This window comes from Calypte anna, chromosome 7, assembly GCF_003957555.1.
Source record: "Calypte anna isolate BGI_N300 chromosome 7, bCalAnn1_v1.p, whole genome shotgun sequence".
NCBI classification, from domain to species: domain Eukaryota; kingdom Metazoa; phylum Chordata; class Aves; order Apodiformes; family Trochilidae; genus Calypte; species Calypte anna.
The window spans coordinates 24,374,902-24,446,990 of NC_044253.1; positions in this window are offsets into that span (position 1 = coordinate 24,374,902).

Consider the following 72,089-nt stretch of genomic DNA (forward strand, 5'->3'; position numbering starts at 1 on the left):
TGCAGAGCCACTAATTTATGTTGAGTAAATTTCTGAGGAAAGTTGTGACCTCAGCACTCTGATTTGAAAATTTCAGTATATTGAGGTTCTAATGAAATTAATAGGCTTAACTGCTACCTCTCATAAGAAGAGCCCTAGGAAATAGGACTTAGTAGCCTAGGAACAGAAACATTTTAATGCAAAGAGCATCTAAACTGAAGCAGGTTTTAAGTCTGGTGACAGGTTAAATTGTTGCATCACCATCTGTACATACCTCCATAAACTTTAAAAAAGGTGGCTCAGATATTTGTATTTTTATGTTTGGTTTTCAGATTAGTAAAATAATTCCTGTTTTGTGGAATTGTTAGTGTCCATCCTGTTCTTGTTCTCAAAAATTTTAAAGAGCAAGTTAGAAAAAAACTCCACACCAAATTAGTTTGGCTTCTAAACACAGAAATATCTGGTACCTGACTGATACAGAGGAATTTGGAGTGTTCCAGTCCTCCTGTGAACACAATGTCTATTTGATTCCCAATAGATGAAAGAAGAGTAGATCACTCATTGGCATATGTTATTATTTCCATAGCCTATTTAATGTGCATAAGCCAGCTAAAGGAAATTTAGTGTTTTGTTGGGGTTTTTTTTGTTTGTTTGTGGGTTGGGCTTTTTTTCTTTGTTTTGGGGTTTTTTTTTATAACATGCTTTCTAGAATATATAGTGGATATTCATGCTTTTTCTTCCCAGTTGTTGAATGCTGTCCTGTAAATTTGGTTAAAAAAATTAAGAGATAGATTCAAATAATCTGTATTTAAAGAGTAACTGAAATGGATATTATCTCAAAACTACACATTCCAGCAACAGGTTTTTTGTTGCTTCCAGCCAATACAAGCACGAATTGGTTCAGTTAGCTTCTGGCTATGATCCAGTCAGGTAGTTAGATGCTTGAATGAACTCAGAGAAATATTTTTACAGCGTAAAGAATTTGTGCTTAATCACTAGGGGAAAATATATTCCATTTTGATTCTCAGCTACAGTATTTATCTTAAATTGCTTAGTCATATGAAAGTGTAATTTCACTAGCTGGGAGATATCCCTTCAAAATTTCACTTACAACATGCTTTAGTTGACCAGCTTTGACCCTTATGCTCCAGTCATACAGAAATGTGAGTGAACAGCTTATTGATTGTCATGTCTGACATGACCTGCTTCTAAGTAGGGAATCGATCACCTGGATTCTTCCTCTCTTCTCCACCACCTGCCTTCCCCTCAAAATCCAAAAATATCTCTGCATCAATCATCCTGATGTTGGATTCCCATCCCAGTTTCGCAACACAAGCATTTCTCTAGTATTCAGATTTATTCACACATTCTACTTTGGTCCCAAGATCTGGATGGTGGCTGTGGAATGTATTAAATAGCATGGGAATATATTTCAAAAGAGAATTTAAAACAAGGCAAGGATACAGCAAAATATATCTGAAATTAAAATCATAACTGGTGTAAGATGAAAATATCCAGCTGGTAACACTGGTCAAACTATTGATGTTTCATTTCACCCAATTGACAGTGCCTGACTTCCCATCCTACCTAATCCCTTCCTGTGACATTGCCACACAGCAGGGAACTCTAAGCCCTTTACAAGATGCTGTTTTTGAACTTTAGTACCACTAAACCTAATTGGCATTTCCTAGCTAGCTTCTTGCTAGATACTACCAGTTTCTTTCAGTAGATTCACAGGATTTTACAGGGCTTGAAAACATTTGAGGTTATTGCTGAAGAGCGGAAACAGGGCAGCCAGGCAAACCAATGGAAGAGATCAAATATTTAAATGAAAGATGTTAAAAGCTCCAGGTATCTCACATGGCATCTCAGAAAAGAGTCAATTATGGTGCACAGAAGGAATCCAATAATAACTAAAGTAGCCCAAATGCAAACACTCTTATCCTGGTAAAAATCTGAAAGAAGTTGTACAAATAGCAGTGAAGGAAGACAAATATGCACACTCTGAGCATGAATACCCCAGGAGTGCCCTTAGTGAATCATGTTATGAGAATATGATCTACCAAGCTGAAGGATTCCTGAACACAGATATAGCTACATTGCACCTGAAAAATCTGCCAAATCCAAGCTACTTTGCATTCCAAAACTGCCACAGACAAACTCAGAAAAAAATTAGGGCAAGAACTTTTGTATTTACCTGATTCTTTATACTGGTTAAAAAAGAAATAATGCTCAACAGTGCATCATTTCCACTAGGACTAAAGTGAAAAGGCAGTGGCTAAAAGCAGTGGAAATGGTAATCAGAAAAGAATAGTTCTGCAGGAAGCATAAAAAAAGTATCTCAGGTTCAGCAAGTATTCAAAACCACACAATTTCCTTCCTTGCAACCTCATGTACTGAGGGTTTTGCCTGCATATCAAGGTACTTAGAAAAACAGAATTATCAGAAAGAATATAGATCTAGTACAACAGGTGTAAGGAGTTCATCCTTCATTTAAAATGTTATTCACTAGATGAATGTCTTTTAAACACTACATAAATCACTAGATCTGTGTAAAGGGATATAAATTTGTTTTCCTGAAAGAAGTCAAGCTATTAAATTCTGGCATTGTGTTTGTACTGTTCCAGGTTTTCATGAAGAAAGCCTGTGGCATTGGGAACTGTTGTCCATGGAATCAGTTGTTGTTAGGTTAGACTAAGACTTCACAAGAATCTATCTTTCAGAATTAAAGTTTGTTTACACCTTATTTCACCATCATGCTCTCACTTTCAGCCTGCAAACCCTGAGCTAGATTTTGCCACATGCCACATGCCTCGACAGCAGTGCTCTTCCTCCCTCTGCAGGGGACATTCCAGGGCTTAAATGCACCATTTCCCAGAACTCTAAGGTTTACTCACTGAGGGCTTGTAACTTAACACATTGAAAGCACATATTGCTTGCTCTTCATCAACATTTTTTGTGCTTTTTCAAAGAAGTAACGAGAACGTTACATGAAATCGGTACAGTGAATGGGATCAATTCAGTGATTTATGATATGAGACTACCCACAGGGTTTCTGAAACACAGCTAAAAGGGAAACTTGGGAGTGGAAATAGGATGCCATTTTGGGAGAAGAAAAAGGGTGAGAGAATTTAGTGTAGGGGAAAAACGCATTAGAGAATTAGCTTGGCTTAGCAGAAATCATAAGCATCCGAAAATAAAAGACATTTGTTCTCTTTTGTGACTTCATCAGTGATGACTCTTACCTGCAAAGTAGTAGGAACACTCAGCTTCCTCTGCTTCTGCCTCTTGATACTTTTCCACAACAATAAAAAATACAGAATTTTATAATCCTAGATTGGAAAATACAGCTTTTCACTATACTCTTATGACTAACTGAGGTAGAGAATGGTACAGAAATCTGATTAAGTTGTATTGGAGAAACCTCAAACCACACCATATTCTAATCAGAGGGGTAGGTTTGCTTTTTTTTCTTTGATAATATTTGATTTCTCACTGCTATTCAGTAAGCCAAACTCTGCAATAGCCAAAATAAGACCCAATCTCATTGCTGTAAACATTTCAAAGTGCATCTCTCCTGTCACACCAGCTTATCACACATTTGACTGATGCTTCTAACATGTAGAAACCTTCTCTTTCTAACATGTGTCTTGTCTTTCAGTGAAAACCTTGCCTAGGTCAAATGGTTTGATCCTCTTTTGCATATATTGGATTTGTTGCCATTTATCCTGAAATACTTAGCACATAAAGACACATGCAATCAGTTCTTTCACAATACACATGCTTGTTCTTCATCCTGGTCTGCCTTAGAACAAGCAGAGACTAGAAACTGTTTCCTGGAATAAATTTTTGAGGAAGGTGTAAATTTCCATTCACTGCCATTAATTAGATCAAGGTAATTTGCAATTAATTTGGATTCAATAGGAAACAGATGCTAAATCTAAGAAAAACCTGGTCTGTGTATGTGTGTGCTTAAGAAACTGGAATTAACTTCTGTGAGTGCATTTCAAGACTCAGAAGGAGAGTGAAGGATCACTTGCAGAACTAAACTGGGACAGCAGGAAAAGGCATATCAGAAACACCAGTTTCTTTCTCCTTCTGAGTGTGTATGTGGCTGATTTTCCCCTGTTTTAAACACCCTTCATAAGGAAGGAGGGATGGCACTTGAGGCTCTAGCAGAAGTGAGTCTGAAGCAGTGTTTTCAAGAAGAAAAGCATCAGCAAAGCTGAGAAAAAGAAGTATTTCTCTCAGCAGTAAGGCCAATGTACGCATCCCCTGTGCCCTTCTTAAGCCACAGTCTTCTCTCTGGTGATGATGTCTGAGCTGGTGTGGCTGCATGGTAAATGAAATCAGAGCAGTGATCCCTTCAAGGAAAATTCCTTAAAAACAATAACCCCCACAGGGACCATATTAAAAAAAGGACTTAGATGGAGTAAGCAGAATACATTACAAATGATCTTTTCCCTCTAAAGCTACATCTTGGAAAGCCTTACCATGAGGGAGGCTTCAGTCTGTGCCACAGCTATGCAGACCCACAGGCAGGACCCACATCATGAAGCTGCGCAGACCCACATCATGAAGCTGGCCATGGATCTCTGGCATGAGAGTGTCCAAAGAAGCAGCAGCAGTGGTCAAAGAGCCAATCCAGGAGCCATCAGGAAAAGTGAGATGTGCTTCAGCATCCCCTGCTTCTGCCTGTTCAGCTGAACTGCAGTGACAGAGCACTGAGCTGCCAACAGAAAGAGGGATTTTTATTTTTTTTTATTTCTCCTAGTTGCGTAAGGAAGCAGTCAAACCTTGCTGTTCTAATACTTTGTCTCTAGCTCAGCTGACTAAGATGTACAAGTCAGGAACTAACATCTTTCTTATCAATTTTCCAATAATGTTTTATAGGTGCTGTAAACTACATTGAAGCTATCCATTCTCAGCTCACTGTGGTGGGCTGTGAGTCTGCAACAGAGCTCAGTCTATCTGAGGTAACCAATTTCAAATATTTGCTGCATAAAATTATTAGCTAGTAATATTTATTTAATGCCTTCATATAGAAACAGTAGATTACACCAACCTATTCTCTAGTCATTAATGAAACAGAATATTGAGATACTGTGGTAGTGTTACTTGAATGATACTTTCTTTAAATGCTGTACTATATCACAGTTTTGTTTCAATTTACATTACCATTGATGGTCTCTCTTCAGCTTTTTCACAAAATTGCAATTAATGTCAAAGAGGAGTAATCACACATGAAATTAATGGATAATATACCCTTTAAAATATAATGTGTACATCAGATATTCCTATTAACTATGGCCTTACTTTTCATACTAGAAAATTAGCTGTAATTTGCAGATTAAGGTATTTCTGAGTTTGTCACAAAGTAAATGAGGCAGTGCCATTTATTTTGGCATAGGCTTGGGAAGCTCAGAAACAATACTGGGGGCTGTAGAGGAAATGATGCACCAAATTCCCATTTTAAAGAACATTCTCAAAGCATCCCACACTAAACCCTCATGTGAGATTGAACCTCTAAATCCTCTGGGATTAGTTCCCATGAAAGCTGACAGAGTATGGTCTAAACCAACAAAACACTACACCTAAACAGTAAATTAGTTAATCAGAAACTGAAGTGGAGGTTTGTTTCACTGTCTGTCTAGAAGGGACACACAGAAGAGAAGCAAGAATATTGCCATGCCAGTAGAAAAGTTTCACATAAGGTAAGTGTTTAGACTGTAATGGTATGAGCAGGAAAAGAGAAACAACAACATAATTAATACATGGAAATACGTTATCAATACATTTCTCCAACATTAAAGTGTGGTGTAATTTGACTACATTATGCTTTTTCAGTCACTGACAAAAAAACCCCACAACAGAAGAACCCACTACACCCAGAAATGCACCACTTCTCCAGACCATTCCTCAACTAAGGCTTAATTTAAGGCTAAAGCCCTCCAAAATTGACCTCCATATAGCTCCTTATTGTACCAACTTAACCTCTTTGCTCTCTGCTGAAGGTTGCTGCACTTTTCTTACAGAGAAGGCCTATGTGCAAAAAACTCACTGAAGAATGCAGCACCCAGAGCTCCCAACACCTGCTTGCAGCATTTGGAGCTGAATGAAAGCCTCAGAAAGCTGATGCAAGTATAAAAGTTGTTGTGGAAGAGATGTTACAGAAAGAGGGTAGCATTGAAATGCAAAATTCTGCCCAGGATCGTTGAGACAAAGCAGAAAACCTGCTATAGCCCTTTGCATGGCTTATTCTCTTACATCTGCATTTGGCCTTCAAAGTTTGTGCACCACTCAAGAGTATTTCTAGTACAGAGTCAGTGATAGTGGGATGACACTGTGGACATCATCCAAGAGTTATTTTTAAGGGATTACTTGAACTCATCTAAATCTAGCATGCACTGCTCAAGCATTTCATTTATTCCTATGTGGTTGCTAAGTCAAATTGCTGTAAAAGCACAGGCAGGAGCCTACATAGTCTGCATAATCAGGGAGAAAATACAGTTTGGAGATGACTGCGCTGGTTTCTAGAAACACTGAGTCCTTGAAAAAAGGTAAGAAATGTTACTAGTGATGCTTTAAGAAACTTCAGCTTCTTCTGCAGGGCAAACTGCAGTGTTTCATGAAATCCAGCCCATATAGGAAGGACTCACTGGCCACTTTTGTTAGATTCAATAAAGACAAAAACGTGATTCAGTCAAGGACTACTGTAGCTACAATAAAATAAAATTTTAAAAAAGAAAGGCTGGAAGCGGCTTGGTATATGAACAATCAATATTTTATGACTAGATATCTTAAAAGCAAACAAACCCCATTGAAAATACTTGGAAAAGGACCTGTGAGAAGGTGAGACCTGTGAGAAGAATTATCAGGGGAATAGCACAGAAACATGAAGCCATTGCTGTGTAGCAGACCTGGCCCTGCTCAATACCATTTCCAAAGCATGTGTTCCACCTTCATCACACAGATGGTCTGATATGAACAAGCAGTAGACCTACATGTGCCAAAAAGAGCTTCATATCAGTATCTACCATGGGAAAAATCTGAAGATTGATATTTCAAGAGAGGTGTTGTCAACATATCCCCATCCATAACTTCTAAGTATAAAGGGGAGTTTTCATTAATGTCAGGAATACTCATGAAGGTTATTCTGCTTCTCCAAATGAGGAGAAAGAAAGTGCTGTCAGAGGCTCCCAAATGCACTGAGGGATGATCAAATTAGATAGAAGAACAGTATGATTAGTGACACAGAAGAAATGGATACTAAAGAGGGAACTTGTCAGAAGTATAAGGATTCCCAGAGAAAAGTTTCAATCATGCCATAATAACTAGGAACAAGTGAAATTGGCCAGGGTGAAAGTAGACAGCTTTTGGTTGTGTAAATTGTGAGCATATGTTTTACAGTAGGCTGTGTCACTGGTCTTCCAGTAGGCATTGTGCCCATCACCATGGCATGGAGATGCATCAGTTGAGTTAAATTAATAAACAGACAGTATATAGGGAATAATTTATGTTAAAATTGAAGGATACAAACCAAGTTTCCACAAAAGAGCCATATGTTGCACTGTGCAGCAACTGTGATGGGCACAGCAAGCCTCCGCTCAGCTGACAGCTACAGTTGGAGAGAGGATGGTTAGGGAGATAGATAGGGACCAAGAGAAGATGGAAGAAGAAACAGCCATAACATTCCAAATGAAAACAATCTCAAATATAGTGTGGTGATATAGTGAAAATGTGGCTACAGGACCTGAACCAGTCAAGATTCAGTGGTCATCTTCTACATGGTCTAGTCACACGTGAAGTCAAAATTACCATGAAAAACCCAGGCATACTCCCAAAATACCCCAGAACACAAATGCACAGTAAAACTTGCAAACTCATCACACTGTTGACTGAGACTGAACTTCATGCCCAATGCCTTACACACTTGTCTACAGAAAAAAAAAATTGGGAAAAGTTCTGGACTCAGTTCTTGTTGTGCCATGGTAAGCTTGTGTTTGAAGCAGCTTGAGTTGTTCAGTCAATTATGTTTGTTCAAGTTTTCAGCTAAATATAGTGGTGTTTCATTTTAGGTTTAGTTAGACACAGCTCTGAAGAAAGGAAGTTATGCAGCAGAAAAAGTTCTGGGAATCCATGCTGCCTATACAATCAGGATGTGGGCAGTGCTAATATCCTTTGATGCCTTCAGTGCTGGCAAGGGATTTTGTTACTTTTTTCCTGGGATTTTGTTACTTATTTCTACGTGTAATTTTTGTTCTTTAAAATCTTATTTTGAAGTAGTCTTGCTCCTCTAAATTGTATTTGATGGCCACATCTACATGAAACGTTTGCTAGCTGTTGGCCTGCCACTGACACATTATATAGCCTCATAAAACCTGTCAAAAAAGATGCAACAAGAGTTTGAAGCCTTTCCTTGGCTAGAGAGAACAGAGCAATGGTTCTACAGGCTTTGAAAGTACAGTGGCTGTGCAGACCTCAGTGCCTCATGTGGGTGCAACTTCAGTAGCAGAGTTTGAGCTTTTGACTTGGACATAAGAAATTTTATTTCATATGTCAGGAATGGACACAGAAATCTAAATAGCATATGGAGTGGAAAATGTATCTTCTGTAGCAGCCAGTCCTGGGAGGCTGGAGGCAGAGCATGCTGGTGAAACACCTCTTGGGACTGAAACTTACTTAGCCCTGCAGTGGGTTTAAAGGATGTGGGCTCAGTTCTCTCCTGGCTGGATGTAAGTACCATCCTCTGGGATCGATGCCATTACATGCACCTTACAGAGCAAGAGTTGGTCTATTTGTATGCGATTTGAGAACACTTGCAAAAATTACTAACAGCATACAAGAGCTCTGTTATCCTCTGAAGACTGGGCTGTCTGCCAAGAGAATAGCACATTAGACAGACACATCAATAATTCCCATCATCTATCCATCAAAAAAAGAGATTCCATTTTCCTTAAAATGCATTATATGTGGATTTTACCATGCTGAAAAGGGCAACACTTGTAGGTCTCTGAACTATCATAATATAACAGGATTGGTTCCCCTTATTGCTTCTCAGACACAGCTACTGCCTCAAGGAGTTTATATTAATTCAGCAAATCCCATCCCTTCCTTGACAGGAGTGGTCTATTTAGCCATAAATTGGCTAAACTCTATGGCAATAACTGATAAAATGAGGTGTGCTCATACATAATGTTTAACCAGAAAATTTAACTAAAAAAAAATAAATTTGAAGAGCAGCCAATAAAAGTGGATGGTCAACTGGCAGTGATGGTCTCTGCAGTAAAGCTATTCCCAGCACTGGGTGCAGGACAAGTGTTTCAGAATGTTAAATTAGGTGAGTTGAATTCCAGGCTGGTGATTTTAATATAGCTTTTAGAAGGTTAAATTTAAACTAAATGCTGTTGAACATACTATTTGAACGTCATTTGCTCTTTTGGCACTAAGTTTTTCAAAAGTCTTACGCAGCTATCTCAACTACGCTCTTTGCAAGCTCTGTTCTGTGTCATGTTTTGCCTCTTACTGGGTCATACTGGCTAACATGGTGTTTTGAGCTGACTCTGCCTGTGCTCCTCTCCCTGAAAAATGCAAACAGTTCTTGCCTACATCTGAAAAACATTTAGGTCAATACAGGGAAAAAAAAACCAAAACATTTTAGTTTGGTGTGTTGTTTTTTGCCTAGAATTGGAGTCTAAAATTAGAAAAAATAAATCCCCCCCTTCAAACTTCACTATGAAGCTTCTAAGCATTTTTACATCTAAACACTGACTTAGGTCATATGGAAACTGGCAATATGTAAGGAGGATAAATGATTTAAAAGTGAAGATATGTCTGGACATATATTGCTGTAAAGAAAGACTAACTAAAGAATTTCTAGATAGTCCATTTGACTGTAACTTAGTTATTTAACTGGAATCATATGTAGATATTGCCAAATCAAACTCCAGTCTTGGCAAAAGAAAAAAAGACTGATTTAGCCCTCTAAATAGACTGGCTTACAACTGGGCTGATCAGTTTTGCTGCCAGTGATTTGCAACAGTACTGACACTTTAATGGGAGGAAGTCACTGACCTATGTGTGTATGGATCAGCTGTGCCTGAACACTCCTGATCTGTGTATGAGACACCTCTGTAACAGCTCCAGCCTGCCTAGGAGCTGGGGTCCTCGAGCTATCAGAGCTACTGTGTGTATTTAATGCATTTTGTGCTATCTAAAGTCATAATTTTCTTTTTATCCCTTTGAGAAGCATAACTTGAAAAGTCCTAGTAGTTTCATATAAGTGTAAGTGATTGAAAAAAGAACACATGAAATATCCTTATGGGAATAGAGAGGAGGGAAAAGAGAAGATGGGGAGGGGGATGAGGGTCATAGAACTTAGGCAGGTAAGCATGGACAGAGTAGAATAATTAGATGTATCATTGCAAGGGGTTTCCACCTCTGACCTTGTGAAAAGCTGGAGTCTGGGAGCATCACACCTGTCCAAATGGGGAGCAGAGAGCAGCTGTTCCTACCTTAAGTAGCTATTCCTCTTCCTTCAGCCTCCCCCTGCTTTGCAAAGTTGCATGATAAAAATGTCATCATACCCCCATTACTTGTCTTCAAAGATCTTCACAGGTAACTCACCTGTGCCTTGACAGATAACTCACCTGTACAGCAGGAGAGCACAGAGGCACTGAACCACTGCTACAGCTATCACAAGCCTTCATCTGTCCTACTGCTCCTCTTCTTCCAACTGGGCTCTCTATTTCCTAAGCTTTTGAGGGCTGTACTTAAATATTCCTCTGACAGGTCACTGCCTCTGTCTGGGATTCCCACAGAGGTCTACAACTGGCATTTGTTCCTTGGGTTAATTATCTAAGACCTCTTGGCCAATTCTTAAAATAACCCCAAATCCCTGCACAATACTTTGACAACAAAGGCTGCAGCCACTCAAGGAATACAAATAAAAGGGAAGAGACAGAGCAAGTCATAGCTACAGTAAGAAGAATTTCTGAACACTTGTCCCATCACACCCACTGTAAATTTCTGGTTTTTAATGTCCCATGGGAAGGAATGCAGGTACTAGACCCAGCAGTACAGCAAGTGTTTTCTGTGTGGGATATTTAGAAGTGATTGAATGTTACCAAGAATATATTTGTCCTTGGGAGGTTTAAAAGCAAACTTTTCAAAAAATTGGTATGTGGGGCTCAGGGAAATAATGAATGATGTGAAAGAAACAAATATATTCCAAGCACTGCAGTGTGATTGAAATTTCACATTACCGAGAGGGTAAAGTAAAATTCAGTAACTTGTTTTGAAATAGTTGAAACAAAAAATAATTTCCTGATTTTTCCTCACTTCTGTTGGAGATTGCTTTGAAGCTGACATGCAGCAGAGAATCATCTCCTAATACCACATTTTCTGGAGGGTCCAAATGTTTTTCATAAGCAAAATAAGATAGGATTTCAAGATGAGCTGCTTCTTCCTTGACTCTACCCTGGCAAGATCCAACACAGGGACCTAGATGGGTTATTTTCTATTTAATCAATGGTCAAAACTTCCCTTGCTGGCTTCCCCAGGAGACTACACTATCCTGCACAGCTTGTGAGACTGACAGGGGCACTAGAGCAGGCACCAGTTATCTGTCAAGATGACAAGAGCTTGAGTGATCAAGATGAGAGGAAGGCAAATGGGCAGAAAAGATTTTTTTCCTTGCTTGCTCTTCGCAAAGAATGAAACCAAAACTTGTTCTTCTGGGATAAATGAGATGTAGAGGTAGCAGAAAATACTTTCTACAAAAATCACCAGCCAAGACATTACAATTCTCTTAGTTTCAGAGGAGACAGAACAAGTTAAAACATCTGCTATCTCCTATTGATGTCTCTCTAGCAGAAAAGACACAGCTGGGGCCAGGTACTGTACTACCTGTACTACCCTGTGGGAAACCCCTTCTTGAGCACACCAAGTGCTTTTGACAGCCTGTACTGTGAAATGCAGATCTCTGTGTGGAGGATGAAGATTCTGGAGAAGGACACAATGTTCTTGCATTAGAGTGAACACTTGATTTATTGCAGATGGATCGTAACAGAGTCCTGATACCATCTCTAACCTGGAAGTATTGCCATGCCTCAAGTTCATTCCAGTGATGCAGAAATGGCTTTGCTACTTTTAGTCTCAAGGCTCTTTGGCAACAACCCAGGCAGGATTTCCCCATTTGTGTCAGCTCTTGGCTGGCTTCCTCTGGACTCAGCAGTTCATTTCCAAATCTCCCACACTCCTGACATTGTACCTCTTTGACTCAGGGCTGCCCAAAATGTGTGAAAAAGTCAAGGAGTCCAGGCCCTTCTTTGAGCCTGGAGTCTGATCTCCAGATGGTGAGCATTCACACCTTACTTCATTCCCACTCACCTCCCCCCCCCTCAGATGCTCTCTCAGTAGGAAGATTGCAGTATGATTACACTCCCTCCTTTGCCTCCTGCTGGCAATGGTGCACGGAGGACCTCTGCTGAGTATCACATGCAGCTCCTCAAAAGCAGATTTAGAGCAGAATTCTATCCCACAACAGAACTAACAAGATGGAAGCTCAGACAGCGTCTCGTAAATATCTCACCCTCTCCCTCCTTAGGAGTTGGTCTTCACACTCTTCCTGGCTGTAGAGAGGGGCACATGTTGTGTTATACAGGTGGACCAGAAGTTGTGCAAATCCACATGATTATTTCTGATGCTTTTAGGTGTTAGCTAACAGTTCTAAATATTTGCCTGCTGTTGGTAATCATTCAGGTTTGTGAATTACTCAGAAAATATTCAATTAACAGGAAATTAATTGCATTTTTAATTGCCTGCTCTTCTGTGATGTTATATAGCATAAGCATAGCTCGGGATGAATATAAATGCAGAAGATTATGCATGCAGAGTTGGAAGCCTTCCCTGAAAAGCTTTTTTTCAAAGCTAGCAAAATATAATGAAAGACAATTATGGGAATCAGGAACAAACAACTGCACTTCTAAGGTCATGCATGGGGCTGAATTCAAACTCAGGACTGTAACAGGACCTGCTCCAGATACAGTCATACAACCAGTCCCTCAACAACAGGTTCAGAATGTTCATCTCAAACCATCTCTTTCTTCAGTGTTTCCTGTCAGGCAGAGGTTTCTGAAGCCTCAAGTCAGCTGACAGAAAATACTTGACATGAGGATAAAAGATGGGCACAGGTCATCTGAACACGACACTTGGTATCTCCACGACACTTTGGCATTAGACATAGATTATCTTGCTATGGTTCAGCAAAGGGAAATGAAGAGGTGGAGGACAGGAGCTAAAGCACTTGGCCAAGAACGTGTCCATCTGAGGTGCTGAGCTGTCCTTCTGCACCACGGGTCTGCCAGCTTAGCTCCTTGGGCCCTTTTGATGATGCACTCTTGGCTAGGTGTTCCAAAAGCTTTAGGAATACCTCACCTCCCCAGTGTGCCAGAAACTCAATTTCTCAATCTTCGATTCAGAGGAGACCTCCAGTGATATTTTATGGAAACTTGAAGTGCAGGTGGTTGAAATGACAGGTACATGGAGTACTATGGAGGAGTTCATTCAGCAAGGAGTCCATTAAGGAATGGTTACTTCTAGATTTTGCACAGAACAGTGTGTGCTTTTCAAATAATAACAGTTTGTAGCCTGCCTGTGACTGCAATCAGCCTAAAAATAGACAGAACAGAAGGCATCCTGACCATCCATGCCACATGCAGAGGTGTAAGGCCCAGCTCTGCAGTGCCTCTCTGACCAGTATAGCTCTCAGTTTCAAGCCTTTGTTGGGGCACCATTATTTTTGTTCATCTTTAATGAAGATGAACATGATCATGAAGATGCCTTCATCACTGATAGATGCACTCAGTAAATGAACGCTCTGTACATCCAGTGATAAAGCAGTGTAAAACAACGTGTCTGCCATGGGAAGTTCCACGAGGGGTTTGAACAACCCATGGCTTTGCCTCTGAGGGCAGATCTCAAATTGTCAGGCTGGTTCAGTATAACGAAGGTAGCTGCCTGCTCTGATTCAGATAGCAATGACACATTGTCATCCAGTGCCAGATAAATTGAGAGCTCTGAACCAAGGTCTTGACAGGTAAAATGTCTTTGATTTCGTCTTTAATTCAGCAAGCTCAAACATTACTGGATTCTTTGTATTAATAATAAATACATACTGGAGCTCATGTCAGCAGCAGAGTTTCAGTTCTAACCTGATAACAGCATACCTCTGTGAGCAGCACATCTCAGAGCAAGACACTATTCACAGTGTAGCCAAACACCGTTAAGAAAAGTACCAGCTGTTTCACAACAAATGGAAATAAAATTATGGTAATAAAATTCATAATGAGATTTATAAATTCCTTTCTAATTTTCAGCATTATTTTTTCAGTCAAAGAAATCCAGTTCAACTATTTTTTTTTTCAGAGTGAAAGATTTGAAAAATTAAGGTCCTAAAGAACTTAATTCAGATCAAGTCATTCTGTGAACTAGTTTGGAGCTCCTTAGGACATTGATTCTTGCATATGCAATGCATTTTAAATGTTATATCCTGAGCATATATGGGATTGTTCCAAATGACAATCAGGCCATGTTCTGCTTGCCCATATTGTGAAGCACACGTGTCCTTACCAACAGCAGAGGCTTGGGACTGTGACCCTGGCGTCTGGGTTTTGGATCTTCTGGGGGAACAAGCTGGTGCAGCACACTGATGAGCCTGAGACCACAGCCGGAAACCTTGGGAATTACCATGAGAAAAGTAAAATATGATGTGGAAAAATCTCACATCTTAAATGTCAGTCTGAGGTTGAGGGTTGTCCTCCTCCAAGAGGGGGGAAAAGCTTGCCTTTCAATTTGTTTGCTGAAAGGGAGCCTAATTTCTATATTTCAAAAAGAAGCAAAATTTGCCTTGCATTAACAGCCTAACTTGAAGACCATAATCCTGTGGTATTTTTCAGACCAGATCCATGTATTTCAACAGACCTTTAGAAAGTGGAAGATTTACTTGTAAGTTTTAAGTGGTATAAGCAGGCACACAACACCAGCTGCAGCTGTGAAGTAAATAAGCCATAGCCATGAATAGGATTTTGTACATCATGCAATTACTGTGGCTTAGTTTGCTGTTTACATCCATTCAGGGTGAACTGAATTGAATCAAATAGATTTGAACCTATGTATAACAGCACAAGTTAATGTAAATCTGGAAATGCAATAACTGATTTGCCTAGAGGAAATCTCAAGAACTGTTCTTAAAGGCTGTTGAAAGTGTACACTGGACTTTTACATAAAAAGAGTGCATTTGAATCTACGTTTAACAAATCACTGTATATTAGTTGCATTGAACTCAGTCTCTTGGCCACAGCAACATTAATTTAATCCTCTTCTCTTACCTCAGTTGCAAAGCAATCCTCTATTTACTATATGAAGTTAGTCTGAGGGACCATTAACTCCATTAATAGCAACAATACGGAGATTTTTCTGATTTACAGGTTCTCCACTGATCATATTATTTTCTCAGTGCCACGAATGATTATGAATCTGAGTGGTGCCAAAGCACCACAGCCTTCATTGACTTCAGTGAGAGTTGCAGCTGGTCTGTAAGTTATGGCCTTTTAGTGCTATGTTTGTGGCAGGTTAGCAAAGCTGTGAAGTGAGGGCTGGCTGAGTGCTAGTTTGATGATTCCAAATTCAGGAGAATATTTTTTTGGAAATCTCAGAAAATAATTAGGGCTCTCTTTTGCATCTCAACAAACTCTCTCTCTGAATCTACCCATCTTCTAAACAAATACTGTAAATTACTGTACTTATAGGCAATAGTACAGGATATTGCATGTTGCTCTGCAGGATACTCTACTAAATTGTAATACGAAATAGATCTGATAACAGACCAAGTTATGATGGCCAGACAAATTCTTGACATTCCTTGGCATAGCTGGTTTACTTGGTAAAACTGTCTCAGTTTTATTTTAGTATTTTTATTGCTATTCAGTTTTGCAAGCATTCAGTGGCACCTAGTCTTTTTCTCAACACCTTCAGTCATATAACTTGAGGCATTGATTTCTTCCAATAGCCTAACAGTTTTGTTGAATTACAGGCAGACTATGCTGCATTTGTCTTGCTGTGGTTATCAGCACCCTTTTAATCAAACCTTTAAGACACTTAACAGAACATAAGGATGGTGACCAATCTTTTCTGAAAGCCCTAAAATCTGCCACCATCACCAGCATCATATGAGCAGTACAATTTATAGGTGTTTCATATTAAAACTAGATTTGATTGTGGTAGCTTGGTGGAGGCAGCTCAATTTGAATCTAGTTTAAAAAAGATTATTCAAAACCCATTATATAGCAATAGCCAAGCAGACAACTGTCAGAAAAATCACACATTGCTAGCACATAAATAATAATTGGAGGAGGCAATATAGAGTCTAACATAGACCAGATCAATAATACCTTGCAAAGAATAAACCAAAGCACAAATATTGATGGTGTGACCTCTCTCTACACTAGGACATGAAGAATACCACTAAGAACTCTGCAAGAAATTTTGGATTGATCTCACATACTACAGCTAGATGTATAGAAAGGAAGCAGATAATCTGATGTCATCAGTGTTTTTGTCCATAGCCCTAACATAAAGATAAGATACACTTCACAGTATTTCTATCAGCTCCAAGATTGGTATTATTCATGACAAGAATTTTGCTAACCTCATCAGGCAAATAATGACTAACATAGGTATTGTTTCTAACCACAACTTTTGAAGAAGGTGTTTATATACCTTTTGAAAGTTGCTAAGTCCTTCAAAACTTAGAGAAGGACTGGCTTTAAATCATGGTGGGAAACCCGATGCAGTGTTCTGATTAAACAATTATGAAAATAACAAATGCAAGAATGAAAGATGACAGTTCATAAGTTCAAAAGTGAACAACTGTATTTAGGCTGTATTTAAGGCAAAAATGTGCAAAATAAAAGGGTGCCAAATTCATTGGTACAAATGGCTAATATTTTCCTCCACAATTTGCAGGATTATTTAGAGACAATTACTTTGTGCTAAGAATTGCAACTGAACACTGAATCACTCCAACATATTTCTTCATTTTAATGCTTGCTTTCTCTCACTATTAGCAGAGAATATTCCAGGACTGCATTCTCAGATTTGTGATTTCAGAGGTCTTTGCATAGGAATCTCTGCACAAATCTTCCATTTATTTTAAGTTTGTGGGGGTAAAGCATAGAGTTGCAGCATCCTAGACCATTTCTTCTTACTGGAACATTTACCCTTGGCATATTTAGAAGAAGGTCTTCAATATGTGCAAACTGTCCTGTATCCTTGCTGTGCTCATATCTCATTATTATAAGAAGAAATTTGTTTACATAATAAATGTGTGGTGGGGCTCTCAGTCCTAACTATTTTTGCCAAGCAATTACAGAATCACAAAAGTTTAAAAGGCACACAAGGAAGTGTCATAATCAGAAGTGTAAATGAGCCATGATACTTGTAAGAAGCTAATTAATAGCCTAATAAATCCCTGTAGTAATGGATTAATTTCATTAGAACTCTGGAAAAGAAGGAGAAACAATTTTTTCATTTACATGAAATGTAAATGAGGCTTTCAGGGATACCTCATGAGTCAGACCAGTGCTCAAATTTAGAAAAATATTTGACAGCCCCTTACAGTACTATAACTGTAACCTAAAAAATAACCTTGAGCATCACTAAAGGATGTTGTTAGTTAGTGGTAGAAGAGTTGCTTAGAAACTCACTACCTCATTCTCAGGAGTCCAAATCTTTCTCAATCTATGTTCCATATTTTTAAGTAAATTATATAAGGAGGTCTACTTGTTAAAGTCTACATCACCTGCAAAGACCCACTTGGTGAGCCAAGCACCATTTCCCTGTGGGTTCCAGTACCTGCTGGGTACCTGCCGTGCTCCCAGCTGCTGCTGAGGGATGCTGGGCATGAGTCAGGCCTCTGTTGACTCAGCTAGAATATAGCATGATATTTTATCATAGCACAGCTGCCAATATCATATTATGTAACACTACTACAATTTAAAAGTAATCAATATATGCAATTCCATTATTTGCAGAATCTCATTTAACTACAGTGTACTTAAGAGAGTCTAGTAAATGCCTCTTAAAAGAGATAAATAGTTCTATATTAGAAAAAAAAAAGGACAAGACAACATTCCCTTCATACATTTTAGTTTTAGATGCTGTAACTGAGTCATATGGAAAAAACACTTGTTTTGGTTGGCATCCCTCTGCACCAGAGCAGACGTGTAGGGTGAGATGAGATTTCTGCATCATCCTGGTCACACTGCAGAGTCTTTGAGGGATGGTGGAAGGTTTTGTATCCACAGTCTCTCACCTTAGGTTTGCTCAGAAAGTGGCTATTATTTATGTGTTTCACCACCTCAACAATTTATTTAAATACAGCTTATTGGAAATATGGAATATAATTCCCTAACTGGTTGTTTTCATACCAACCATCTTGGTTGGTATCAAATCACTTCTTTGAGTCAGCATGTATATTTTATATAAATGTACTTGTATAAATATATATAAAGCAACTCTCCAACTTCAAAATAAAACCTTTAAACTCAGTTACATGTTTCAGTTACCATCTTCAATGAACAATAATTGTATGAGCTCAAAAGTATTTTTTCTAAGAATTTAATATTTTTCATATGAAAACATATTAACTTCAATTATATGACAGAAAAAAAATTGTCTGAATTCTTTATTCTTATTATTCTTCAATATTTATAATTTAAGAAGGGAAAACCCTTAAAAACTGTAATAAAAATTTTATCCAAAGCTCAGCCTTTCTAAAGGAGTTTATGTCAATGGGGCAGGGAGGAAGGGGTGTTTTTCACACTTACGTGTAAATGCTTTTGAAAGCGAGAGTATTAATTGATACTTCATGAAACTAAATGCAGTCCGTCCTTGAGAAAACTAATTAGACAAAGATTTCTGTCCCTTTGTTCTATTATTTGCTCTGGAATAAAATTTAAAGCTTTCCAAGAAGCAGCTAAGGTTCAGGGAGAGATGGGTGGAGATGAAGGACAAATAAATCATCCTAATGACATTAATTAGGGCTTAAGTTCTTCACTAGTAGTGTGCACATCTTAAGCACTTCACTTGAAGTGCCTTAAAATTGAAAGGTACAGTGGGTATCTTACAAGTGCTTGCTGGTCATGAACTACAGTGTCATTCACTTGCAGGTCATACTTTTAAAATGCTGGATTCCACAGTGACCTGACCTGCTGCAGCTCACACTGTACCCATGCTAGGAAGGTCACAGGGCTGTGATTATCTGCACAAGATGCAGGTCTTGTCTTCACAGCTGACTCAGCCATATTTGCTTGTTTATTTTTAATTAAACATAACCTTTAGCGTTTGCCAGTTAGCTTTATTTTATTACATTTGAAGATGTGCTGTTTTTCTCACCAAGGCACTTGTCTTTCTATCTAGGACCTTTGCTTTTGCTGTAACAGGTTTTAAAGTAGGGAGGAGAAATGGGACTCAAACTCAGCAGGTGTGGAGGGCACCAAAGAGGTGTAATGAATAAGCAAAGAGTGAGATGGCTTTCCTCTGCCTAAAATACTCCCTTGGGTTAGGCTTGGTAAAATAATTGCAGTAGTTGTAGCCATGGCTGAGGCTCACCTTTGAAAACTTACAGTTTTGGACAGCTGTAGCTCCCAAACTAAGATAACTACCAGCCTGTATACCTCCACATTTACCCTCTTGAGCTTGTGTTTCTCTTTGTCTGTAAAAGCAGTGAATGAAATTAGCCCTTTGGGTAATTCACCTGATTTACACTTCCCTTACTTCCTCTGAGCAGCAGAGCCTGAATGTAGAGTTGACTGTCTAGTCTGTGACACTCTCATTGTGCTCAGATCTGATTAAAATGGGTAGTTGCAAAGCTATTAAGGTATCTGAAGCTGATCAGTTATAATTAGACCAAAACTGTCACAGTAACAAAGCAACATGAAAATGTGCTGTTCCTTTAAAGAGGAAGCAACTGCAGAAGAGTCACTGCAGATGCAGCATTTTGCATAGCTAACAAATCTGATTAACTTTCCGGGTCATTCTGTGTATGCTGGATGGCTTAAATTTAAACAAGCTCAGAATTTCCTTTTTGTGACAAGTCCCACTTACAGAAAGTATTTCCACGCAGAACTGCAAGAAAAATAAGGCATTTTGAGCTCTCCAAAACATTGTAACGTTACTATTTTCATTTTTTAATAACACATTACAGCACTCCTGAATCCTTGTTGATATATTGCCATGGCCTGAAATAGGCTACTCTACGTCAGCTTAAATTTAAGGAGTGTTTTTTCATAGTAAAGCATTACTTTCATGTAGTTATAATTTCCTAGAACATCTTTTCCTTGTTCTGTTCTTTTAGAAGAGCCGGGGACTTTTGTCAGAATATGAAGGTATTGTTAATAATCGATTACACTCATTGTCCAAAAAAAATCAGTCATAAATATGCTTGTCTGTTAAAATTTTGAAAGCTAATATAAAATATTTTGTTAGGAAATGCTAAAAGTCTGACTTCAAAAAATATTTACCTGGACCAATAGTCAACACTGCTCACAGAGTTTACCAATGAATGTCATCCTCAAACTGTGTATTTTTAAAAAGCTCCTGTGCATATAAATACAATGAAACAGCTTCTTATCCGATGGTAAACTGGACTACACAGGGAGAAGCATCTGCAGGGCTCATTTTCAGAGGGAAACCTAAATCTACGTTGCACAATCAGAGATGTAGCTCTCCGTGGCTTTTGTTTTATTGGGGTGAATGGAAGCACTGGTTACAGCAATGGAGATACAAAAAATAGAACTTAAATTTTCAAGTCAGTTTTAATACTGTTTTGGTGAGGAAAAATTGACTTTTCAATAATGAGTATATTTTTGTGTTGTTCAAATGACATTTGTAACATCTTTGACATCTTTGAAATCTTTGCATATTCAGATATTTTTAAAATGGAAATCCAAGTGTACCAGCATCATCCCACAGGGGATAATCCCATTTCACTCTTTCTTGTTCAGTGATTTTTACTCATGGTTTCTTCATCATTGTTTCAGGGATCTGAGGCAAAACTGAGGATGTCTCAAAGCATGAGATGCCTGAGAGTGCAGCTATGCCCTCACTGACGAGTGGGGCAACTTCTCATCAGTGGGTCTTCCATTCACCATATTGTGCACAAACCACATGCAAGTGGAGAAGAGTTAGGAAAGGGTAATTCTTCCTTGCCAGTGACAGATTTCATTGCAGAATGAGAGGTTTTGCTTTCCAGTAGCTTCCTACAGATACACCGCCTGACAGATTGAGTCAGAAAATAAATGGGGAAAGCATTAAAACTACAACTTTAGTTTCAACAGTAAAAGACCAAAACCTTGCCCTTGCTGGTACTGATGTACCAGGGATCAGTTTTTGACAGTGACTGCCCCAGTCCTGCCTCCTGCCACAGCACCCACCTATGGGCTTCCAGCAGGGCAGCTGCTTCCTGAGATGGACAAAGGGTTCAAGCATCTGCACCAGGAGCTCCTGCTCCCCTTCCCAGAGTGTCTGGTAATAAAAGCCTGAACATGAAAGCCAGGAAAGTGCATCTTCATTCCAGATCTGGCACTCACTTTCCATGTCGAATTATATGTTGCATTTGGTATTCATGAAGAAAAAAAATCCATAAGTGATTGACTATAAAAATGGGATTTAACAGTCTGCCCAGTGGTCAAGCTGCACATCAGATATGCAAAGCTCACACTGTGCTGGTGACTGTGGTCATCATGATGTGCCATGTCCTGGTTACCCTTTTCTTACCTCAGCTGAGATCTGGTATGAAATCTGTTCTTTTTTCCTGATGTGTGAGGCTATACTGGCTCTGTGGTGAGTTTTAGAAACACATTATGCTGCACATAGGTTTCCTGAGCAACACTTGCAGTACAGGCTTCAGTATCTGAGTTATTTGTGTTGACAAACTACATACAATTTCCCATTACTACAGCTGTTGACTCTAGCAATTTTTACAATTTTCATATTTGTAACAGTGAAGGTTATGTTGTAGGGGGAGAAACTAAGGCAGCTGATGAAAGATCTGCTCTGGTACATGGCTATTGCACAAACCAGCATGCCATGCTGCCTTGTGGAGTTTTTTTGTTGTTTTTTTGTTTGTTGTTTGTTTTTTAATTTGTCAGTGGAAACTGCAAGTGTGATTTGGCAAAGTTTCATCAACTGTGTTTGCATATTCATCACTTGAAAGAGGATTAGCACACAAGTAAAAAAAATAAAAGCATTAAAAAATAAAATAATACTTGGTTATACATTCTTACCAATATTTAAGCAAAAGAAAGAAAATACAAAGCTTTATTTTAAACTAGCCTTTTTTTTATGGCATCTCTAGTATTGCAATAAAGAGGGGAAGGGAGCCTGAAATCTGGCATGCAAATCAGAGATCAGTGAGGAGAAAGATTTAATTCTAGCAAGTACACAAAAACCTGCAAGCAGTACACAGCACATGCTCCACATTCACAAGTGCTTTGCTTCCTTGCCAAATCAGTGCCAGACACCAGGTCTCACCAGGAGGATGGGACATAAAATGACCATGAGTAGTGGCTCTGCCCCAGGTACCGTGTTCCCTTGCAAGAAGCTGGGTCTGCCCTAGCCCTGTGGCAGGGATCTCCCTCCCTGGCAGAGCAGGAGATCCTCACTGCCTTCCCCAGAGGAGGAGGCTGGGGTCTGTGCATCTTAGGAGACACAGGAGTGATGTCACCAACTCTTTTTTTCCCTTCCCTCTCATACCACAAGATTGATTTTATCCATTTAGGAGAGAAACTATCAAAGAAACAGCATATTTTTTCAACGATCAAAATGAAGCTAATTTAAACTTTTTCTTAATAGCAGTCCTGAAAGACCTGGGACAGGAAAATTAATGGAAGAAGATGCAGTTTAAGGTACCAAAAGCACTGGCAGACAGCTGCTTAGTCCTAGAATTGTTGTGTCAACTTAAACCCTTCCCCTGGCAGGGATTCAATTCTTTTCATCTCTCCTGGGAGCCTGAAAAGGTCAGGGAGAGAACATTACCCTGTGTTCACATGCAGGCTTAATATCCTTTCTAGAAAGCTGTCTGTGCTTGAGGTTTTTGTCCAGCAATTCAGGAAGGGAAAGGGCCGGATAACCTAAGCAGGCCGGATGTGGTTCAGGGGGTGCTAACAAGGCACACCCACAACAGGCAATCATAATCCCCAGTGGGGCCTCAGTGAGTTCCACCTCTGGGACTCTGTGAAACCCCCTGGAGCCACCTCATCTGACATGACCACCCCTAATCACGTAAGCATTTCCAGTTTCATTCACTGCACATCTACCTGTTGTAGGGTCTGGAGTATCTTTCACCCTGCTGATACTCTGGAGATGCTTTCCCTGGCATGGGGAGAGAAAGAGGTTTGCTCTTGGATCTGTGATATGTGTTTGGTTTCCCTGTTTCTGTATCAGGTGAAACAGGCCTATCTCTACCTTAGAGATTAGAAAGGCGCAGAAGAATAGATATCTGATACATATCTGTTCACCTCCATATCCTGCAAAGCTTACAATTACACTTTTCCCAGATCAGATGCATTGGAGATGCAATCTCCGTTCTCTACAGTCACCATGGAGCAGAACTCAGGGCCAGAACAGAAAAAACCACTCTCTTCAATGTGTAATGATGATCTATGCATTTATAACCCCCAGGCCTTTTATATTAAAGTTTCTTATATTTAGGAATGGAACCATAGGCATGAGAAACCTCCAGCTGGGATGAAACCCAAGAGCCATCTGTTCAGTGGCAAGGGCTGTGGCAGGCTTATCACAGAGAGCTCCCTTCTCCCACTGCTCCCTCCATACCCAGCTCAGGTTTCTGCCCAGCCCTCCATGGAGACATGGATGGGGACTGCATCTGCAAAAATGACACCCATCAAACCATGGAAACTGCAGATCAGTACAAGAAGGTTTAGTTCTTGCCCATTGATTTTTTTTCATGAGCAGACAACATGCATGCATGCATGAGGCCATATGCACAGAAAGAACTTGCATCATAACCCAGAATTAAAAATCTGCAAGCCACTTCCCTGAAAGAACTGTGTTTCCCTGAGATCCCAGGGAATGGAGGATGAAGGAACATACACTGAAGCTACAGCTCACTGAGAGGTGCTGAGGAGAGGCTGAGCATGGGCCAGGCCCCATGGAAGGTGTTCCGCACCCCCATCTTACTGTGCACTACTCTCCCTTGCACTTCTGACCTCAGGGGCACAGCAGAAAATGTTATTCCCAACACATCACAGGGCAGTCAGTAGGAAACTCAGGAGAGCCCACACTCTGCCTCGGTTGCACTTTTCCAAAAACAGTGGACACATGCTCCTCCCTTCTCTAACTTTTCAGGGAGCAGTTTTGCTTTTTGATGTCAGCAACACCTTCAAGGACCTTCAGGGCTTCCATAAATCTTTAAATACTCAGTGAAGATTTCTGTCCTGCACCCACGAGCATACCAAAGCCAGCCTTGGCTCATCACAACATTTCCCCAGGGGAGAGACTCGTCCTCTGAGCCTCTGCTCACTGTCCCTCCTGTGGCTTCTGAACAATGACTGAAAGGACATTTTGTCCCCAGATGACTTTCCCATCATGGCTTCTAATCAGTCTAATGAATTTTCATAGTCACTATATTTGAGAAATTCAACAAGAAGATGCTGCCTTTTATTTTTTTGGACTTCATCCACTTTGTAGTTTTCAGAAAGTTTAAAAGTTCATAGGAAGGATTAGGAATGAATCTACCCTTGTTCCAATCTGAAAGGTTTATATAAGGTTTATATAAGTTTATTTTAGCATATATAACTTCGTGACACACACTCATGATGTAATACCTTTTGAAGTATCTTGCTTTTTAACATTTTCCAATAATTTAGTGTATCTGTAAGCACCTCTCATCAACTATATTATTCATTACACTGACCCCATGTGTATATGATTGCCAAAAATAGGGAGAGACAATTGAGCTTACTGCTAGAAACCCGCACACATCCACAGACACAGCTTAAAAAAAAAACATTTTATGTTAGGGCATTTTTATTTTAGGGGCAATTCACGTTGATTTGCTACATTATTCCAAGCAATTATGAACTCTTTTGTTCATTCCTTTCCCCCCAGGTATTCCTAATTTTCCTGGGAAATTCACAATACAGAAATAGTGTGTATATTTACAAAGCACAAATCCTTCTCTTTTCTCTCCTAAGCTGCATTTCTAGCTGCTGAATAAAATTATGAACACTTGTGTCATACTTTGCATATATGCACTGACTGATCAAAGATAAACTTTGTAAGACAAGCCTCAGTATAAACATGTACATTTTAGGAAAGTTTAGACTTTGAACTGAAGGAATAAAAATTAGAACTGCAAACTCATCTTGATTTTTGGCCATATTTAAAAAAAAAAGACAGTGAGGAAGAATTATACACTTTAAATAATTGCTTTGATGAGCTTGATATTGAAACCCTCTAGACTTTCTTAAAAGATGCAGAAATATCTCTAGCAGAGAAGTAGCAAATGGCAGAAGCAAGAACCAAACTGCAAAGTGACTCGTAAGCAATACACTGCAGGAATTCTTTGCTGGTTTTCACTGATGAAGCAAAAAGGGTACACAGTGGAAAGCATAAATGAACAACCCCATTTATTGCTTTCAGAGAGATTTATTCCCATGGGAAGTCCTTGGGACTATTCTAAAGTCATTTCCCAAAGGCTGCAAGCTTACTACAGGAAGGACTGGAAAGCAAACTTGACTCAAGGAAACCGAAGAATCTTTTTGAGTATCTCTGTAATAAGTGACTCACAGCCACAAGGTGGTCAGGCCACATGCTAAGTTTGTATCTTGAAACAGCTCATTTATTGGGAAAAATTTGTCATGGATTTATCTAGATTTGCTTTAACAAAATACACCAAGATTCTACCTCTGGCTGCAACTGTGCTCCAGGTGTCACATTCTCTAGTAACCTGGCACTGTTTTTTTTTGGGTTTTATTGAGATTATTTTTACTTTGAAATCATGGCTGTGGTCATTCATGGTCCCAAAACTCAGTAATACTGGTGGATTATCCTAAGGAAGTTAGCTGAATATTTTCAATTTCATTTTTTGCACGAGGCCATAAGAAAATTATTTGAATGTATTCACATATGCAAGAGTCAAACTGGGCTTGTGAGGCTCTGATTTCTGTACATTCAGAGATCTAAACATAAGATAAAGTAGTGATAAAAATTACTATTTAAATGTGCATTTATAGCTCTCTACTAAACACAATAAAGAACTCCAAGCAGACAGTATTTTTATTTGTGTGTGGGCGTACTGCAGTTTCTCATTTTATTCTCTAAGCAGCACTTTGTGATATTTAGCCAGTTACTTGTATAACAGATACAGTTTTACTTGTAGGCACAGTGTCAACTTTGGGATATCAATACTGTAATATCCTTTTTCAAAAAAACCATAAAGTTTGCACTGTAAAAATCAAGCATATCAAACTAAAGTCCTGCCACGTTGTTTCAGATTTTCAGGGAATAGAGATACCTCCTGTCATGTTTTCATCTCTGTACAGCAAATGGCTGTGTCTGTAGACAAGGTGCCTGCGTTGAGTCCTAAGCAGCCCGTGTGCTGCGGCAGCCACCAGCCATGCAGCTGCCTGGGGCAGGATACCAGCTGTGCCTTTCACCATGGTGGCCCACAAAGTGATCCCTGGGTTTCAGCTGTATGGCAGCAGAATATGATTTATCCTGGACACCAGTACTGATGGTATCTGAGTAACAAAACTTGGATTTCCCCATTCATGACCCAAGCCATACAGGTAATAGAGGTTGCAGCTATAACCCCACAATGAGAAAGTGTCATGCAGAATAAGATATCCCAAGAACAGAATGTATTTAAGGGCAATTTTCCTTATCCTTCCTATTTATTGAAGAGCTTGTTTTAGCTCAGATGGGGGGTGACGATCAGAATTGAACGTCCTCATGGTGCCTTCTGCCATCATGTCTGCTTCACGTAGAGGTGTCCAGGTACAGAATCTGGATTGCTTCAGAATAAAGCGAAGTGGAAGATACCCTCCACTATCTTCCAGCCTCTACAGGACTCCCACCAGTAACAGAGATTCACCACAAAGTAGCACTGCAGACAAAAGCATGAAAATGTGTAAGGAGAACGCCAGGTCTTCAGCAGAATTTGTTCTGCCCTGCAGATCAGTGCTGCTGACTGACACACAAGCCTGACCTGCATGGCTTCAAAATGCTGGACATCTTGCTACTATTGACTGCTTACCAGGCAGAATATGGCTACGTATTTCTTATCAGATAAACGACCAAGACAAATCCCTTTTGTGCAGACATCCATTGCATCCTCTGTGCAGCAGCATCATATGAGTTTCTTGGACAAAGTCCATCATTTAGATTTTGACTAGTGCAGGTGCTTATTTTCAAAGGAGTTTTTAATCCACTGATGTTTAAAGATTTATTGGTTTAATTATTAGTTTATTTTCTGCTTTATTACTACCCTTTGATGTTTCTGTTTATTATAAAGCTTCTACAAGGGCTGTTACTCCTGCCATTCAGAGATCTATCAAAGTATGATTTAAGGTAGCACATACATTACTTGATGAAGAGGAGATGGTAAATTCTTTTTTCACTCATTAAAGATAATATTTTGCAGAACATTTTAATAATGGTGAAATGAATAATAAGTCTGATTTGGGAATGTCTGAGGGAACATAAAGCTGAGGAAGGAGTTGGATGAATTTTCCAGACACCACTTTCTGACAGCTATGGATGAATATCTCAGTAAAAACACTACAAGATGCTTTGGTAATGGAGCATCCCTTGTGGACACTGAAGTTGTGTGCTGAAAGAGCAACACGCAAGTAACTTTGAAATGAATTTTCTATTTTCAATTCAAGAAGGCAGAGAATGGTGTCTCATCTCCATCATCATCAGAATTACTGTTGCGTGCTGTATGGAGTTACAACTCTTCCAGAAGGATGGAGGAAGACTCCACAAGGACTGGAAACTGGAAAAATTAGTTGTTTGTGCCAAGGAGAAAGATTAAAAAGCTTTCCATACATCCAGTTGCATTACTTTCTATTGCTGAATCATGCTTGCTAAGCATGAGTTTTAAGTAAACCTATAGTTTACAATCATCACACCATTTTAAGAAGATCCAGTATCACCATATGAAAAAATTTGGAAATTGTGTTTCTTATTTTCTGAACAGACAAAAAGTAGACAGCAGCTATTAACATACCCAGATTTTAAATATTAGTTAAAAATCTGTCTCAGGGTTTTGGAAAAGATGTTACGTCTCAGTGAAAGAGCTGATAAAAAGCCTTTTTAATGAGCTAATGAAATGCAGACTGACACCGGAAATTTGAGTGCCAAGTGTCAGGCTCCCAAATGACAGAGGTCAAATATTAGTAGCTGAGTAAATGCAAAAGACTAAAACCAGTGAGTTACAGATTTTCAGCAGCTCTCTGAAAGCAGACATTTAATATTTAGAAACTAAATGGCAAATTTTACTATTAGTTCAGGAGCTGAATATAAAAAGCTTTAAAATGATCATTCTATCAAATTCCAGTTCCAAATCTATCCCAAAGTACATGCATCTTCACAAACCTACTGCAAATACAGCCCTCATCTTTTATCAGTAAAATACCAGAGTCCAACTCTGGAAAAATTAAATTTCTCATATCCTTTAAGACAGATCCATATTTACATACAAACTTAATTCAGAAATGACCAAGATATTGCTTCTTGCATCCAAACACAGTTTAAAGCCATTAGATATTCCTGCAATTCCCTTTGATGAACATTAAATAGCTTCTACTCTCATGTAGAGTCTAAAGGTCATTTTCTCCCTTGCAGAAGCATGCAATTTATATTTTAAAAGTCCTACAGTTTATTTTATGAAGCATAGTTGTTTGCCTGCTGTTTTTCTTTGTTAGTTTGTGAGGGTTTTTTATTACATTACATACCAAGAAGCTGTTATTACTTTATTTCTGTGGGGTTTTTTGGTTGTACTATGAAATTATCTGTTGTCTAAGGGACTTTTCATTTGGTAGACTGATGTAAAGTCCTGATACAAAAATTCTGTAAGATTGCCAAAAGCTATTGGAAAACCTTCCATCAGACCTGGAATTACTACACTGGTTATCAGTTATGCAAAGAGGTGCTATTCCTAAGCTGGAAGGTTGTGCCACACTTGCTGGGCCCTGGAGGAGAGTCTGCCATCTCCTCTGCCCTTGACACACACAGTCTCTATCCTGGCTGGAGAAGAGAGAAATCACACTCTCCCTGGAGTCTTGTTTAGTGACATTCTCAGATAAAACAGCCAGAGCACAGCTCACAAGCAGAAGTCCTTACTTACAGTCAGCAAAAGGAGAAGTTAACAGACAAAAAGATGTTACATCACAAATGCCTGAAAGCAAGACAAGGGAAGAGCCTCATAACGCATTCCTACTTTGAGGCTACAAAACACATACATATTTTCATGTGAAAGCTATACCTCTTTTGCAGCATAGAGCCATCTCTCTGTCTTTCCGTCAGTGCTATGGCTGTGACATACGCTGGCACTATAAGTCCACAGCAAACACATCTATCCAATAATTTCCATGCTTTTGATGTAAATGGTTAAAAAAAGGTGGTTCGCATTATGTCCTTCTGACCTTGGAAGTCAGGGGCTTTGTATAACTGTAGCCTCTCTCTTGTTACAGCCATACTGGTACAATTGCCCTCTCTCAACCATATTCCTCATTTTACATCAGCATTTGGTATCTCTGCTTCAGTGCATTCAAAAAAACCAATAAAAAGTAATGAACATATTTTAGTCAATCTGTGTGTGTAAGGAATGATCATTAAAACCGAGCGAAGCTTGTGTGGATGAGATGGGCACAGCAAGGTTGTGAAGGAGCTCTGTTGGGAGGCATCTACATATTTCAGGAATTTTGTGAAGCTTTAGAGGTTAGATGAGTGAGCCTGCATCTCCCTTAGCCCATCCTTCCTCACCAAGCTGTGGGGATGAGATCCCACAGATACACCACCAAGCAATGATCCTCATCCATGAAGGTCTAGTCATTCTTCATGCCCTGAGCTATTAGTGATATCCCAGTGCCTCCTGTGGCTGCCTGTGCACAAAGCTGGGCCTCCACCTCCTTGGCATGAAATGATATTCAAGTTGAAGTCAGAAATATGTCTATTTTCGGACATAGACCAAAATGTGACACATTAAATGATCACTTACTGTCTTCAAAAAGAAGGCATCAGCCAAAGAGGACTTTGAGAAATTTCTGGATGATCTAAGACTCTTTGAGAAAAGGCATATTTTAAAAATAAGAGGTTTTTTTTTGGTAAGGAAATTGTTATCTAAATATTAGTACATATCTTTAATGGATTTCATAAGTGTGAATACGTCTTTCATGAGATGGGCAATAAAAATAGTTTTGTGACATTCTCCTAATTTTGGAATTGAAGTTATTTCACGAACAAATAAACTTTGGCCATGTGAGGTTCTAAAGCAGGACTCAGAGCTTGCATACCTTTATAGTCTTAGTGTCTTTTTCTTTATATACTTATAACTTATATTGTCATATATTTGTGTCTGTAAGTAAATAGCTGTGTTAGAGTGACTGTAAAAAATAATCTAGCCTCCAAAATAAGTTTTTAAATATAGAAATAAGGCCAAAATACCCTCATGAAATTAAAACACTTCAGAGCTCCTGCCTAATTGACCATCAATTAGGATATATTTGCCTGTAGAAATACTCCTAGCTGAATCAATAAACACCATTAACTACAAACAATTTCCAAATCTGTCCTATTTTCCCAGACTCAATGCATTCTTTCAGTCTTACTGAAGAACATGCTTTCCCCTGATCACTATGGATTAACATAAGCATAGGCTTAGATTACTTCTTATTAAAAATATATCTCTTGTTCTGCCATGGCAATGAAGGCCATTACAAACTGCTTGTGTTAATATTGCAACAGATTACAGTGGAGATCCCTATAACCTTTTAATGTCATGGGAGTACCAGTGCTTCTCTTTCCACTCTGCAAGTCAGTAAGAATATATCACATCTTATTAAATAGATTAGCAAAGGATTTCAATAGCTGCAAGCTACTACTATTTGTATTTCTTTATTTAGAATGATACAGGAATCAGTGCTAAAGATTAGTCACGTTAATATTGATGATAAAATTGGAAGAAAAGTCATGCATTTGGTCTACAACTGCAGATGGCTACATTTATTTCTGAGCACTGCAGAACACAATTAAACCAAGATATTGCTGTCGTAACAAGCAAAATGCAAAAATGCCAGGCGTTTCTAATCAAAGAAATCAGCATGCGTGAAGTCAAACTCAGATGTCAAGGTGAGGGCAGACAAGAAGCTACAAAGAATGAACAGCTGGGATTTCCAGCCTTGCAGAAGCCCAGACATATGAAGGAACCAAATCCCGTCAGCTGCTCTTGTCTTCTGCTTAAACTACCCAACCACAGAACACTGCTGGAAAAATCCTCTTTATGGGTTCAGTGCCTGCTTTCAGACTCAGCCTTGCACAGATCATGTTATGCTGACTGTAACAACACAAAAAAAAAAGTAGAAAAAGCAACTTTCTGTGCCAGGGTTACAGCTGGCCCCACATGCACTGGAAATAAATAGGTTTTAGGCGACATAGTCTCAGACTTGATGTATGCATGTTGATGATCTGAACGCTGAAGTGGGGAAGAAGGGGGCAGCATGAGGCGATATTTTTGTTCACAAAAAATGCTTTTCACATGCCTAGCACTTCTGGGTTCAGGGGCAGAATTAAGCAGCAGAAATAAGGAACCCATCAAGTTCAAAACAAGTCAGAGAGAGATATTAGCTGCTGGAGGGCTGCTACGTGGCAGAGGCAAACTGGGAAAGAATCGAGAATGTGTGATTTACAGAGAATTCAGTTAAAAAGACTGAAAGCAAGCAAGAAAGGTTCATCGGTTCTCCACTGCTTGTGCTTTGTGCTCAAGTGCTTGGTGACTTGAAGCCAAGTCTGGTGAGGTGAGCAAGCCTCTCAGCAAAACACCAGAGACAAATCTTAAAAGTGTCGGAAAACCAACAAAACTACTGAAACCCATGGAGATGACAGCAGAAGACAATCTTGCCAGTGTAACAAAGCAGATGTCCTGAAGGTTGCAAAGGCCAATGATTCCACAGTGGAACTGATCAAGCAAGAAACCCGAGAGACTTCATCAGGCAGAAAATCGTGCTTGGGGGACACAGGGGCTTTTGTTGAAGACATGTTGAAGACAGAAGTAAAGTAAAATCTCCAAGTAGCTTGAGACAAGTATTGTTTTCACCTTCAAAGAGGGGTGGGTTTCTTTTAACTCCTGGTTCTGAGCGTTTAAACAACAGGTAAAACTGCATCCACCAGGAACTTCTCGGAAGTTATGCCTGCAGGCAAATCTCTCAGAACTGTCACCCTCTACTGCTCCAAGGGATTGAAAAAAAGAGAAATTTTTCTGCATGTGATAAGAGTCAGCAAATTAAAGCTCTCATGGACCAAAGGAAAATAAAGCAAGCTCTACTATGGGACTTGCATTAAACCTTTTTTTCCCCTTGCTATCAGAGGAACTAGCTTGAATAACTGTAGTGATCATAAATTGTTATGCCACCATGTAGATAGGAAAGCCTTTGTAGTGAAGTCATATCTCAAGCCACTTAGTGATTAGCAGCTCAAAACTCCATCCAGATAGTCAATAGCATCATTGCAATGTGCCTACTAATTGAACCAGCCCACCTCACAAGAATACAAAATTCAGATTCAAAGTGTTTCCTTAAAAAAAACACAACAAAGTCCAGGAACAGATTTGCTGTGAGACTGGTGGGACTGTAACCCTCATTTTTCCAGTTAATTCCTATCATGTGCAACACATGGATGCCTGAATCATTAATACTGTCCTGTGGCCAGTCTCTCCATTCAGATCTAGACTGGATGCCTCTGTACTGGCCAAGCCCTAGGGTGATGAAGGCATATATAGTAATCCCCACATCCACACCTAATACAATAAAACAAAGGAATAATTCAGGATCTATTCAGAAAAAAAATATTAATGACCTCACTTCAAAATGGCCTTCAGGGACATGAAACAGAACATTTGAATCGTCAAATCAAAGAGTCAGTATTGATTCACATGTAAGTTCCTTTTTTATGATTGAATTTTAATTTTTTAAATCAGTTGCAACCTCTCTGTTGTGCCAGATCTGATAACCAATTAATTGTTATCAGATGTTTATTATTGTTACTCATAAGGGATGAATACTGGTTACATCACGATGTCCCTATAAAACTCACTGTTTGCATACTGCAGCTGGCACTGAACCAGCTCTCTAGGGAAGCTCAATCTATCATTATGCCCTTAGCATCCCAAGGGGTTTCAATTGTAACAATTTAACTTACCTACCAGGCTGGGAAACAGCTGTGAAATAATGGTTTTTCTGATCAGAATAAAAATATTAGAAGTGTTTTTTGGTTTTGGGTTGGGTTTTTTTTGTGTGTGTGTGTGTTACTAGAAGGATATGGATTATCTTTACTTTCACAAATTTAATTTACTGTAACAGAAAATCCTAGTGAATTGTTCTCCTTGCTGCCAAAGAAAGCATCCTATAATTGGTACTGTGATTGTTGCTGAATTTAGGACCATGCAGGTGTGAGAGGGAGGGTAAAGATAAGAGAGTGTATTTTCAGATTACATCTGAGAAAACAAGAATAATCACCATATAAATTAGTGTATTTTTCTCAGTTGTCAGCATTATAAGTCCCCATGTGTTAACAAATGGAAAATAACACATTCATTGCAGCCAGTCTAAACTAATCCTAGTGTGAAGAAAGCCAGCAGATGACCTGCCAAGACAAGCAGCATCTCAGTGTGACCATGCAGACTTCATTGGGCACAAGCAGAGAAGAGTGCACGGTTGCATTTAAATGATGATCAGGCTGCCAGCATCTCTGTACCTGGGAATCACAGTTTATACTACAAAATAGCAGAATATCACACCTGCATATTGTCAAATGCTCCCTTGAATGTCTGCAAGCTGATGGAACTAAATCATTAAGCTGCTGGAAAAATGGTTCATGTCTTGAGTTGTGACATACGGAATAGGTTTTCCACTGTCTCTCTCTCTCAAATTCAGAGTAATTTGAAAGATTATATGTCTTCCCTTGATCTTTAATATACTCATTTGTACCATGATTTTACCACACTTGTATTTGTTGACTGAGAAGCTCAGTGGTATGAATTAAATAGTAATTGCTCACAGAACAGGAATTGCTCGAGAAAGTTTCCAGCTCGTTGAAATGCACAGATCTGTATCCCAGGAGTGTCTTACTAGAAACATCTTCGTTATGTTCATGGTTTAATTGTGTCTTACACTTTGCCAATTAATAAGATTTCATAACCCCTGAGGTTTATGTGCAAGCAGGATTTGTCAGTGAGTTTTGAATTCAAGATACTGGAGCAAAGTAACTACTTTAGCTAATAAATCCCTCAAGTAACAATTAGTATTATCAATGTTTTATACAGAATTTATGATTCCAGTAAAATTGCCAAATGCCTTCTTTTACACATGCAGCACAGAAATTTGCCTTGTCTATTGAAAATGGAACCAAATTTTTTTTTCCAATTAAGGTCATGTCTCTCACAGGGATGATGAGTGCTTCTTGTTACAGCACTCACAGTGTAACAAGGCTACAAGTCACCTCATTGAACTACCCAGGCTTCATCCCAAGGATCTGAAGCAGGGAACAAGCTGTTCCAGATGCAGATCCAAGAGATTTAAAAATGTAAATTAAAGGGAAAAAAAAAAAAAAGTGGGAAGGAAAAGAAAGATACTTTATTGCCTCTCTATACACTGTATTTTAGGCCTATTCACACTACCTCTGAGTCTGTCCCTAATACTGTGACCAATCAGCTCATTTAGTGCAACACTGGCATAATTTCTCCTCCTCCTGTTTGAGAAGAGCAGATTTGCACAGAACAAAACAGAAGCCACCAGTACACCCATGGTTCAGGGGACAGCTAGCATACATAGGGGTGTTTTTGCAATCCTGTTGTCCACCAGCTGAGAACACTGCTTAGAAAATCATAAATTGAAATAATCTGATCTCAACCTATGTTTTCCTTGTGACCACATATCATAGAAACTTATTCCCTTTAATAATAGGAAGTAAAGTGTTTTCCTAGCTGCTTACAAACCTTATACCTGAAGTTTAGGGCTGTCACAGGCTCCTTTCTGACATTTATGAATATTTGATATTGAGCAAGGTAAAGTGGCAAAGAGATCTTGTGCGTCTCTCTGCAAATCCAGATTTTCATGTTTTATATTCATAGCAACTCAAATACATCCAACAGGAAAAGTCACACAGAATTGAGGAGAATCACAGACTGATCTGGGTTGGAAGAGACTTGTAAAGATCTTCTCCAACACCCTTGCTATGGGCAGGGACATCTTTCACTAGATCAGGTTACTCAAAGCCCTGTCCTCCTGGGACTTTGAACAACCTGACATGAGGAATGAATCAGTAATAGAAAAACACATAATCCATATTTTCTCTGCACAGAATATGCAGCTCTTTGCTAGTATTACAATATCTTAGAATTTGTCATAGCTTCAGTGAAGCATTTTAGAAACTACTGGGTCAAGAGCTATGATAGTTTAAGTTTATATTGAAGGAATACTGTTGAGGAAAACTAGCATGAGGTTGCTGACCTTCAGGTTTTCACTCCAATATTGCAGTTATATGTGCCTCTTAATTAACTCAGCTTTATAAAAACTCCTAGTGACACAGTATAAGACAAACTAGGTGCACCTGAAGGGATGGGGAAAATAATCAAGAGACTGTCATATAATATTCTGAATGTGAATTATGTAAATGAAGCAGCAGCTGCTTGTTTATTGGTTAAAGATCTCAATACCACTTGGTTATTAGCTGTATTTAAGAAGTCATAAAAATGAGAAAAGGAAAAAAAAAGCAAATATAAATAAATCAATAAATTATTTTTTCTCCTATTTGGATTAATTTTTATATATATGTTGACTAGATACAGTGCAAAGCAGATTTTTGAAGATAAAGGTGAAATTCCTGAATATTTAGACCCTTGATTCAACTGTACCTTGCCTTTTGAGTCATCACATTCCCAGATAAGAAAATAGACCTGGATATCTTGGGCAGGAGAAGCACAAGTAGAATTGGTTCTTTAACTAAAACCATGCATTGCTCCAGACTCATAGGTATCTTTCTTCCACGTCTCTTAAGAATCCATAAATATTCATAGAACAGGACTGTAATAGTTTGCTTAACTTGTAATTGAAAATGTATTTTGGAGATTTATAGTGTGATCTTGGGAACTTCAGCTGTCCTCCTGGTATGCAAACAAATGTGTAACATACTTCATGTGGAAGCCAAGTCTGTCACTAGAAGAATCTCTGCTGTCTCCTGATGACATTAAAAGCAGCCTTTTTAACAGCATAGGGAAATGATGATGACATCTGCTCCCCTCACTGGTATTTTTTTTGCAGGGTTGCTTTTAAAAATCTTTTTCAGTAATCCATGAAAAAATGTGTCAGTGACAAATTTTTAAATATGCAGGTTTCTCTCTCTCTTCCTGCCCTTGTTTTACTTTCACATCATTGGTTATCACTTTGATATCATTATTCAAGATGCAAACACTTGGCCTAAAAAAGAAATCAGCTGACTTCTTTCCATCCCTTGGTCCCTTGGTATAGTAGTGACACTGATGCTCCAAAGAAGTATTGCTAATTCAGCATTTGTCCATCTCAGCACAGTTTGGGAATTAGTTACTTACTGAGTGTGACACCTCAGGCAAAACATTTTACAAAGACCAGTGTAGAATAATTGCAATAATTGCTAGGAATAACCCAGAGTAGATTTGTACTTTTTAAGTAAAGGTAAGCAGTGGAATGTGGCTAGTGTACCATGGCTGCCTTGCCAGCTCCAAGAGAAATTGCACTGAGGGTGGAGCTGAGTGGAATGCCACGGCCACGCTCTGTGGTAACAATAGCCACTAACTGCACTTTTGAGACCCAACAACCTGCCACCCTTTGACAAATGCTGTTCTTGAAGTGTACTTTTGCTCATTCTAAACTCATTATAATAATAAAAAAAAACCCAACATCTCCATCCTTAAGGTACCCACCTCCAAGGCGTGAGCACCCCTCACTGAGCTTGCGCTCTGAATTTTCTCTAGCCTAAACCTTTAAATGTGAAGTGAGAGAACTTAGTACCAATCACAGTAAAGAAACGCTTAACTAGAGTCACTCAAGCTCCACCTGTCAGGTAAAATTGTGTAAAAACAGCCAACAGGAGAAAGGTTATCAGGGAAGATACCATTGCATGGACACCCCTGACATCTGGGACCAGTCAACTGCCTGAGCCTCTCTTCCCTCCCACTGGGAAGGCCAGGTTGGCCTCCCCTGGAAAATCTCTATAGAGCACTCATGACCCAGGTATTTTGCACATGCTTCTTTTACAGACAGTAAATTCATCACTAGCAATCCAAAAGAACTTCTATATTGTTTCTTTAGTAAATCACACTGTTCATTCACACTGTTCTGATAGTAAAAAACCTCATTTAGTGCAACCAAATTCCAGCCCGTGTCCTTGATGATTTCCTTACTAGTGTGGTGTTAGCAGCACATCCAGACTTGTTTTTCAGCCTAGTAAAGGTTAATTGCCATCACTCAGGATCTAAATCCAGATACCCCCAGCTCCTCTAATTTTTTCTGCCAAATTTCTTTACTCTCACTTTAACATAACAACCAGACAGAAACATCCTTGAAACAAATTCAGAATGCTGTGACTGAAGCTATCACATAAAGAAGATCCTCATAAGCACTCCCAGTTTTCAAATAAGCCCACTGGCTTACTTAGCCCCTCAACAGCATCACACAGGAGAGATCACATAAGCAAACATGATGTATGTTTTTCTTGAGAGAAGATCTGAAAAATTGCTTGGAAAGAGGTAAATTCTAATTAGCAAGTTTGGAATGAAAAAAATTTTAAAATTTCTTTTCCCAAATTTCCTTCAATTAAAAACAAAATGAAACAAACACACACATACAAACACCCATACCAACCAAACAAAAAGACCAAACTAAAGAAACCAAGCAAAAAAACCCCAAAGAACCTGAGAACAACTAAAGAAAAACACATGAACAATAAGTTACTCATACACTTTTTAATTATAGGTTGCTTTTACTATTAAGACCATGGCAGATGGTTTTTTTTGATCCTATTTCTTTAAAGATTTTCTCAATTAGCTGTAAATCTTTTGAATTGCAGACTTGCATTGCAAACCATTTATATGGTCTCAGAAGAACAGAATTTTTTAAGAACTCCATTTCTGGATGGACTATAGTCATACAGAGACTATATTGAAATGGTCTTTTTGCTATCAGACTTCTGAAAGCTACAAATACATCCCTTTTTGTAAGGCGATATGCTACCAACTGTATGTGTCCTGTATGCACAGATATTTCCTCAGAAAACTTTGTGGTTAAATAAGCATTATCTCTTTGTGACACTGACTCCTTAAATTAAGTTGCTTTTTTCATTCTGTGCTCAGAAGTCACTATCAGTTATCCATGTACATCTATGATAATTATATATATTTATTTGAAACTTTATTACAAAATAATTAAGGACAAGAGAAAGAAAATATAACAACTCAATCTATACTAAGGTCATTGTCAAAAGTAGTTATTTTCTATGATGCATTTAATTAGAAAGAACATATGATATGAGAGAAATGGGCCCAAATTCTCTGTATGTAAAAAAAATGCTCATTTCTTCTTATTAGTTCTAGACAAACTAACTCCTGAAAACTGACTAAGATGCCATCAAACACTGACATTGTTTGAAATGGTAGTTGTAGTGTTCAATTAGCTGCAGATCTCTGATCTTTTTAGCATTACCAAAATGTCTTGCACTAAGACTGCATCAAAACATTAATAAACCACAAAATACTTTTTCCCCCAGGAAATATTACTTAAATGATATTTAAAATTTCTTTTTGTTACAAAACCAGAAATCATCATACCAAGTCTGAATTAAATTTTTTTTAAATCAAACTCTATCAACATATTTTTCTGTCAATTTATTTTAGTTTGATACTTGGGGGTTTTGCCACCTTTTGTAAATGCAGAAACTACTGACCTGACTCAAAAGGCTTTAAGTCAAGGCTAGAGCTGCTTTCTAAAGGAGTTTTTTCAAGGTGCAGCTGGACAGCAAAAGGGTAAGACTGTACCAGCTGCTGAGATACTGAAGCAATCAACTATTTGAGGAAATAAACATTTTAAAATTACAGAAACATTCTTAAGGAATCACAGAAATAAGCATAAGCCCCATGACCTGATATCCACAATATCTTATACACCTATATTTTTTTTAAATGCCATTAGCTAACTTTGCAAACCAGTTTTTACTTCTTTTACTGACTGCTCTTTTCCATTAGTGATTACATTTAGCAACAACCTGACAATGTCTGTCAGGAATCTGTGTAATTGGGTGGAAAGTATTGATAATGAGACCTTATTCCAATTAGGCAGATACAGTGCAGAACTTACCAGGTCAGCAAAATGTGTTCAGGAATGTTTCAAGGACACTTGGCACCCTGAAGCACACATGCATACTCTCATACACACAGGATTTTCCTCCCTCACAAAATTTTAGCTTTTTTAATGAGATGAAAGACAATTTTGAATGAACATGAAAGCAAATTTAAATATAAACTGCAAGATTCTGTTAGATTTGTTTGTTCAAGTTGTACATAAATAAGCATTTTCTATTTATTAAATATCCTAAATACTACGGTTAGGATAAAAACAAACGATGGCAAAATGTAGCTTTTGGAAATTCAGTGTGAAGAGCTATAAACTTGTAATAAAGCATGCCATACATGTTGGAAAAGTGAGGGGACAAGGAGGGGCTGTGAGAGCCACTTGCAGGTGAGCTATGACTGTGATTTCCTGAAGGACTGATGATATCACTGATGGATGGCACTGCCTGGATCTGCTGGTGACTCTGTGGTGAACTGAAAATACTTGCATTGGAAGCCCCTCCAACATTGCTGCCACGGATTCTGTGCTCCGGATTGCATGGCAGACTGCATTACTCCCAGGAGAGCACAGCTTTTCAGTAAGTCACAGCATCTGAGCTGTGTGACTGACGCATGACTGGCAAGAGGTTCAGGAGCTGCAGGTTGGCTGCTGCTGTCTGTAGAAGCTACTGAGGTTGTCTACATCAAACTGGAAGGGTCATTGTGTACCTTTGGATATGCATTTGCATATGATGCATGCAGTTAGTAGGTTTTCTTGCTTATATTGTTGGAGAAACTGTTTCTAGAATATTTGTTCCTGAACAGAAACAGTAAATGACTCTCAATATGACTTTGAAATCCTTCTGGGGTGAATTGTGCACTAGAGAACATCAGCAGGTAGTTCTCATCGCAATATTTGTATTCCTGGTCAGAACAGCACACCTGAGTACACACTGCAGAAAGTGTCAGCCCCAGGTTGTTTCCACTCTTTCCTTCCAACACTCATGGAAGCCTGGGAACCCTACTGTGTGTATTTGACCTATCATAATAAAAATTAAAGCGATTGATGAAGTTTATTTCATTTCTATTTATCTCTCCTAAATTCTAAATACTGAGGGTATAGCTGCTTGCTACCATGTCTCCCTCCTGGAACCATACATCAAGGAGGCCATAAATAACACATGGCTGCCAGTCCCCCATAACTGGAAAGCCAGGAGAGGGGCCTGGTACCAGCACCTAACCCAGCTGGATACAATGGCACAGAGGGCAAGGCAGCTCTGGGACAAAGTAAAGTTTCCTTTCTAGCTCACTTGATAAGATTCAAATCAAGTTAGGCAGGTGTGGAATCTAGAGATGGATCAGTTTCCATTTCTTTTGATGAAGGGATGGTAGAGTTGGCGTTTAGCAATAACTTGTGCTTTGCCAGCATGCAATAATATTTTCCTGTACTCAGAACATAACTGTAGTAGCAGCTCTAACTGAAAAATCAGGTTGTATCTATGAAGTACCATGCACTCAAGTAACTGTTATTTTGACAGATTGGCCCCGATTCTCATCACATTTCTTGAGAGAAATGTTGTATTATTTCATAAAAGAACTCCTGCAATACCCATTTATGTCAAAGTAAGATCATAATGCAGGATTGCAGTCAAGGATGATCAAAATTTCTCTCTCAACAAATTCTGGGTTATGTTTTCATCTTGAGACATGTACCACTGCTGGGGTCCAAATTTCAAAGCAAAGAGTTTGTGAGGGAATATTTATTTCTCTGTTCTTGATAGATAGCAGAATTAAAGCTTGGCTTTCAACATTTTCAAAGGTGGAAACAAATTTATTTTATTTCTGCCTTTAGAGTGTAAAAGGGCTATCAAAACACAAGCGTATGCAGTCAAAGCAATATGAGCCTGAGCTTTTCCTGGTGAGTTTCAATTAAATGAGGAATTAGGTTAAAAATTATGCTTCTTTCTCCCCTCCATTCAAAAGAAAGGAGATGTGATAACTATTAATGGTACAAATTCCCTTAGCCATTTAACTATTTAACTCTTTCAAATTTTTATAAGCATTATGAACACCTGGCAGTTATAAGCAGAAGTCCGCATTAGATTTCCATTAGCTGTAATTCTCTTTATAAGACCTAGAATCTCACTAAGCTACTCTTTTATATCACAAATGACCAAAACTTGGAAAATGACCCAAACCTCGTATTTGCAGGAGTAACTTTTTTCCACTGCAGAGCTGTGCTCAGTGAGCATGGGGATGCTCCAAACACTGAAGCTGTGAGGAACATCACAATGAGTTCCTTTCCTACCAACTGAAGCATTTCTCCCTCTGGAATTAGTTGTCCCTGCCCTACTGCCTCACATTACAAACTTGTGACAATCAGAAAACTCCCAACCTTTTTGAAAATTAGTTTGGGACCAGATTAATGACAGCACCATCTCCTATAGAGAACTCAGTATGGACTACAGTTAGGATTGCCCCGGCTAGGAATCCTGTTCCAGGTATTTGATGTGTACAAATGTGCAGATGATCTCATGGCTGGGGATGTTAATGCTCATGGGTCAGAATGCAGCAGTGCCTGTTCTCAAGCTGGCTGTTCCTGTGCCTTGAAGCACAGGTGTCCAGCAGTAACAAGTTTGTGGACAACCTACAAAACATGGTGAGCAGCATTGCTTTTGCAGGGTGTTCTGCTCCTGTGCCAGCACTGAAAAATCAGCCAGCAAGAAGCTAAGGTAGCATAAATAGTACAGGAGATAGTGTAAATTCTTCAATTAGTGTCTTATGCTCAGCAAAAATTTAGACAATAATTGCAGATTCTTAAACCTGACAGGGGATGGCAAGTGCTGGCTTTTGCTAAGAAACCCCAGCTTTTATTTAAACACGTGACAGCAACTTGTGAAATGGGGGACGGACAGAACCACCATCTGGCTTCAGGCAGTCCTTGAGTTTGCCCTTGCATGCCCAGGCTGTCAGCAGTGGCTGCCTGTGCACCCTCCTCTGCTCCAGCAGAACAGCACACGGGAGCAGAATCCTTCCCAAGATCAGTGAGACAATTCCCTAGGTTCCTGTTTGTGGAGAGTTCAAGCACCGGTGTTAGTAGCACAGTCAGGGTATCACTTCCCCAGAGCTGATTCTCCTCCTGGTTTGAAAATACCATAACTGGGACCAATGTTATGGCAATGTTACCTTTTTAGTTGTTCATTTCCTTCCCTGAAGTTTTTGTCAGAAAAGACCAACCATGTCATTATTCCCTATCTGCTGAAATACCTATATTTTAATAATTGTAGGGCAGCTTACAGTGTAATGATTTTTGTCTAGTCTAGAGCACTGACACAACTGTATTGTTTCACAGTTAAATCCATTCTGTAACAAATAAAGTAGGTCCACTTAAAAAAAAAAAAATAGCCTCTGAGGTTTCCTGCCAGCAACCGGCCAAATTTTGCAGTACAGACTTTAATGTTCCTCTCTCCATATGCAGGTTATAGCTTTTGGACTGTGTTCTTAGAGCTGATCTACCATGGGACTGCATCCAGGGCCTGAAATTCCAAGGTAGTGACAGTATGATTACCTCCATCAACTGGCAGGAATGACTTTGATCTTTCCCAGTGGCTTCTCACCCACCAGCCCATGACTTGCTCCCCCTTCCCACCACTTGCCATTTGTTAGAGATTGTGAATATAACTTATAAGCAAGTTGTTTATCTTATAATTGTTCTGATTTTTCCACATCTGTGTTTATCCCCATGCCAATTTGTTTCATACAGATTTCTGTTGCCCTCCAGGATGTTTCCTGTGATTTAGTGGCCTGCACACCAAAGTAGCGCAGAGATATCCTTGTTCCTGAAACCTCAGAATTAGCTCTTGCTAAAACATTGGCCATGTTTTAAGCTCAGGATGCTAAATATCTCTTTTAAGATGCTGGCAAACTAGGAGCATTAACAAGGACATACCTTCCTGCCTGTTTTACAGGTCCTTTCATGCAAAAGTAACTGTATTTTTTCCCCTGTTCATGAAATTTCTTTATCTTTGTTACACCTCTCCAGAGCTTTGAGGGTCGCAGGGCCACACAATAATTCTAGGAATAGCTCCAAGATATGAATAATTATCTCTCCTGCCTTCATCATTAGATGCTTATACAGCCTGTGCTATGCCCCATCTGGATAACTCTATTTCATACATTTGGGGGCCTTTCTGCTATTTCCCTGGAGCTGCCTGTAGTTTGTGCACAACTCTATTGCCAAGGCAGCAACCAGAACCAAAATCTCAGTGTGAACGTGGTGCTGAAAGAGGTAAATTGCCTTGTAATGAAGTAGAGGATCCAGTTCTAAGTCTCATGCAGTGTTGGCCTACCACATACATGAAAGTTGGTTTGTTCTCACTCCCTGTGGCTCTTCCATCACTCTCGGTGAGGCAATGCTGGCTTCTTTGCCAGGCTGAGCTACAAAATGGATACTATTACTCCTTGTTGCTATTTCTCAAACTTACTGTCTAGCCTTGTTAATACTGTCTGAATGCCTGTGCCTTGCTGTTCCGCAGTAAGGGTCTGATTTCAGCCTCGTGCTTCATGGAGCACTGATTTATTCAGGCACAGGGGGCCACAGGATGTCAGGAACATGTGCTTCTTCAGACTCTAGGACACCTGCTTGTCCTCGCCTGCCAAATAACATTTTGTTCATGGACACTTCTGGTTGCCACCAAGACAGATTGAATTACAGCAGGTGCCTGGGAAACCCCAGAACTTTTTGGAAAACAGCAGTCTATGTGAGAGGAAACCACTCACTGCATTAGAAGCCAATGTATACTTGGAAAGAATAGTGGGGACAAAATGGGCCACAAGGAAAGGAGCCTAATGAAGCTTGTGAAAGGAGCATCCCTACGGTGGCTGAGCCACCAGCTGCATCTAGCTAGAGGGAAACAAGCAATCAGATGCCTTCTCTGCTTGGGAAGAGGCTGAGCTGAAGTTTCCAAGGCTGAATGGGGGGGAATGAAGTGATGCTGTGGCAACAGATACTCTGGGTTGTGAAGCAGGCGTGGTGGATCCGTGGCTGCATTGCCCTGCCCTGTGCTTGTCTATCAGCACCAGCTGGTGGTGCTCTTAGCAGAGTTTTGATGCATCTAAAAATGTATAGAAAATACAGATTCCTTCACTCTCATGAACAGTGCACTCAAATACTAGCAGGTTCCTTTGGGAGATAACTGGTTCAGAGCACTGCCTGAAACCCCACTGGCAAAAAAAAACCACACCCCCCCTCCCAAATCCCCCAAACGTTATTGAGAGCAGTTGTAGCTCTCCTATAGGTCTATAAAAAAGAAAAAAACCAAAAAACTATAACAGATACCATTTCCCACGATTTCCATGGGAAGTGGAAGGCAGGGCTTCAGTACCTGGGGAATGACATCCAGCAAGGTGCACTCTGCTGTTATGAAGGCTGCTTTTAGACAGAATAATTTACACAACAGGAACTCTGCTGGTGGTAAAGACAAGCTGGATAGAAAAAATGCATTCACAAAGTAATTGAGACATATACAGTAATCAAAAGGAATTAACCCAGAGCCTTAGGAAAAAGGCTAAAAACCCTAAGAGGGCTGAGCAAATGTAGTTACTTTATACTGTGAACAATCATTTAAAATATGGTAAGTAGCAGGTGATAAAAGCAACCTTATTTTTGATTTTAAAAAATGTTTTAGAATGATACCAGATATATATATATACTGGTGAATATCAGGCCTGTAAAAAAAACCCCTTCAGATAGAATCCGAAAAATCATACTTGTTTAAACCAGATATATAATTTATAATTCTACTTTTTTTTAGAGTGTATCAAAATCCTATTGTTACAGTCATTATGGATCACAGGGACTAAGGAAACTTTTTCTTGAAAATCTAAGTTTTGCCAAAGTAAAGATGCCTTCCTATGAAAAGTTTTGCTTTAAATTTGTTTCCGCATTTTTTTCATAATTTTAAAATAGAAAAGAACCCTAGTCCACCCCCCCCCCCTCCCCACACACAACCCTGTGTTTTGCAAGTGTCTATTCTGTTCTTTCTTCTATTACCTAAGGACAAGAAAATATATTATAAAAAGAAAAAAACACTTCCAAAACAGTCTCACAAGAAGTTCATAATAGTTGTTTTTGCCCTCCCAATATATTATTCTTGGCAATTTTCAAATCCAAGTTAGTCACCTCTTAAAACACACATGTGTTTAAACAGCAATATATTGAGTGATCTCACAAGAGCACGAGTGAAGTGTGGGTAAAGCTGATGCCAAGCCTAGATGCTTGCAGGACAGGGGACCTGGCTGTCTTTTGCTGCACCTGCCCCTGGCTGGCTGCTGGGCAGCTCTTCAGAGCCAGGCACTGCATGGATCTCCTGCCTTGGTCAGAAGTACCATGAGGCTGCCACTTATTATTAGCAAAAGCACCAAAGTTTTGGAGTCTGAATCAAAAGTGCAGAGTTTAACTCTCATTGACTTTGGCTGCACACAGCATCACTTCACCAGAATCAGATTCTTTATTTTCTCTTTAAAATAACACTGTACAACCTGAGTAAAATATGTGGTGCTGGTTCAACCTCAAAGTGTCAGGACTACATGCACTTAGAACTCCTCTGCTCTAAGAAATCAAAAGATGTAACATGTAAGGAAACTTCAGTGGGACAGTTTACTGCATGAAATGGTTTCTGTCATATAGAAATTAAAAGGGAACTCTAGCTCAGAATGAAATGATCAAGTTTATTTTAAAATACTGATGAAAATAAATTTTTTGTTGAATTATACAGTCCTGAAGAATAACAGAACCTGATTTTAATGCATACATGCAATTGTAAAAGACTTCCACGTGCAAGGAAAAATAATAGAAAACAGGTACAAAACATTTCAGGAGTTCATACTAACATCACAAAAGTTAGTATGGAATTTAAGGAACTGAATTGAAGGGATATGAGCTAGATAACTTTGTATGAATATAGACTTATGGTCAATTCCTTCCAGGAAGACTGCACATAATCTTAGATATTAATATACAGCAGTCAATAGCAACATAATAGTAATTACCTGATAATATCTTTAATAATAGATAATAATATTCTTACTATTACTAATGACCTATTTGGCCTTTGCATGTTGTTGATGCCAAGAGCTTTTTTACTCACATATCTTTAATCTCTGGTTCTACCTCTAAAAATGTAGCCTGGATGTAGTGATTTTCTCTTACTTATTGATAAATTTTCTGGTCTTCAAATTTTAATTGCAATCATAATAATGGAATTAGAACTTAATGAAATGGCAATTTGGGGCTTAGTATTTTTTTGTTAAACTAATCTTTCTTATCCATTAGCTTTAAAAATGAGAAATAGGGCATATTTTTTAGCTGGACTTTCATGACAAATTATTTTAAAATAACGATATTTTTTTTCAGATCCAAGAAGAAAAATCCCTTAAATCTTTAAAGAAGTGGGATTAAGCCAAGGTACTTCAAGTGGTATCAGCCTTGAAGTAATAGAAGCTTTCCTGATAGCCTGAGATAAGAATAGACAAAAAAGCAGAATCTGTTCTCAGGTTGGGAAAAATATGAGGCAGGAGAGATAAGTACTTATTCATTACACAAGAGACAGCACTTATTATGATTTCTGGAAATCAGAGAAGGGCTTGAGAATCCCTAGTCACTGACTAAATTACTTAAGAAGATGATGTTTCATCAGTACTTAATTGGAAAAAAATGGAGAAAGAGCTTGAGTGGATGTCAAAACTGAAGGTGTGATTTGTTAACCAAAATACCCAGTTATTTCAGTGATGGACAAAGAAGAAATGTAAAAGTCTCTGGCTATGAAATACAGAAGGATATTTAGTCTCTCATAGACAAAGTTGAGTATGGTAGGACCCTACATGGAGAAAACTTAAAGCATGAGTCTCAAGGTCAAGCCTCAGGCAGGTACTACTGTACCAGGTTTAGATAACTAACCAAAATGCCACAGGATCAACTTGGTTAAATGTGTTTTAAGAAACAGCTTGTCAGTAACATCAACTGGTTTGGTTTGGTTTGGGTTTTTTAACCAACATATCTCAATCAGCTGTCCATCCGCCCTCTACAGAAGCAGAGATGCTGCAAAGTATCTCACTCATAGTTGTGCTTTCTAAAGAAATGTGTAAACTTACTGTAACTTATTGTAATAATTATTTGTCTTCATGGGGACGAATGCAGGAAACTTTCAAAAAACAGTGGTCACTTGCAGACATGATTCTAAGATCTGGGTGATATTTCTATTGAAATTTCACAAAGTGTTTGTAGAGCTGAGACAATGAAGCTCTTTTGTTTCCCATTGACATATGCTCTGTGACAGTTTCATATCTTTGCAAAACTCTTCCCATAAAATTTGGAAGGAGTTTTGGGAGTCTTTTTGTTTTCATTTTTGTTTTTTTAAATGCCTAGGAAATATTTGAAAGTGACATCTGGTTTAAAAATAAAATCGAAAGCTTGCAAAAAAAAAAAAAAAAGAAAAAAGAAAAAAAGAAAAGAAAAAAAGAAAGATTTTTTGAAATAATTTGATGGTCACAAATCAAGAGAGGAGCTAACTAGTCTTGAGTTTCAGACACAGTTATATGATTTATTGTTTTATTATAAGAGTCTGCCCATATTAGCCAAGGTTAAGCCCAAATCCATAGAGGCTGTAATGCACAGGGTTAGAATTTCCCCTTCTTTACCAGACAGGCCCAAGTGCACCCTGCAAGGGCTTATTTGCAGGAGAAAGCAGATGGTGTTTGCAGTGCAGCATTCCAGCTGGGATTCTGCCAGGGAAGGGCAGCTTTCATTTTTGTCCCCTTTTCACCATGACAACTTCCCCAACCTGGCTCTCATCACTTGTCTTTTGTGGCAGTGTTAGATAGAAGAGGATTACAGGGCAGCAATGTTGACTTCTGGTGCTACAGTTCTCCTTTGGGCGAGCACAGAATTTTGCTTACATAGCTAGTAACTAAGCACAGAAGGTGGAAGAGGTGTGATTTATCCTTCATTCAAAAACCAAACCAAAACAAGCAACCAAAACCAAGGGATGAAGCAATTGACATCAGGAGAGCTTGGCAACCTGCTCACTAAAATTTGTGTCATAGTGAATGTTACAGACAAAATCAGGCACCTTGTGAGTCATCCTGGCTGACCACAGAAAGCCTCCTCTCAAAAGACACTTCACCTCCCTGCCTTTCTAGGGCACTTTCATCATGTACAGAAGCCAGGGAAATAGTGTTGCCTGCCATGTAGCTAGAAATGCATTATGAACAGTGTACATGATAAAAATAATTTCCCTGATTTAGAGATGCAGAAACCAAGAAAAGGAGATAGTTTCTTTGCAGACTGCCTACCGTGTGTTTGGCAGGAGTGCTGGAGGGAGCCCAGGCTGCCTGCAAGAGATTGCAGGGGAGTTTGGCTCCAGCACTCCGTGAATAGACCTAACATCACGGGCTGAATAACTAGAGAATTGTATTGCTGTTCACTTTAAAGCACATCCCTTTGTCACTCATCACTTCAAGAACTACTTATTTCATGAAATGAGCTTTTCTAGTGTCAATCTTTCCAGCTAAACAAAAAAAGGGATGAAAAAAGGAGTATTTCAAAGTCTCTTCTTCGTATATAACAAATGATGTGGAGTGAAATACACTATTCTTCAAGCTTGAGATGTGAATTGGTATCCAGCTAGGACTGAAACATCCCTTAACAATAATACCTGATAGTTCTCATTACACTGCAAATGAAAGTGTTTCACAAGGATCACTTGAAAGGCTCAAGTAAGATACATTGTTAGCATTTTTCTGTTTGGAAGACCTGTGGGATAAAAACCAGATTAAACTACCAGAACCCGTTAAAGGAACTAAATTTCACAAGCACAAATAATAACCTCTGTCTCTCCTGTTTTCCCATACTCAGAGACAGGTTTTTCCTTCTCAATGATATTTGTTTAGGCAAGAAAAATCCCTTGCCAGAGCACAGCCACCACAGGAGAGCCCTGACCCTGGGTCTGTGCAGCAGGAGCCCCAGAGCTGCTTCTCTGCACCCACACTGGGAAGGGACAGTGCAGCTGCCCTGGGGTTTCAGGAAAGTGTCAATGAGCACTCGGGGCCAGAGCACCAGTGGCCCTTGGAACATGGGAGGCAGCAGGCAGAGGCTCAGCTGCCCACTCTGAAGCCACTGACCTCCCACAAAAAGGATCTGGGAGTGCAAGGGGGTTTCTGCAATGAGAAGGACAGGAGATGTGAGTGCTACAGATCTTACAAGATTTTAGCCTTTTCCCTTTCCTTTCCTTTTTGCATTTCCTTGACCCATTTTTTTTCCCTGACAATGCTTTATGTGTTTTACCTAGGACACCAGACTAGACCACACTGCCTCCCTCATACCTGCCAACAAGCAGAAAGGCAAAAAAAATATTGCAAGAGAATCTGTTTTGCAGATCTAATGGGCACTTGGAGCTTATCAAGTGGGTTAGGGGATGCTGTCTTCATGGAATGTTCTCAGCAAGTCTTTCATAAAACACAACCTATAAAATAACAGGTACAAGCTATCACCGATTTTAATTTGCATGATAACAGGCTGTCCTGGACTAGCAGAAGGAACTCTGAACTTTTTCTCTTCCAACCACTCCAGTTCTCCCAACAGCAGAACATCAAAATAAAGCCACATTTCTATGTGCTGCCCTTCCAGGAACCCTCAACCTGAACAGTGCTCATGAGTATGAAGAGAGCTGGAATTCATTTGGCCTCTGGACCCATTGACATTTGCAGGTACAGTATCAGTGAACATCCTGAGAGCACCTTGACCATCAGCTATAACCCAACACCAAAGATTCTATTCATTTTAGAAAAGTGCAGATTGCTTGAGGACTACTTTAAAAGCACCCCTCTTGGTAAATAAATTAGACTAGAAGATACCAAAAAATCACTGATTTGCAGGAGCCAGGTATTAAGGAAACACAAACCATGTTTTACTGGAAAAAAAAAACCTAATGAAACACTTAATTTGACATTGCTTCAAATTGTTTTAACATGAAGCATCTAGGCTTTGTATGTGAAAAACAGAGATTTCTTTTTTCTTTTAAATTAAACAGTGAAGAGCAGAACCAGCTTAATGGCATTTTATTTGTTTCCTGAATAGAAACTAAGGAGGAAGAATAATTAATCCTCTTTGCCAAAGAGAACATATAAAATTTTAATAATTCTTTAAATGGCACTTATTGCTGAAAGAGAAGTGTTTTGGTGCTTCTAAATGGAAGGAGAAGCAGAGACGACATTTTTCCATTTCATACCATATTTAACAATATCAACTCATGTCTTAGAGATTACTATATCTGTGTTTGCTTTGTTTTGAATTAAAATCTCAGTAAAGCTCAAGCTTTGGTCTTTTGGGAATGCCAGTGTGGTTTAAATGGCATTATGAAGAGAATGGAGGGTGCATGGTGTCTGTCTCAGGGATGATAAAACAGGGATATTCACAGAAAAAAAAAAAAAGGAACCTCAGGAAACAACTCCATGAGGCAATAGCCAATATGCTCAATCTTCCTCAAAGAGGATCCAGAAAAGATTTAATGCCTCTCCTTCTAGATAATAACATGATTAGATGTTTATTTGATTATTTATATAGATTTTTATGGTTGTTGAAAAAAAATATTGACAACCCATTTCACACAACCAACAGCTAAAGCCCTGCTTTGCTGAATAGGGGCTCCCAGAGGGGTCTTGGAAATGCTCAGGAAAAATTCTGCCTCTAGGGCAGGACTCTCACAGTTTTTTCCATTCAGTAAAGTGTGTGCTGAAAGGATCAGCAACCAGCCCCACAGCTCCACTCACTGCACCAGGCTGTCCCTAGGGAAAGCCTTCATCCTGCTGGCCTGTTCAATGTCTCTTTCTCCTGTTACAGCTAAAGAAGTGGCTGGTAGATGTTTAGAAACATTATATAATGATGAGTTTGTCTGCATAATAAGAGCTTCACAGTAGTAGAAGCCAAATCAGGCTACACCAGGCCGCCTGCCTGGACCAAAAATATGGAACCCTATGACAAAGTATGAAGGGACAGTAGTTGTCATTTACCTTGAGAGGGAAGGGAGTGGGAATTCAGCACCTTGTATTACTGCAGCCAGCACATTTAACTCATCATTAGTACTGTCAGGACTTGGAAAAGATCAGAAGAGCTCTAGCTGAGGTAGTGGGTTCTATTAGAGCTTTTATTTCCCATGTTTAATCCTTTAAATTTGATCATAGCTGCAAGACTAAAGCATATTAGGGCATGAGTAGCTCAAGCTCAACAGTTACTAACCTGTTTTATGTGCTTCATGGGTCAAAGCTAGCTACAGGAATGGAGTTGCAAAAGTCGCATTCTTGGGAGTCTTATAAAAGAAAGTCAAAGTATCCCACCTCTCAAATAAATCAAAATATAGAAGTGTTACATAACGTATTCACATGACTGCATATCTACAAGAAAGAAGACAAGGAACTTCACTGAATTTTTGTGCATAAATACATCACTACAATGTAACTACAATACTTCACATTGATTTTTTCATCAAAAGAAGCCACAGAAAGACAAACAAAAATAGTTGAAATATAAAATATAGGACAAATGCACCATAGACTAACAGGTCAAGATGCCTCTAAAGCTTCCAACTGCTCTAGAATGCCCTTCAGATGAGAAGGCAGCAAGAGTTTAAACACAAGTCTTTGTATGGACATTAGTCATTTTTTTTGCCCTGTAGCAAGGTCTGTCAGCCTGTTTAGAATGTCACTGGCATCCACACAGAGTAATAAGCCAGTACCTGCTCTAGCTTTTTAGCTGCTCAGTGATCTTAAAGCACATTTCACTCATGGATCTTGCATTTAAAACCTTTCCAGACATCAAAGTACGACTTAGCAATTTTGTCACAGATAATTTCATAGCCACCTTTCCTGCCTATTACTGGTTGAATCACAAGTAGAACCTGGCCTCATTCATTAAAAACAGGTAGGGTTTTTTGCATAGGTCTCAAATAAACTGAGGACTGTTCCTTCACCTCCTGGGAAGCACAAGCCTCTTGTTCTGGCTCCTTTTGCAGTCACTGGCCATGCCGAGCAGATGCCACCAGAGCCTCCACACTGGTTCCACCTCCATCCCAGTCACACTGCCCTTTTGATGGGGATAACTGGGACATCACTGGGCACTGAGACTGAGCTGCCCAGAGGGCAGGGGCAGTGCCAGCAGCACCTGGGCAGGGCAGTGCTGCCTGGGGAAGCACCCAGCATCTGCTTGTGAACACAAGAACTCCACAACAGAAACCTCCAGAGACCATCTTGTTTTTCTTGTCTGGCTTTGCCTGAAGTGAAAACCTCCTCCCAAAGTGCTACTGCATTCATGCTCAGGACTACACCACCTGTTTATTTTAGGGGAAGGAAGGCAGCAGTGGGTGGGCTTTTTTTTATTTCAGGCTAATTTTTTTTTTTCTTTAATTATACTACTATCATCATTTACATAATCTGAGCCAGGCAGTAATTACATCATATTAAAAAACCCCTAAATATTTAAAATCCTGTTAATCACCACTCTCCTGACTACAGCTTTTATTCCAACAGGGCAGCTGCTGGGAAAAAAAAGTAAATGTACTCCACTGAGGCAAGTTTATGATGCCATTTCTAACTAGCTGATTACCTTACTGTGTGACTAATGCATTGAAATGGAACTCCCTAAATTTGTTTCAGCCTCACTAGTTATCTCATGTATTAGCCAAAAGAAAGCAAAAAAGCATGATAAAATGATAAGTATATCTTTGAGTGCACTGTCAAATACAAGAACAAATGTTAAGCAGCATTTGATAGGTAGATATTCCTCTACGTTTCTCTTCTGAAGGTATTAAAAATGTGCCTTATTTATGAAATATTTATGAAAATTTATGAGTTATATGAATGATATCAACTAAAAATCTAAAGCAAATCTTCAAGTATATCATTTGCTCCTATAAATTAGCACAATTTTGTTCATTTTTATTTAGACAACTATTTTCTGTTGTTCTACTTTTTGGATCAATAGGGCCTCTAAAAGCACTCACACTTACAGATGCTACACAACACAGGTAATGTTTCTTTTCCTTCACAGACCCGAATAAAGTTGACCAAAGATTGCATCCTGAAAAACATTTCATCAATACAAAAGCAGATTTTTAAGGCTGGTGGAAAATTAATTAATACATTTAACTTAATTCCAAATTCTTCTTTCGGGCTTTAATGACAAGTTAAGAGCTGAGTTTAAGGTGAAGTTTCATCAGTTTTGAGGAAGTCTCTTATTGCCAATTCAGGGTTGAGCATGTCTTATAGGAGAACTTACATTCAAACAGCAGTGACAAAAGTTCTGTCTATAAATACAAAGAGTCATAGCACATATGTTCCACTTCCTTATCTTGGCTTAAGAATTGCAGATTTCTTGTGATTTGCAGTCTCCAGCAGCAGCACTAGTGTCAAGAATGGATTCTACCATCTTAAAGTTAATTTTTTTTGCTGACATAAGGCCCTAAGGACAAAGGCTCATGCACGTGATGTCCCTTTGTTTTTTGCTACATTCACAAGGCACCACCTCCATGCACAAATTAAGAGGGCTATTGACTCAGTGGGCAGGATGCACTGGGGATGTTTTGGACAGGATCTGGGGGGACCTGGCATAGAGAAAGCTCCTGTGTTAAAAATATTTCTGTGCAGTTCTAGACTTAACATTACATGTTTATATATACATATATCCCAACATATCTCACGAGGACCCATCACTTTCTTTCCAATGGCTAACGTGCATTCTGCAAGAACAATAACCAAAGCATCATCGTTGCTTGCTGGGTAGAAGAAAGGAAATGTACCTTTGAAAGCTGGATGTTACTGCAAGAATATTGTCTTCTCTATTTCCCCAGACCACGTTGACTTACAGAAAATGACACTATCACAGAAAAAAAACAACAAACCAAAGCACTGATTTCAAATTATGTAATTTAAATAATAAAATTAACAGAAATTTACTATTCTAATTATATTTAAAATATTTTCTATTTTCCCAAAACATGCAAATTATATTCAGTAATTTACAGCACAAGGTTAGTTTATTGAGAAAATGTTTTTTTTTTTTAAAGTTCAGTTTCACCCACTAAAACCATACAAAAATTAGAATCACAGAAATACATTTTAGCTACAGTAGAGCTTTGAAAGACCATATAAAGGTTTATTATTTTAAAGCACAGAAGGATTCTGTGCCTCAGCTGTGTAGAACACAACTTTTGCTATGTGAGCAGAGACTAAATTTCATCTTTTCTTTCTCAGTACCATGGTTATGAGATGCCTATTAGCTACACCCATCTTAGTAAAGATAGAAAATGAGGGCAGAGAAAAAAAAATTTGACCTCTACCCTGTGGGACTTTGGGATTTGTTGTAGGGCCATACCACCCAGATCACCTAAAATGGGTGCATTCAGTTTAGGGCTGACTATACCTCCAGTCTCCATCCTCTGAGCATTGGATCTTTGGTATCAGATTTTGTTAAAGCACCAGTACTGCCTTCTCTAGGTAAAATGCCTTCTGGCACCCTTCCAATTTATACCATGATACAGCTCAGATCCCAAAAGAAGATTTGGCCATATGGTTTTTATGTTACATTGCAAAAGGGCAACTAAAGCTGGCTGGGTCCTGAAGTAAATCTGCACTTAACATCTGCTACACTTTATCACCTGTTTTGCACTTTCAAGATGGAGCAAGCAGTCTCGAGTAGGTTGACTTCTATATTTATCTACACAAAAAATAAATAAAATGAACTGCTTCGAGGTATAAGCAGCATTAAAAAAATGCCCTTAGAAGAAATTCTCAGTCTGTTCCAGGTGGTATATAGGGATTGATCTGGGAGACCTGCAACAGAATCTAGGTTGAAGTTTCATGGAATTATTTTTTATTATCAATATGAGATGTCAGCATAGATGCAGCTCTCCGAGTCCTGTAAAATGATTTTGCCACAAGGAAAGACAAAGGCAAGCTATACGTGCCACCGGTTCAGCAGCTGACACTAGTTTTCAGGATTGTTTTGTAGGATACGTAAGCCCTACAGGCCAGGTTTTCAAAGGGACTCTCACACCCAGCAGCTCCAACTGAGGTACTGACTGGCTCCAACTGAGCCAGTATATGCCAGTGTGCTGAGCCCACATTCAGACTGGGCCCTGACACAGAGAGGTTTCCATCACCCACGCACCCCAGCAACTTTCCAGGAGCATTCTGAAATAACATCAAGCTTACTGTCAGCTCTCCTTCTCTCTTCCACCTCCCTTCTGTTTTATTACCAACAGTAATCCCATTCTGGGAATCCTAAATCATGTTACATTATTTTCTCTGTCCTATTATCAGTTTCCCTCTGTGGGAATAGCTGGCAAGTGCCAAATTTATTCCGTACAAATTGTTTTAAGGGAAGACTGATGTTCTTCAATCTTTTCTTAAATTGAACATTGTATCTTGCTGGTGAGGACTGCCTATTGAAGGCATTTGACTTGCCATGCTCCAGCCCAGTGCAGAGAATTAGATTGATGCTCCATATTATGGAATCGACGCTCTGAACAGCTGGCAACACAGCTCATGGCCACTTTGTGCATTTCTTCATTTTTAATATCTCTTCTGTTACCCTTTAACAAACTGCAGCCCAATTACTCCAGGGAACAAGTAAAGATCTGCCCCTCTCACACTGCTTCATCAATCAGGATCAATACTGTTGTTTGCACTAAATATGACTTAAAAGACAGTGTGTAAGGGAGGAAAGCAGGACAGATATCCAGTCATACTGCAGCATTTACCACAGGAGACATCAATTGCAATGCAATAAATGAAAGTACAATCATACTACGTGTCATGGCTACTCAAAAAAACACCAGATTACAAAATGAATGAAAAAATGTTTTACTTTCTTAAATTCCTTTTTCATCCCCTTATTTCCACTGCTGTCCCTCTAACACACATGTATCCACATGGCCATGCACACATGCAGATTTCCTCTTGAAGCTTGCCAGTTGCCACAAATTCATCTTCCTAAGTACATAATTCAATCCACTGAGCATTACACTGTGGTAATGCTGATGAGCTCTTAATTCTTCTGTATTTATTGAAGCAAATTTATCACTGACCCTAATGAATCTTCCATTATGACAAAAATGTCAGTGCCAAATCTCTTAAGAAGGTCTGGCACACAGTGGTTTTAAAAGGTCAATGTGCTTTTTTTTATTTTTTAATGGGTCATTTAAAAAATAGGCACTTACATTTAAAAAGACAAGATTACATACAAAAAAAAAAATATCACTGACTCATCTATTTGTGTCCTGACAGATTAACAGTGTTGCTTAACTAATGCTTAGAAAGGGCATGGGAAAATTATTTAAAGCTCTGCTTTCATGTGCCTGCTGAAGTCATCAAGAGTTGTGTGGTCACATCTGCATGTTCAAGAGGATCCACTGCTCCTGACACCATGATCCAGAAGCAGAAGATGGGATGAGGAGATAGAGCAAGTGCAGGGAGAATTGTGGTAGGACATGAGACTGCTCAAAGGCAGCACAGAGCCTTCTGCCTTTGGCTGCTGAAAACTCTTAGCAAAACTGATCAATAATCTCATGCATATAGTGAAGGATAACTTTATTTTAGAAGTAGTTTTAGTGAGTTACTGGTATTTGTTGTGAGTGAAATTATTTACTTATAAGATTCACAGTAGTAACAGTGCCTATATAGTAGTCTACAGAGGTTGAAAACTCTCAAGGAGCTGAACAAAGTCAGGAAACAGCATTGCTGTGGTTTTATGGGTAGATAAGGAGAGTCAGGTAAAAGTATTTCCTAGGGTGAAGTGGCAGCTGAGTGGCTGAGGAAAGGAAAACCAGTGTTCATGTTAAATGAATTTTACTGCCTTTGCTGCACTAGTGTTGTGTAAATATCAGGAAAAAACAAGATTTTGGAAGGAAGGATCTGTTCACTGGAAAGGTTAACAACCCAGGAGATGGGCTTAAGGCAGAAAAATCTTAGCGTTGTACATGAAAAAACCCACAATGCTAAGGTACATCCATTTATAAAGCTCTCTCAAAGGGAAACACTGCCAGGAAAGAGGATTAGAGCACCATTTCTAGCCAAGTCTTATCTCAAATTCAGATCCCCAGAAACAAACAGAACCACAGCAGTTCTGTCTACAGCCAGCTGTTACTAAGAGCCATCTCTAGAACTGCAGACACCCACTGTCTTAATAAACTCAAATCTGGCCTTCCCCCTTCCTGTCCCAGAGGTGTCTAAAACTGAAACACTTCTTCCAACAAATCAACCCACAGCCTGAGTGAATTATGAGGGGAGAAATCAACACTATCATCTGCTTGTGGAACAATAATTATCCCTTGTATGCTACTCCAGAAGCAATGCTGCTATGAAAAGCATCATGCCTGTAAACTAACACTTCTGGGAATGGTGCCAAAATGAGGGCTCATGTCTTTTGCTCAGACTGTGAAAAACAAATCAGCCTTGATGTTTTTTCAGCTACTGCCTCCCCTAATAGGAACCAGGTCCTCAACTCACCCATGGCAAGTAGACCTGTGGTGACAGCAAAGCTGGGGCAGTCTTTGTCCTCAGGGTTAGCTAAGAGATGACAGGCCCAATGATGGTGGGAAGCGTGTGTCTTGGGGACACTGGGACATGCAGTTGTCAGTAGCAGACTAAAGGAGGACAAGCTTCCTGTGTCTCCAAACCCAGCAATTCAGGGAAAGAGACTCTGCCTCCAGCCTGTTGGTCTGGGAGAAGTTACTGAGTGGCCAGTCTACTAGCCATGACGAAAGCTTGCAGAGATGAGCAGATGTATTAGGAGGTAGCTAGAGACCCAAAGGTCTCAAGGACCCAAAGTGATGCTAACAAATGAAAGGACTGTATCTTCAGCAGCTCCTCTGGGAAATTTGGTCCTGGAAATTCACCATTTCCATCTCTGCACTGGCCTCTTCTCTTGTGCCAGGCATCTGCCAACATGGCAAGTGGACTTGATAGACCTGAGCCTGGTGATGGGAGCCTGCCCAGAGGCTCCACTAGCACAGCAGAATACAGGAATTTTTTTTTTAAATCATCTGACATAGAACTGATTGTGTACATTTCTGGGTTCTGATCATTACCTGCAACAGATAGAATGTCAGGAAGAACATCCAGGAGAACTACACTTGCGATTTGGATTACGTGGGAGATAATCAGATTGCCACTGGTTTTGAGCTTGTTGAGCTCACTTCTGACATACTGTAATTCTGAAACTAAGTTGTCGTATCAGCTGGTAAGTGACAAGTTCAGTGCTAATCTATAAAAATTACAGCCTCCTTACTGCTCAGCTCATTAAACTGACTCTGTCTCCTGGCCACTCATTCATCTTCATAATCATCCCCCATTCAGCTACTAACCTCTTCTGTGTGTGCAGTTTACAGTACATCAGGAAGATAAAGTGGACTGATATTTGCTTCTAAAGAGCAGTGGCTTTTAATTTTTACACACACATTAAGTAAAAAGATAAATAATATTAGTCCATTTCACATATTTAGCTCAAACATTAGAAAAACAAGAATGTATTAAGATTTTATAGCAACATTAACTTGGCTACATGAGGTGATTTTTATTCCAGTTTTTCTCAATGTAGCTATGTTTATGTAGCACCACTGAAACATCCATGTTTGAAGTAACATGTGAAACAATAATCGAATCATAGAAAGTCAGGGGTTGGAAGGCACCTGGAAAGATCATCAAGTCCAACCCCCCCCTGCCAGAGCAGGGTCACCTCCAACAGGTCACACAGGAACACATCCAGGTGGGCTTTGAATGTTTCCAGGGAGGGAGACTCCACAACCTCCCTGGGCAGCCTGTGCCAGTGCTCTATCACCCTCACAGTAAAAAAAATTTTCCTGATATTTATATGGAACCACCTATGCTCCAGTTTATAAATTGCCCCTTGTCCTATTGTTGTTAGTCATACCTGAGAAAAGCCTGGCTCCATCCTCCTGGCACTCACCCCTTACATATTTATAAACATTGATGAGGTCACCCCTCATTCTCCTCTTCTCCAAGCTGAAGAGCCCCAGCTCCCTCAGCCTTTCCTCACAAGGGAGATTTTCCACTCTCTTCATCATCTTGGTCACTCTGTGCTGGACCCTCTCAAGCAGTTTCCTGTCCTTCTGGAACTGAGGGGCCCAGAACTGGACACAATATTCAGATGTGGCCTCACCAGGGCAGAGTAGAAGGGGAGGAGAACCTCTCTCAACCTACTAGCCACCCCCCTTCTAGTGCACCCCAGGATGCCATTGGTCTTCTTGGCCACAAGGACACATTGTTAGCTCATGGGCATCCTTCCATCCACCAGCACCCCCAGGTCCCTTCCACCCGTGCTGCTCTCCAACAGCTCAGTCCCCAACCTATACTGTTACCTGGGGTTGTTCTTTCCCAGAATTAAGACTTTGCACTTGTCTTGTAATTCATTAAATTTCTCCCTGCCCAACTCTCCAGTCTTTCTGGGTCCCTCTGAATGGCAGCACAGCCTGCTGGGGTGTCAGCCACTTCTCCCAGTTTTGTGTCATCAGCAAACTTGCTGACAGTGCACACTGCTCTCTCATCCAGGTCATCAATAAATACATTGAACAGTACTGGTCCCAGTACTGACCCTGGGGACTTCCAACTAGACTCCATCCCACTGGAAACAACGCTCTATCCTATCAGAGAAACAAGGGGAAAAACATGTGTAAGACAGGACAAAATGCTGAGCTTAGGTTGATATTTCTGCGAGGATGTGTGTCCAGATGAAAGCATTGCTGCTGAAGCACACCCCAAAATCCACAGCAGGCCCATGGAGCGTGGCAACTGCTGGTGCTGCTCCACCTCAGCCACTGCATGAGCCCTGCAGGAGCTGAACCTCACAGCACACCTGAAGGAGAAAAGGTGGCTGCTCCAAAAGTGCCTTTTTTTGCCTCTGGCACGAAGGGGCAGCAGAGCATACACAAGCAATGTCAACTAGAGAAAGGGGAAGCCCTGAGGAAGATAAGGAGTCATCAATGCAGGGCCAGGGATGTTGTCTCAGCCACCTGGCTGCAAGCACAACTACTCAGTGTTTGCACTTCATCAATCCAGCTGTTTTCAGATTCAAAGATTTTATGTGTAGAAGAGACCATATGATAACGTGGGGTTTGGTGTTTAATAATTTCTAGGGTTGCTACATCAAACTGGCACAAGAATGTACAGAAGATTTTATATAAAAAATTGGCAGTTTCACCATTGCTCACATGTGCAATATCAGATTCCATACAAACTATGAAATAGTAATTCTGATTTTACCTTTAGCCCTACGTTACCACTCCACTTATCTCTGCAGCAGCTCCAAGCCTGGAAGAGAGGGCCCTACACTTCAGCCTTTGATTCAGCAAGAGGCTGAAGGAAGGAGCCCTCCTCTCACATTCCACAAAGCACAGAGGAGATGGCTTGAGCAGAGACCCGTATGTCCCCATCAGAAGGGTACTTTTTTCATAGAGTGGCAAAAGCTGGAAGGGATCTTAAAGATCATCTAGTTCCAACCCCCTGTATAGGCAGGGACACTTTTGTCATTGAACAGGAGGAATTAAAGAAGAAGGGCTTTCAGACTCTGAGAGATGTGGAATCCAAGAGAGGGATCTATTCCTTTCCATTTCCTACCATACTCTATAAAGATCAGGAAAGTCAGCAGCTCCACCCTATTTTCTTCCCCCTTCCTGCTGGCTGTGCTTCTGTTTTGTTACCACCAGCTCGTCATGGCCTATCAGGTTGTGTATACATATATATAGCTGTGTGTGTATATAAATATATATATATATACACACATTGTGTATACATATACACATACATATACATATGTATACACACATACATATACATTGTGTGTATATATATATATACACACACATGTATTCCTTGTTGCTTTATCCCTTATATTATTTCCTTTCCCTTGTGTTAATAAATCTGTATCCAAATGCTTTCATTTTCATTTTCCAACTTAAAGCCTCCCATTTTTATTCCCCTTTTACCTTCCCTTTATGGGAGGGAATGGGAATAGATTGGAATTCTGTCCTTACATTTGTGGTCTGTCCAAACAGCTAAGCTGTGACCTCCTACTAGATAGGGTTGCTCAAGGCCCCATCCAGTCTGGCCTTGAACACTTAGAGGGATGGGGCAGCCACAATTTCCTTGGGCAACCTCTTCTGGTATCTCACCACCCTCACAAGAAAGAATTTTTCCTAATGTCCAGGCTAAATCTCTCCTCTTAAAGTTTTAAACTGTTTATCCTTGTCCTCTCACTATACACTCATGTAATAATCCCTACTCCAGCTTTCCTGTAGGCCCGGTAGGGTATGGGCTGTTTGGGAGAAGGGATGCTCTGCTGATGCAGGTGGGGAAGCAGCTCTTGTCTCCTTGAAACTGGAGCCTGCAACAGCCTTTAACCCAGGGTAAATCCAGACACTCTGCAGATGGTACCAGTTTGGTGATGGTTTAGAAATGTAAGAAAAAGATAGCCACTGCCTCTTTCCTAGTGTGACAGCTGGTAATTTGATGGTGCTCCAGCATATGAGTATTGTGAAAGCTTCCAACAGTACCATCCAGGTCTGTTGTACAGCAGCTGACTTCTGACTTTGTCACATTTTCTTCTGGGCTACCAAGTAATAGGAGGTCTGAGTGGTTCAGAACAAAAGGTGAATTTAAGGGCTTATTTAATAGTTTTCCTTTAAAAGGTAAATTTCCAAGTCAAAGGGACTGCTCCCTAGTGAATTTTACTAAATGAATTGTATATATTTACACAGAAGAAACTGAATATTAAACTTGCTTTTTAAGTGACAACATTTCTTTTAATGTTGGTCTTTACAATATTACAAACACTGCATCTGCATTGGCAATGGAGCAGATACGAGGGCCAGGAAACACAATTTTTTTCAATGCATTTCAGCTAGACTGAACACAAAAGAGAGTATTGTGTGGGCACTTCAATTTTAGAGAAATACAAGACACAGTCTCTATGAACTGGAATACACCAATGACAAGACATACCAGTTTTAGTTTGAGCACAAGGAAATGTTAAGCTTTGCTTTCAGTAATGCAGAGTATTTACAGAGAACAGAAGATAGATATCTTGTATCTATCTAAAGTTACAAGAGTTTCTATGGTTATCTCTGCTGTCATATTTAAAGTTAAAATAGAGTAAGAAAGGTCTGCAGGGATCACATACAAGCATATACAAAAGGGCACACAAAATACCTATGTGGCTATACAGACACATACACACACCAGGGCAGAATCAGTTGCAAGATATGGCCCTGATGAAACAGAAAGGGAACATCACAGGAAGCAGCAGCTGGGCAATAATGTTTAATGTATTCCCTGATTCCAATTTCCCTAATCATTGCCATGGTGAACACTTTTATAGCAGGGAAGAAAACTCACCAAGCCTAACTGATGCACAACTGATGGTCAATTTCTCAAGCTTATTCCTTACTAGATTTAGGGCTCCTTTAGGCAAGGAATGTGGTGGAGGGCTTTCAGTCTCTCCTTGAATGAAGTCCCTGCTCTTTGAAGAGCAATGAAGTAGCTCAATCTGCTTTTTTCAGTCCATTTTGATTCCCGATTCCCAGAAAGTAACAGTGATGAGTAAGGTACTTCTGAGGTTTAATTAATCAAGCCAGTTTCTCTTTTCTGCTCCTATTCAAAGGTTTTGGCCATCAAATGTGATCTTGTCAGAAAACCAATAGTTAATTACTTACTCTAAGTACACTGAACCTCTTCAATTCACTTTTCCTTCTTTGATTAAGTCAGTCTGTGATTTTCAAATGAACATTGGGCAGAATGCCTTTGAAATGCATCCCATTCTTTCTTTATGCCCTTTGCATTGCCAAACACAGAGATGGTTTCCCCACAGAGCCATCACCCCAGCATCTTGCATAATGAGAACACTTAAAAGCAATGGGGCTTGTCCTGCTTTTGAGCTCAGAGCCTGCCCATGCTGAAGGCAATCCACATTACAAGCTCTAAAGTACCTTAATTGGTTTTGCTGTATTCTAAAATACAATATGAGAATCCAAGCAAATATTAGAAGAGCTCAGGAATCAATGCAGTGGTCCCCAGTCCAGGCCAACAGCTCATGCTGATGGGGAATCTGCTTCTCCATCCAGTTTGGCAGACAATGGTCTGGCCAACTGGGCCAGGTCCCAGTGCTCCCAGCTCCCCTTACATTTATCTAAGTGTGACATTCAGAAAGAGCTTATGAAGCACACGTAATGCTCTTTTAACATATGTTACTATAATGCAAAAATGCAAAGAGCCTAAAAAGAAAAATATCACTTTCAAGAGAGGTACAGTGGAACCAGTGGCAGCATTCCCACAGACTTTACTGCACATGCGAGCTTGCTGTGTAAAGCCAGCAAAATGGTTCTTCCTGAAGTGGAGTCAACTCAAGGGACTGAGATCATGCTTGCTATATCATCTTCAAGCTGTATTAGCCTCTACTGCTCTCAAAAATATAAAACATTCTAAAGCATTCCCTGCATTTCACAGTTGGGCTCATGGTTATAGACTATAAAATCTTTTACATGAAAATTCATGCTATCGCATTTAGGATTTATTTTTGTTTTTTAATTTACAAACATCCTTAGCATTTAAAACAAATCAGCATTAAAGGTACATACTGGTGGTTTAAAATCGCAAAAAATCAAATAAAAAAACTCTGAAGAGATATTAAAGCCAGGTTTTAAAAACAAGAAAAAATATTTCACACACTCAATAATTTTCTATTTATATTCATATTTATATACTTTCATGTAGTTATGAAATAATAGCATAGTCAATAATTATGTTAAAACCATTTAGGACTAAAAGGTGTTACAGCTGATTTTAAGTTTTCACAAAGGCAATCTTGAATCTGCTGCTGAGCAGTATTTTTTTCAGCAGTGAAACAGTTTGTTTATTCCATTTTTATTCTTGAAGCCTTATTGGTAAATTTAGAGGGCTTTTTAATTTAATTTACTAAGCCTGCTTCTTTTTATAAGACAGAGATTTAAACAGAACTTCCTTCTCTAATGAAGTTGTGCATTCTAAAAACTTCTTGTAGTGCAGAGGGAACCTGATGCCAAAATATCACAGACAACAAAGACTTGAGGGTAGAGGATCTGGCAGGATCACCCAGGACTGTTAAAAGGCTTACTCCAGCCGAGGCCCCTTTTTTTACCCAAATTGCATTCAGTTGCCTGCTGCAAGTGAGCCCCCTTCCCTGTTATGCCTTAGGAGATGCACTGGGGAGGAAAGAAGAAAAAGGAAAAGAATCTCTCTTCATCTGGCTTATTTTCAAACACAGCTGTGTTACTTTTATGCTAGAGTTATTCAAGTCAGAGAAGGCTTTGGATCTCTTCCTCAGAGTTAGTGTTCTTTAAATTCCCAGGAAACAGAAGATCTGTGTGCGTGCGTGTGTGGAATGACAGAAACCAAATTTCACCATAAAAATCCAACTTATTTTGAAGGAGAATACATTACTATGGAGATACTTCTTACAGCCTCTACCTTGTGGAATGAAGCATTTTTTTCAAGCCACTTCATATCCCATCCTTGCTCAAGCTGAAGCCACCCTACAATCCAGATGTTTTCCCCCAGCTCCAGGATGAGCTGGATTTGCTGCTAGGGCTTTGCCAGCACCAACAGCTGCTGGAGAGCATGGTAGGAATTGGTCAATCTCTGTTCCTTCAGATACAGAAGAAAAAAGCCACTGTGCTCTGACTACAGGCTGGTCTCACACCCATATGAATAGCTTAGCAAATGTCAGTTTGGGAATAAAAAAAATTAAGAACCATCTTCACTAAAACATTTAAGCAATTTGCTTCACTTCTCATAAATCACTCATGATAAATTTTCAAGAAAAAAAAGTGGGGTAAAAGGCCCTCAAAAGTTTCTGGACATTGACACAAACTTTTCAGTACCAAGCAATGTGGAATTTTCTTTGATTATTTTTTCATTTATAAAAATCTTTAAATTGCTTAAATCAAAAAGACAATATTTAAAATACTTTTACTTTGATTTGCTGAACTCTTTCAAAAAGTAGCAAACAAATTTTAAGTCACACTTGGTCATTTCCCATATAATTCTTTGGCAAGCCTAACACTTAGAGAGACAGAGGCCTTCTGGATACCAACAACTGATCTTGATGCTCTCAAATTTTTAATGGGAGCATCCTGAAGTGGATTAGATACTTTGTCAAAGAGGAGATTTTATTTGAACTCCTCATGGTGTGGGGGATCAGTCCCATACCAGAGCAGGGCTCAGCAGCAGCCACCCTTGCAGTTCCTGTATCTGCAGTCACCAGGATCTCAGCTGCACCACAATTAATCAAATATTACAATCTTCTTGAACTCTTACTGTTTTCTGTTCTTAGCATCCTCTGGGTACAGCTGAAACCAAGTGCTATATAAATGTAACAGAAAACAAGGCTCCCTGCTGCACTGAGACTATAGATTAATAAAGCAGCAGTACAAAAAGGAAAGTGAGAAGTTTTACTGTTCCTGTCAAATAAAAGAGTATCTTCAGTTGCAGTGACATAATGATCAATTGCTATGATCAGATATGAACTGTGAGGATGTGGTAATATTTTTCATACAAAATAAATACCAATTAGTTGGACTTGTGCCTCTGTCTTCTAGAAGCCTATATAGACAGATATATTTTTACCTTAACTATGTAATACTCAGAAGTACTGTTTATGAGTAAAAAAGCAGGCAGTATATTATCAAGCTACATATTCAATTTTTGTATGGTGGCTAGAGAATTCTTTTAATTACTGAAATGTCATTCATTTTTATAAATAAGTTTTCTAAATAATGCTGGGATAGCATTTGAATATTTTTCTAATTCTGTGAGAAAAAACAGAAAATAGTTTTATAACAGAAAATACATAAGAAGTTACATTTTTAGTGCTAAAAAATAAGAGAACCCCCCATCATGACAGGATGTGAAAAATTAAGTCACTTTTTCAACCTTTCCAAAAGTGATCAAGGTTTATGAAAACAAGTAAACATGGAATTAAAACAACCTGAAGGAGACTGTGACAGCAATCAGTTTGCTGGTGTGGAGCCTGATTTGAAACAAAATGACAAAAAGTTTTCATGGAACAAAAATGAAAAGTTTTCTTTATTTTTCTTTACAAGCAAAAATAAATATTTCCATTTTGGGTCATATAATTAACCCCACACTCTCAAAGAAAAGAAGACAGATACATGAGAGGGTGAAGGTCCCATTTTTACTGAGGAGGAAGTGCCCAAAATCCCCATGCAGCATGGAGTGACTGAGATTCACAGAGAGCCTCTCCCTTGTACAACTTGCATTCTACCCTGTGCAGAACCACAAGCACTGAGACCACCTCATCTTCCACTCTGCTCCCTTGAATATTTCAGTATTTTTCATATTTTTCTTTTGAATCATTCTGTTACACGATGTCCCCAACTGACAGGTTATGGGGTTGTTTTCTGTCCCTCTAAATATTTAATTGCCCTTACAACATGAAAATAAATCATAAGAAAACAGGATGATTCCAGGCCATGCTACATCTGCCTGCAACATCAGAGCAGTGTTAGTCACTGACCTGACACTAGCCACTACAAACAAATTTTACCTTTTCAAGATACCTGCGGCCCCATTTGGTAAAATAAATAACCCTTCCATCCCAGACCATGTGTTGAAGAGGTATTTTGCACCTAGAAGCAGTTACTGCTGTGTTTTTGTGCAAACCATAGAAATTTCCCAACAGAAACAGTAAATAGAGAGGTTAGTCAATTTATATAAAATAAGCAAGTTGAAAACTATTCATGTCCAGAGGGACCGTAAAGAACTTTTGTGTATTCCAAACAAAGTATGTATAAGGCTGCCAGCTGAAAATTGTGGTGATGCCCTGGTATAACCCATCCAGTTCTGCAAGGACATGGCAGCCTTTCAGGCAAGAAGCTGGTTGTTCCATTTCATGCCTGTTATAAGTGACAAATTGAGAAAAAATCCTATACAGCATGGAGCCAGACCACACCTTAATGAGCAGGAACAAGATCTTACAGAAGATGGGAATTTTTCCCTGGACTTCAGCTGGCCTCATACTTGGTTAGAGAGACTGAGAATCAAAACATTGCTCCAAAACATTTCAAGCCTCATGCTCACTCTTTTCTTTCCACCACCTAGCTCTCACCACAGACTGAAGAGGCTGCAGAACCTCCACCACATCTGTACTCAATGGATTTCTTCAGTTTAGCCCCATTGCTTTGAATATGGTCAAGTCATGGCTCGAAGCATGAGAGAGAAATTGCTGCCCATGATCCACAAAGCAATAATTCCTAATTGTACAGGGATATTCCTGCTGTTCTTTTTTCTTTTAACTGTAGCACTTTTTAACATACAGTGCAGCACTTTTGTAGCATTTACATTTTTTGCTTTTTAAAGAGACACCATGAGATTTTTCTAACAGAATAAAGGGTACAATATTCTCAGCCAAGTGCATGATTAAATTTTTACACTAATATGGAGACGTTTTCATTTTGCTACTCTCCTTTTTGTCAAAATAAATGCTGCTTCTAGCTGAAAAGTGAATACTGTGAGGCTGTCAGATTTTTTTTGCACAAGTGCTGAGTACAAAGCCATTCATACTTCTCCTGTGGCTCCCTGGGACTGCTGTTCACATGACAGCACTTGAAATACAGCAGACAAACTCAAGATGTGAGAATGAACAGGGCAATCCAAACATGTCCTAGCACAAAGTGCTGCTGATCAACAGCTTGCATGTTCTGAGACATGAGTACATCCACAAAAATCAGAGCACTGGTGGTCTCCCTCTAGCAGCTCAAATTCTCACATTAGTGCTATATCCACCTACTTTGGGTTCTATGTCAGAAAACCTGGGCCTCAGGAAATTGTAGGAGTTATCAAAGATCTATCAATGACTATGTTTGAACCTAATATAGCTGGCATAAGGCTTGGGCTCTGCTGGAGTATCAACTGGTGAAGCTGGGTAAGGGAACAATGTGCTTGGGATCATAAAGGATAAAAGGAAGAAACACACAGAAAACACCCAAAGCAGATTAACAAAACCAACACTTCATAAAACTAAACTCAAGTTCCTCTCCAAACTTTCCCCACCTCCATCAAAAGAAAGAAAAAAAAAAAAAAACCACAGAAAACCCACAGAGAAGTAGAGTGGTCCTGGTAGCTTTATCTGATAAAAAAGATTTCTGTAAACATGCTCACTACAAGAAGCTTGGAACAGTTAGCAAAAGAAGAACCTCATTGATGATTTCTACAATGCCTTCAAAAAAATAATCAGACTTTTATACATGATCACCTTTTTATCCTTTGTGAATAAATGCAATTTAATCAAAGGGATACTTGATGTACCAAAACCTTTCTTTTAGCTCAGAGAAAGGGTTGTAGCCAGCTCACATCTGTCCCAAATATGCTGTATAAATATTTCCACTATCCAAGACATGTTGGGTCTCTGCAGGTTTCTAACACAAATATGAATAATACAATTTTTGTTTTAAAATCATAAAATAGTTTGGCTCTTAGGGAAACATTCATTTCTGATTTCTCCCTCTACCCCCCAAAGACAAGAGACTCTTTGTTCAGCCACGATCTGCATTTCAGTTACAAAAGGGAAAAGGGTCTGAGGAACATCTTTCCCACTTGGACATTAACATGTGGCAAAGCCACACAATCCTTAAAGCAGAGCCCAATTCAGCAGCTTGAGCTGATAGTAGAGAGCAGTGATTGGGCTAACCAGGCTTCAGCTACTTGCATTATCTGCTAGAACTAACCCATATCTGCTACTATGTCAGTTTTGTTTATCTATTTTTATGCTTATAAATAGAAACATATTATTTGCCCCCCATTTAACACTACAAAATTTCTTTGAACAGTCCAGCTTTCTACATCATTCACTTGATGGGAGAGAAGTACAATATAAAGGCAAAAGGACTTTGTTTCTGTGCAATGTAAGAAACCTCCCCTGGTAACCTGAGATGATAAGGGTTAAAAAAAAAATCCACCCTTTGTTATGGAATTTTGCTTTAGCCACAAAACAGAGATGAAACCGAGAGGTGCTCGAAACCCAGGTATTTTCATTTACTTCAGGAGGTAACAAGGGCATCAGAAAGGTTCAGAGCATTGATTTCTATATTTACTAATTCTGAAATCTGTATCACTGCCTTTATTAGAGCAAGAGCAGCTGAACATCTGGTTCTAACCTTCAAAAATTGTGGGTTTGAATACCTTTATGCGTGACCACCCATTTTTATTCATAGCTGAATTTAATCAGAAAGTGACAAAGCAACACTTATGCCAATAGCAGCAATCCACATGAAAAATATTTTTAAAGTCATTTGATAATCAAATATTTTTGTCAAGCTGATATTTATAAGATCAACCACTACAAGAAATCTGTGAAAATATTTCTAAATTGCATTATTTTAACTCAAGTAGATAACTGTATGTTTCCATTTTTCTTACACCATTAAAAAGTTAAGAAGCATCTGCTTTATGGGACTGATTATTTAATCATTAGAACCTAGTCTAAAAACTAAAGTAATGCTTACACTCATATATTGTCAGAGAAGGTACTACAAATGCTATCTTTCCACAACAGTTCCTCTAGTGCAAGTAAAGAATTTTCTGCTCTGAAGGATTGTGCACACCTTATAACACTACTCTGAACAAGAATTTTTGTCTCAGGCCTATTCTTCCTCTCTTAAGGCAACTACTGAGCCACATAGAGTTTCATATCTGGAGTGATAAATAAGAAGCAGAAAAATCACAAGAAGCATCTCTATTTTCAAAAAGGATATGCAAAAAATCAACTATTTTAAAATTTTGTGCACTTTTGAAAATGTTAATAAAACCTATAGTAGACTGAATTTCTTTCCCATAGGAGGTCAGTCTGCAGTTCCACTGCAGTCTTAATGACAGGCTGTTGAATTTTACCCTGTACTGATGAAATATAAGAAGCTGCAATGATGTACAAGTGTATTCCATGCACAGCTGTATCTTAAAGGCATTTATGCAGCTTTTCACTGCTATATGATGGGAGAAAGGCTATTCTTTACTTCTACCTATTGTGGTATTTTGCCATCAAAACTAATAGCAAGGATGATTTTATCACAGCTATTGCACCCACAGATGTTGTGTATAATCTTGGGACTAATTTCTAATTTTTATTTTTTTTAATCACAGAGGATAGTGACAGATGGCACTTGGGGAAATATGACATTATGGGAGGGGGTGGCTATGAATAATGACAAAGAAAGATGTAAATCATGTTGCATATCAATATTTTGCCAGCTTAGATTCAACCAAACGATGAAGAAATAGTGTTTTGGCTGTAACCTCCAGTAACAGCTGAAACAATGTTTGTTTTCCCTTGTATTTTGAAAGAAAACTTGTATTATTGTCCATTATTAAAACACAGGTACCAGCACCACTTGATTTAGCACAGTGGCACCCACCAGAGGGAGGTTGCCAGCACATGGGGTCCGAGTCTCACTGAACACAAGGGTATGAAAATATTTTGAGTTTCCCACCATGATCACATCTCTGAAAGGTTTTTCCTGCCTTCCTTTGTCAACCCAATATGAAAAGCACAAGGCTGAAGTTATAGTATGGGATGAGGCAAAGTCTCATCATCACTGATTAATCTCGAAGTAGGCTCTTGAGACACGTCACACACACACACCACTCATCCTATGATTTTCCCTGATTCACTTGCTGGACAACTCCCATTTCTCTGCTTTGAATATGTGAACAATACACGGGCCAAACACCATCATTAAAAGCATTTACTGACAGGAGCACAGGTGCATCTGTACCCCTGCAGGCTTTCTGCAACTCAGCAGCCCAAGGATTGAAATGCAAGATTGCAACTTCCAGAGTTAACTAAACAGCATCTGCATGCCACACAAAGTCTGTATATGTCCCACCTTAATCACCTTTTGGGCATGGGGCCCTCTATAAGATCACCCTTTCATAAGATTTGCACAGTTTTTCATTAATATCAGAGATATTGTTTTATATACTATGAATCTGCAAAAGGTGCACATGGCTGGTTCCCAAGTAGTGGGCAGCAGGTCTGTGTGCTGCTGAAGTACTCATCTGATGTGTATCAGGCAGAACCAACACAGTTCTACCCAACTAGACAGGACAGTTCTGCTGGCTTTACACTTTTTCTTTGGTTTTATGCTAGAGCTTTTGGAAAGTTTGAGTAATTGAGACTAATGATGTCTGATCTAGTAGAAGGTGTGCTGGGATAAAGTGAACACTAAAAATATTGAGCCCCCCAGTGGCTTTTAAACCATCAGATATAAAAGGGCAGACATGCAGACTTCAGGGCTTCCTCCTGACCAAGAGAGGTAATTAGATTCTCTTCCTATAGGATAAC